Source organism: Sceloporus occidentalis, unplaced genomic scaffold (genome assembly GCF_023333645.1).
Source record: "Sceloporus occidentalis isolate IW3139 unplaced genomic scaffold, rSceOcc1.0.p SCAF_2, whole genome shotgun sequence".
Classification (NCBI taxonomy): Eukaryota; Metazoa; Chordata; class Lepidosauria; order Squamata; family Phrynosomatidae; genus Sceloporus; species Sceloporus occidentalis.
The window spans coordinates 269,852,600-269,924,688 of NW_028316982.1; the positions used below are offsets into that span (position 1 = coordinate 269,852,600).

Sequence of the window (72,089 nt, forward strand, 5' to 3'; positions counted from 1 at the left end):
ACAGAAATATTGTTTCCTCTGCTGTCCCAGCTCTTTTTACAAACTTTCAAATAAGGAGTGTGCACTACCTTCTGGGAAGATGCATTTTATCAGAGCCGTGTGTAAAACTAGGAGTGAGGGAAATAATTTTAGAGCAATTTGATACCATTGTAACATTTCCCTGACCCAAGGCCTCTGTAGCAGAGAGTCCTCTCAACCCCACACCAAACTACAATGCCAGAAAGCCATAGGAGTGAGCCATGGTGCACAAAGTTGTATCAAACCATCATGGTTGTTTAGTACATCTAAGAAAAAAAACCTGCATGTAAGTCTGAATGGATGAGAAGCGGACATTGTGGAGTCGTGGAGTCTGAGTGTCAGGCTAGGACTCTAAGAGCCCAGAGTTCAAATCCTGGTGAACTATGGAAACCCACTTGGTGACCCTGGGCAAGTCCCATTCCCTTAGTCACAGAAGAAGGGCGATGACAAACTTCCTCTGAAGAAATCTGGCCAAGAAAACACTAGCAGAGATTTGCCAGAAATCAGGGTCAAAGGCCCATAATAATAGTCGCCAAGACGTATTCAAGACACCAAGTTCACTGACCGACAAGACTGAAATGTGCATTTCTTTCCTTCGCTAATGTAAACTTAGCTTTGAAATAATCTTGCCCACTGAGACCAGGGACGTGACAAGAAAGCACAAAGAAAATGCTCCCATGAACTCTGTAAATACAAGAACCATAAAATGCTTTAGAGCTGCAAGAGACCCCAAGGGCTCTCTCAGCCATACTGCAACTAAAGCATTCCCGAAAGATGCCCATTCCAACAATTTTGTCTGTTTTTATTGACATCTCAGAATAACAAACTTTCTCTCTCTCTCGTTATAATAATACATAATTGAGACCTTTATTGTATAGTTTTAAACTGTGTATAAAATATTAACGTTTTAATGTTTATAAAATGAAGAAAAAAATAGTTGTGGCAAGACTGCTATGATTTCTTTGCAGAATATCCTTGCATTCCACCTAAAGAGCTTGGGGAATACGTCGCCTTTCTCTTTCTCCCTCTCTCTTCTACATTTTGATTGTTGAATTCTTATGTCAAATATAATAGGGATGAATTCTCCAGGTAGTACCAACAAAACCTACTGAATAATTGCCTCCCTTTATTGCTTGGCCAGGGGCATCATTCGGGGAATGCTGGATGCACCTGGTGACACCCAAAGGGGTTTGACACCACTGTCCCCCAAACATTTGCCTTTGGGCAGAAACGGGTTGTGATGTCCACCTGCATCCCTTTAAACTGCAGGAGCCCAGCGGAAGAAGAAATGGTATGAATGGAGCAATACTCAGTGGGAGGAGAAAGAAGAGTTTTCAGTGTTGTTGTTGTTGTTGTTTTAATTTTCAAAATTTAAAATTTCAAAAAGTTTTTTAAAAAAAATGTGTTATTTTAAAAAAATTCCTTAAAATCATCACATTTGACTAAACCTTCACTTTAACTACACAAAACTATGTATATGCAAACATATTTATTCTATGCACATGATATTGTAGTTCAAAGGTATCATTTTAATTTTGCTAGTTCTTTATGTCGCAACTGTTACCATTAATTAATTAAGAGGTAATAATAATAATAATAATAATTGTGTTTTCCCGCCTCTCCCGATGGATCGAAGCGGGATTATAGGCTACTAAAATCAGAATACATACAACAATCTTATAAAATACAAAGAATAAATATAACATCAATAGCTTATCAAACCATCAAACATCCAGGGGCAAGGGCAGAATACTGTTGTCAGACAGGGCATATTGGTTATCACTCCTCAGGGGGGAAAGCTTGGTGAAAGAGCATGGTTTTAAGTCTCTTTTTAAATGTTTCCAAGGGGGTCGTGAGACGGAGTTCGTCAGGAAGACTATTCCACAACCTTGGGGTCATTATTGTAAAGGCCTTTTGAGATGAGGAGACATATTTGGAAGATGATGTTTCCAGTAAATTCTTCCCGGTCGTTCTGAGTGTGCGGGGCGGATTATATGGGGAGGTGCGGTCCCTCAAGTAACTAGGGCCCAAGCCATGTAGGGCTTTATAGGCAATAACCAACGCCTTGTATTGCGCTCGGAAGCGAATAGGCAGCCAGTGAAGATCTTTCAAAATAGGTGTTATATGGTCAAACCTGGATGCACCAGTGACCAATCTGGCTGCCATATTTTGTATTAACTGAAGCTTCCGGACTTGGTACAAGGGTAGCCCCATGTAGAGCACATTACAGAAATCTAATGGTGAGGTTACCAGAGCATGTACCACGTTTTCAAGGTCCCTTTGGCCCAGGTAGGGTTGCAGTTGGTGTATCAACCGAAGTTGATAGCAAGCACTTCTGACCGTCGCATCTACTTGAGATGTCAACTGCAGAGATGAGTCCAGAAGTACTCCTAAACTGCGAACTTCATCCTTCAGGGGAAGTGTGACCCCATTCAGGACAGGTGGATAAATTTCCTTCCCCAGACCTGGGGAACCTATCACCAGTACTTCTGTTTTCTCTGGATTCAGTCTGAGTTTGTTTTCCCTCTGTGGCCTTATTTTCTGAGGCCACAGAGGCTGCTGCCACACTGCAGTATTGATGCAGTTCAACACTGCTTAAACTGTGTGATGGCTCCATCCTATGGAATTCTGGGATTTGTAGTTTGTTGTGGCACTAGAGTTCTCTGACAGCTCTGTTTTGAAGGGATGTCACGTTAAGAATGGAGCAAGGTCTGCTGCTCCAGAGAACAGGACTCAGAGCAATGGATGCAAACTCCAAGAAAACATTAGGAAGAACTTCCTGACAGTAAGAGCTATTTGACAGTGGAACCCACTCCCTTGGAGAGTGATGGCATCTCCATCCTTGGAGGTTTCTAAACAGAGGCTGGATGGCTGTCTGGCAGGGGTGCTTTGATTGTGAGTTCCTGCATGGCAGAAGGGGTTGGACTGGATGACTGTTGGAGTCTCTTCCAACTCTAGGATTCTATGATTCCATGATTCTAAGGCTATATATCTCACAAAACAACAAATCCCAGAATCCCATCAAATGGCATAGCAGATGAGTGATGACAAGTTTCTTGGCGGTGCAGTGGTTAAATGCCTGTACTGCAGCCACTCACTCAAAACCATAAGGTTGCGAGTTCAATATCAGCAAAAGGGCTCAAGCTCGACTCAGGCTTGCATCCTTCCGAGGGGGTGGCTAAAATGAGTACCCAGCTTGTTGGGGGCAATTAGCTTACAGTTGTAAACCGCTTAGACACTGTTAGTTCAGTATGAAGTGGTAGATAAGTGAAGCTGCTTGTTTGTTTCTTTGCAATGTTTTTGGAGCATATTTTTGCCCTATAAAGTCATTTCCAAATCCTTGCATTCATGCTAGAGAAGTTAAAATTGATTGTTGTGTATCCTATTTTGGGAGAAAGTGCAATAAAATAGGCAGGTAAATAAATAAATTGTCTGTATACATCTGAACAAACATAAACCCTGGCTGTTGGCATAGTTATGCAGCTTAGCCTTTTCACTGCCAAATTGCTTAGAGCAACGAATCAGGCCATTATTGCCCAATTACACCCTAAAAACAAGGAGTCAGCCTGGTGTTGTGCTGTGAGTGTTGGACTAGGACTCTGGACAGCAGGGTTTGAATCCCAGGTGAGTCACATTCTCTCAGCTTCAGAGGAAGGCAATGGCAAACCTCTGAAGAAACATGCCAAGAAAACCCTGTGATAGATTTGCCTTAGGCTCACCATAAGTCAGACATGACTTGGATGCACATGCGGTAACAACAACAGCCCTCAAAGCAACCCTGTCAAGTAGGCTAGCAAGACTAGAGGCTTCATTGTAGAGAAGTTAAAGTATATCATTGTCTTCTGAATTTATATCATATACTTCTGAGTAAACATCAATAAACCCTGGTTGTTAGTATAGTTATGCAACTTAGCTTTTTCCCTGCCAAATTGTTCAGAGCAACTTATCAGGCCATTATTGCCACATTGCACCTTCAAAACAACCCTGTGAGGTAGGCTGGCAAGACAGATGCATACTGATTTGCCAGGACTATTCAAATGATTTCCTGCTTGACTGGAACTCAGAGGTTCCGAGTTGAATATCATGGGTGGGTTAAGATGTATTTTTCTGTACGTATGTTTTCTTTTGAATTTTTTTGTTTGCTATTGTTGTTAACCATCTTCGAGTCGAACTCAGTTTGTGGTGACCCTGTGGATGAGACCTTTCCAAGACTGCCTGTCCTTCACTGCTTTGCTTAAGTCCTGCAAATTCATACCCTTAACAGAGTCCATCCATCTAGCATGTGGCCTTCCTCTCTTTCTACTTCCTTCCACCTTTCCCAGCATTATTGTCTTTTCCAATAAGTCCTTCCTTTTCATGATGTGTCCGAAGTACCACAGCCTCAGTTTGGTCATCTTGGCTTCGGGAGGTTTCTGGCTTGATCTACTCTAGGACCCATTTGTTTGTCCTTTTGGCTGTCCATGGGATCCTCAGCACTCTTCTCCAGCACCACATCTCAAATGAATAGATTTTCTTCCTATCTTCTTTCTTAACTGTCCAACTCTCACATCCCTCCATGGTAAGTGGGAATACAATGGCTTGTATGATTCTAATGTTTGTGCTCAGTTGTATATATTTGCATTTTAGGATCTTTTCCAGTTCTTTCATAGCCGCCCTCCCCATTCTTAATCTTCTTCTGATTTCCTGACTGCAATCCCCATTTTTATCAATGTTTGATCCCAGGTATGGGAATTCTTACATCTTCACATTTTAGGATCTTTTCTAGACAGAGGCTGCTCTCCCAATAGCGAAGTAGACTTTTGTCCTAAGTACAGATTTTTCATCAGGACTCCCAGATTTCTTGAGGAATGCATGCATCTAAAAAGCTCTTAAACTGTTTGCTCTTTTCTTGTGTTGAGGCAGCCTGGCACAAGGGAAAACAAAAGACAAGACCTGGCTTAGGAAACGGCTTCCTCTGAGCCTAGTTGTGAGTTGGCCCAGAGCCGTTTCCTATTGCTCTGACAGTTGGTGACAACTGGGTGTCGCTTTGGCCACACTGAACAGGGGAAGGTTGGTGTGGGCATGGCCTTTCTACCCAGCTGGGGAGGGGCTGTGGGTGTTTTCTTATGCTCCTCTCCCTTTCAGCCCTCAGGATTTGGTGCAAGGAGGGCGTGAAGCAGGCAGGACAGCTGCAATGGCTCATTTCCACCCAGCCAGGGGCCAGTCTGGGCAGGACTGCTTCCAAGCTACTCCCAGGATACCTCCTCCTCTTTCTCCTCCTCCTCCTCCTCTTCTTCTTTCTCCTCCTCTCTTGTTGCAATAGTTGTGTTGTTCTCCAGGACAGGAACCAAGGGAAATGCTTTGGAGAGGAAACCCATGGACTTTTCAGCTGTCAGAATCATTGGCTTCTTCCACCCAGTGAACATGGACAGGGACGAGAAGCATGTGACGTGAGAAACTGCTCAGGAATATCTGAAAACTGTAAGTTGTGTATCTGTGACCGTGTCTCTGTGCGTAACAGGTTGCTGAACCTCTTGCACAACATGTGCCGGCGCATTGCTGCACATACTCCAGGGCATCATTCCAGAGATTAAATGTGAGAAACTGCCCAGGAAATCTGAAATGCGTAAGTTGTGTGTGTATGTGTGGCCCTCTGTGGTTGCTGAACATCTTGTGCAACATGTGCTGGCGCACTGCTGCACATCGTCCATGGCATAGTTCCAGAGATTAAACTCCAGCAATCGGATATGCTGTGCAAGTTCTACGTATGCAAAAAGATCTAGCAGTCCCTTTGAGACTAATTGAAAGAAAGAAACTGGTAGCATGAGCTTCAGTAGACTGCTTCCTCAGATGCATGTTTCGTGGCTTTGTAAAAGTTCTGTGAGTCTCATAGTAACACACCAACATTGTGCATCAGAAAAAATGTCACACACCCCTATCCTGTCTATGGGAGATCTCCCTCCCCACCATTTCTTTTTAATTCTGCCCCTGGTTTGCCATAGCAAATCTGATCAAGATTTCTATCTTGCAGGCACTCCGGTTCTATTTTTAGGCTGGTTAACTTTCATGCTCATAAATAAGCTGTGACCTGCCCGAAGTTTGCGGGAGATGAGATAAACAGTGTGAATAACTGGGGAGTGTGAGTTCAGGTTGCCAGGTGAAATGCAGGACAGGAGGAGACACTTTCAGAATTGTGTAGGAGAAGGGATTGTGTAGAAGAGGGAATTTGTCATGTAACGCCAGCTGAAATTCCCTCTTTTGCACAGCCATTGGGAGCACCGTTCCTTATTTCACTTGGCAACACAAGTGTGAGTGTGTACCTGTGTGTGTGTGTGTGTGTGTGTGTGTGTGTGTGTGTGTGAATGCCTTCCCAAACCTTCGGGTATCTTGGACTACAGTTCCCATTATGCTGGCTGAAGATGATTGGTACCCTCAAGCATCTTGGACACAGAAGAGCCAGCATGGTGTAGTGGTCTGAGCATTGGACTAGGACTCTGAGGACCAGGGTTCGAATCCTGGCTTGGCCATGGAAACCCACTGTGTGACCCTGGGCCAGTCTCGCTCTCTCAGCCTCAGAGGATGGCGATGGCAGATCTCCTCTGAACAAATCTTGCCAAGAAAACTCCAGGATATGTTTGCCTTAGGGTCGCCATAAGTCAGAAACTACTTGGCAAGCACTCAACAACAGAATTAGAAAGCCAAGTGAGGTATAGCAGTTCGAATGTTAGACTATAACTCTGGAGACCAGGGTTCAAATCCCAGCTCAGCCATGTAAAAACCCACTGGGTGACCTTGGGCAAGTCACACTTTCTGATTCAGAGGATGGCAAAGGCAAACCCCCTCTAAACACATCTTTGCAAGAAAACCCTGTGATAGGTTTGCCTTAGTGTCGCCATAAGTTGGAAACAACTTGAAGGCACACCACCGCTACCACCACAATAGAATTACCCCCAGAAGACAGTTGTCCCCATGGGAGAGGATTTGTGGAAAGAATGACAGCCTAGTGCATACTTATTCAAAAGTATGCCGCACTGTGCTGAGGGGGATTTGCACCCAGATCCACATACGTCAAACTGTGACCTTGAGCATTTTGGATCTTTTTTCTTTTTCCTTTGAAGTTACATGCTTACACATTGGGCTTTCAAAGTCGCACAGTAGATGCATGCTCAAAAGCTGCTTGGTTCCCTGCAACATTTTTGGAATACAATTTTGCACTGTAAAGTCATTTCAGAGTTATTGCATTTACCCTAGAGAAGTTAACGCAGATTGTTTTGTATGCTTCAGAGTAAACATCAGTAAACCCTGGCTATTGGTATATATATTTATGCAACTTGGCTTTTTCCCTGCCAAAGTGCTCAGAGCCTCTTATCTTGCCATTATTCAAAACAACTCTGTAAGGTAGGCTAGCAAGATAGATGCATATTGATTTACCAGGGCTGTCAAAGTAATTTCTTACTTGACTGAATTGGAACTCAGGTTCCAAATTCAATATCATGTGGTCATGGGTTAAGATGTGTTCTTCTGTACATATGTTTATGGGGGAAATACATCTAAAAAGTCCTTCAACTCGTCACTCTCTTCTTATCTCATTGGAACTGTTGAGAGTACAATAACAAACTTGGGGAGAAATCCTTTTATGGAAGATATACTGTAGTTTCTGTTATCATGTCTTGGTTTAGTCTCAGAAGAGATGTCAGTTTCTGAAACTTGTTTTTTGAGGAGCTGTTGTTTCTTCTTTACTGGGTTTTTCTGGTTGTAATTGTCTCAGTATCTTTTATACTTTTAATCTTAAATACACTGCAGCTTGCTCAGGGGCTGCATCCGCACTGTACAAATAATCCAGGTTGACATTGCTTTAACTGCCATGGCTCAATGCTATGGAATCCTGGGAATTTGTTGTGACACCAGAGCTCTCTGACAGAGAAGGCTAAATGTCTCCAAAAACCCCCCCAAAAAACAAAAACTACAGTTCCCATAATTCCATAGCATTGAGCTATGGCAGTTAAAGCAGTGCCAAACTGGATTATTTCTGCAGTGTAGATGCATCCATAGTTTTAGGAAGTCTTAAAAAATGGAGACTATAAAACTCAAATGCAAACCCTTCCACTATCCCAATTTGACAGGGACAGTATTGATCCTCTGTCGTTCCACTTTTTCAATAGCTTTAAAAATGTCCCAGTTTCCCTCTCCTCTCCCCCTTCGCCCTCAGCTCCTTTCAATTGCTAAAAACTGAATTCAGAATGCAAAAGGAGTTTGTACTCTATTAACTCAGCACAGAGAAAAGGAGGTGGACTCTTTCCCTTCCCAGTAGGATCAGGCAAAAGTAAACTGCTATAACATCTACTACCTTGACTGTTTTTCCTCATTAATATTTTGTTGTCCTTTTGACCATAGCAGTTTCACAGCATTGCTATGGTGCTGCTTGGCCACACGGGTCTCAGTTATCATCTGTGAAATGTTCTGTATGCAAATGCAGGAATAATTTTAGAAAACACTAAGAGTTTGAACATGCACGAATCCACACATTTTCCAAAAGGTTCAACACTATTATTACTTGATGCCAAATTGTTTCTTTGCACTACAGATGCCAGAGTAGTACATCATGGCATGGAAGCCATTCCTCACAGAATTGTCACAAGCTATTATATGCATCCGTCCCGATGCACAATCCACAGTTAATGGGTGGTTTGTGTACTCTCCAGCCTCTGACAGAAGGAATTTAAAGCAAGTACACTTGTTTGCCTATCATAAAACTAGAGATACCTTTGTTTGCTGTTGCTGTGTGTCTTCCAAGTCGTTCCCACCCATGGCGACCCTATGGCAAATCTATGATGGGGTTTTCTTGGCAAGAATTATTCAGAGGAGTTTGCCATTGCTTTCCTCTGAGACTGAGAGTATGTCACTTGCCTAGGGTTACCCACTGGGTTTATATAGCTGAGTCAGAAATCGAACCTGATCCATGGCACCCCTAAAGCAAACCTATCACGGGGTTTTCTTGGTAAGATTTGTTCAGAGGAGGTTTGCCATTGCCTTCCTGATATGTAGCCAAATTTAATTCCTCTGAGGTATAGCAACACCGATTTGAACTGTCAAGCCCAATGTATACCATCTCCTTCATCCCAGCCACCTCTAAGAAATGCAGATAAATGGGCATCTTTGTAATGGCATGCATCAGTTTGCTTCCAAAACAGTACCCTTTTTGGGGACGGATCTCTCTTCTGTGTTCTGGGCTAGCAAAATAGTCGGATCCAGTTGCAAGGCTGTTTGCGACGAAAGTATGCTGCGGAAGCAAAATAGGAACAGGTGGTGCACATGAGGTGCAGTTATTGGGAACAAATTTAGTCCGCACTGGCAACTTGTAAGCACAGAGAATAGCTCTTTAATAAAAACAGTTGGAAGATTTTACACTTGAGTTTGTATGATTCCCTAGAATCATGTCAGAGTCAGATGCACCCATTTGGCACACTGGGCACATATCGGAGACAGACGCACCTTCTGTTCATTTTGATGCACCCACTGGGCCAACCTAAAGTCTGTCTTTTATTTTATTTCTCTTTAAACAAAGTTAGGTTTCTTTGGTGAGGTGTGAATTAGCCGGGCATTGGTGCAGTGCCAGGAAATGCATGGCAAGACATGAGTGGCACTTTCTTCTTTAAAATTCTGCTTCTCACTGTTTAGTCAGAGTTGATCTCATGGTGAAAGGCCAGGAGAGGCAAAGGATGTGTCCATAAAATGAGGATATTCACAGGAACTGAGCTGAGTTCTTGTTAACTCTGCAAAGATAAGGAAAGAGCAGGAATTTAAAGGCTTTCCTCGCTTTCAGTATTTTAAAAGTTAAAGGGGGCTGTTAGTTCTTCTTTTTTTAAGGATTGAAGTTGCCTTTACATCCTGGAGGAGGGAGCATTTATTTTTGTTAATTTCCTACATCAGGCTGATTTACATTCAGTGGCCTAAGCAGAAGTTGCCTCAGCCCTTGAGACTGTCACAACTGGAGCTGCAAGGCAGGATGTTTCTAATTATTTAGGTGCACTTTTTGGATGTTTTCAGTGGCATTGCTCTTTGAATTTGCTCTCTGAGTCCCATTTTTGGAGGGAAAGTGGGATTATTATTAGTATTATTATTAGTAGTAGTAGTAGTATTTATCTACATCCTGTCTTGCAGCTCCATATTATAGTCTCAGGAGCTTAGACTCTTTAATGCAAAATAGCCTGATGAAGGACATTAACAAAGGAAATGGTCCCCTCTTCCAGAATGGAAAGGCAACTTCAATCCTTAAAAAAGAGAAGGAACAGCTCCCTTCAGCTTCCAAATACTGAAAAAGGGGAAAGCCTTTAAATGCCTGTTCTTTCCTAACAACAACAACATATTAGCATTGGTATGATTTACAAGAAAAGCTCATGTTTTGGTGAAGAAAGATTGACCTGGATGACAGAATTGGGAGCATACTTATCAAATTTGGAGATGACACCAAATTAGGAGGAATAGCTTATACCCCAGAGGACAGGATCAAGATTCAAAATGACCTGAATAGACTAGAAAGCTGGGCCAAAGCTAACAAAATGAAATTCAACACGGAGAAATGTAAGGTATTGCACTTAGGGCGGAAAAATAAAATGCACAGATATAGGATGGGTGACACCTGGCTGAATGAAACTATGTGTGAAAGGGATCTAGGAGTCCAAGTAGACCACAAGTTGAACATGAGTGAACAGTGTGATGCGGCAGCTAAAAAGGCGAATGCAATTTTAGGCTGCATCAATAGAAGTATAGTGTCTAGATCAAGAGAAGTAATAGTGCCACTGTATTCTGCTTTGGTCAGGCCCCACCTAGAATATTGTGTCCAGTTCTGGGCACCACAATTCAGAAAGGACATTGAGAAACTGGAGCGTGTCCAAAGGAGGGCGACAAAAATGGTGAAGGGTCTGGAAACCATGCCCTATGAGGAACGACTTAGGGAGCTGGGGATGTTTAGCCTGGAGAAAAGAAGGTTAAGAGGTGATATGATAGCCCTGTTTAAATATTTGAAAGGATGTCATGTTGAAGAGGGAGCAAGCTTGTTTTCTGCTGCTCCAGAGAACAGGACCCGGAACAATGGATGCAAGCTACAGGAAAAGAGATTCCACCTGAACATTAGGAGGAACTTCCTGACAGTAAGGGCTGTTCGACAGTGGAATGCACTTCCTCGGAAGGTGATAGAGTCTCCTTCCTTGGAGGTCTTTAAACAGAGGCTGGATGGCCATCTGTCAGGGACGCTTTGATTTGGATTTCCTGCATGGCAGGGGGTTGGACTGGATGGCCTTAGTGGTCTCTTCCAACTCTACGATTCTATGATTCTATGATGGAAGTGCCGCCACATTGCAGAATTAATGCAGTTTGGCACCACTCTGTCATGGCTTCATCCTCAGGAATCCTGGGATTTGTAGTTTGTTGTGGTGCCAGAGCTCTTTGAGGAAGAAGGCTAACTATCTCACAAAACTACAAACTCCATAATCCCATAGCACTGAACCATGGCGATTATAGCGGTATCAAACTGCATTAATGCCGCAGTGCAGATGCTGCCCTTGCTTACTTTGAAACTCAGTTATGTCTCAATTTGGAAAGTGTATTTTCCAGACTGGACATTGCTCCTGCAAAGTATTCACATGTCTAGATTTAAAAGTGTGTTTTCCAGACTTGACGTAGCTCCTACAAATAACTGCTGTGCTCTTTCACTGCCCGTAAATATCCTGGCTATTGAGCTGCCATGCCAATAGCTGGTGGGGAAGGGCAGCTCTGCTTTCCCTAGTGGAGACCTCTGCTTCTCCAGGTGAAACTGGGGGAAAGTCCTATCTGCAACCATGAAGACAGGTGACCAGACATCCTCCTTTTCCAGGACATGTCCTACATTTCAACCTTCTGTCTAGGAAGAATTTCAAAGTGTCCTCCTTTTCGAGCACGACTGAGAAGCATGAATTTACATTTATATGGGTGTTTTTTGCTTTTATTTGGTAACATCCTATATTTTTCTTGAATGACCTACATTTTGCTGTGCCTTGTCCTCCTTTCAGGAATCTTACTGCCTTGAAAAATATGTGTATCTATATTTTCCTCATTTGCCGGACTTGGTGTTATTGATCTATCGCATACTCTGCATACCTTTCAACTATCCCAGTTTGCCAGGGACAATCCCAATTAATCCTTTGCTGTCCCATTTTCCAGCTGTTTTTTTAAGCCCCAATTTTTCTCTCCTTCTCCCACTTCCCGCCTTTGTCCTCAGTTCACTTCAATTGCTGCAAACTGAGTTCAGAATGCAAACATTGCTTGCACTCAATAAACTCAGCAGGAGGGAGAGGAGAAGAAGGGACAGTATCTTTCCCTTCCCAGAAGGCTCAGTCAAAAGCAAACTGCTGCAGATTTTCCAAGCTCATGTATTTTTCCTCAATAATAATTTTTGCCATCTTGACCACACTCAGATGTTGCTTGGTCACCTGTGAAATACTGGAGGGTATAACTTTGTTGTTATGTGGCTTCCAGCTGACTTATGGTGACCCTATCATAGGGTGTTCTTGCCATGATTTAATCAAAGACCTTCTTCTGAGGCTAATGTTTCCATGGTTCAATGGGGATTTGAACTCTGGTCTCCTGGAGTCCTAGTCCAACACTCAAAGCACTATACCATGCTGGGTGTCTCCTTCAAATCACCTCTCACTTATGGTGAGCCTATTGTAGGACAAGATTTCTTCAGAGGAAGTTTAGCACTCTGAAGCTGAGAGAGAATGACTTACAAAAGGTACAAGTTGTATGACAGCGAAAGGCACTGCCTCAGAGAGTGGTGGAGTCTCCTTCTTTGGAGGTTTTTAAACAGAGGCTGGATGGAAATCCTGCATGGCAGAATGGGTTGGATTGGATGGCCCTTGGGGTCTCTTCCAACTCTAGGATTCTCTGACCCCATTGAACTATGGAAATAAACTGGTGTGGAACTGGTTTATTTCCGTGAAGTTCATACTTGCCCTGACTGCACTCAGGGGACTGAAAAGCCTACTTAAACCGGTGCATTTGGCACAGGGCCCCTTAGTGGTTCTTTTTTAAAGAGCTGCAATGATCCACATCTTTAGTAGTGTGACCTTGCAACTGAATAAATTCTGATTGCACTGCATCATTACAGGAAATGGAGACACCTCCATTTTACATCAACATGTTGGCAAATGTGAACAGCAACAGGGCTAAAGAGATTCCACCCCAACATTAGGAAGAACTTCCTGACAGTAAGGGCTGTTCGACAGTGGAACACACTCCCTCGGAGTGTAGTGGAGTCTCCTTCCTTGGAGGTCTTTAAGCAGAGGCTAGATGGCCATCTGTTGGGGATGCTTTCATTTGGATTTCCTGCATGGCAGGGGGTTGGACTGGATGTCCCTTGCGGTCTCTTCCAACTCTATGATTCTATGAAAATGGCACGGAGAGATTTGATTGTGGTAAACGTAGTGGGAACACCAAATGGATTCTGAATTGATTCTGAATCGGTGTGGAGATATAAATCTATTCATTCAACAAAGTAAGTGTGAATGACCCCTCTGATTCTATGAGGTCACCCAGTGGATTTTCATGGCTGAGCACTCTTCCAAATACTGGGGGCTTAGTCCAGCACTCAAACCACTACACCATGTTTTATCCAAATTCTTGGCCCATGAGCCTCATGTCCATTCCCACAAACAGTCACGCCATCAGCTGTTCCAGACTACTTCCTAGGCCTTGCCTCCCCTACCTCTGTGACATCATAAGAACCCATCCCTTATGACATCACAAAGGGATACGCCTTATGACATCACAGGGATCCACTTATAACATCACAGGGATTCAGGTCTTGGCCCTGAAATCTCAGGGAAGGAGATGCAGCTGGCCTGGCAACTCTGTGATATCCTAAGAACATCCTCTTTATTTATTTATTTAGGTATTTATATCCTGCCCTTCAGCCCTCTTTCTTCAGTTGTGGTCCCCCACCCAGCAGGGCCAAACTATGGAATTCTAGAGTTGTAAGTTGGAAGGTCCATCCAGTCCAATCCCATTCTGCCATGCAGGAACTCACACTCAAAGCTCCCCCAACAACTTCCCACCAAGCATTTACTGTCATGGCCCCTAAACTATGGAATGCTTTACCGGTAGAGATCAAACTGATCACTACTCTAGAAGCTTTTAAGAAAGCGATTAAAATGGACCTTTTCTGGCAGGCTTATCCCCCTGATCTTTTATAAAACTGAAGGGACATCCCACTCTGTGTAAGTGAATGATATGTTGATCTATGGGTTTTAATGTACTGTCTTGATTTTAAGATGTATTTTATATATGGAAATTGGTGTTCCATTTTTATTGTTGTAATCCCGCCTCGATCCGTAGGGAGAGGTGGGAAATATAAATAAACTATTATTATTATTATTATTATTATTATTATTATTATTATTATTATTAGGCCATCCAGCCTCTGTTTAAAAAACCTCCAAAGGAGATTCCACCACACTCCAAGGCAGTATCTTCATTGCTCAAACATCTCTATTTGCATGAAGAAACCTTATCAAGGTGGCTCACTTGTTCTACACACAGTGTGATTCTTCATAGAAACAATGAAATGGGCCTCCTAGGTACCAAGCGTGGATGCCAGAGCAGGGACGTAGCCAGGATTTTAGGAAAGGGGGGGGGGGGGTCCAGACTAAGTGCCACCATTATAATGGGGCTTAGGTGTGGCGGCGCAGCAGCACACACCATTCATTTTTCTATTGGAAGGGGGGGTCCAGACCCCAAGATCCCCCCCCCCCTTGGCTACGTCCCTGGCCAGAGCCACAAAATCACCCTGTTTAAAAGAGAAAAGAAAAGAAAAACGACCATTTGACCTCCCTTGATAAGGTTGCTATTGTGCGGTTTTTAAAAAGTGCTCAGAAAAACCAAAGGCAAATGTTGAGAGGAGGAGAAGGAGGTGCCTGGGGAATTGGCAGCAAAGCAGGGTTGGGGTGAAGTAGTTAATCCAGCTATAGTAAAAAAATTAAAGTCCACTGTGTCTTGAAATGGAAAGGAACTCTGGCTCCAGAGGACAATAAATGGATGGAAGTCACGTCCAGGGTGACATCAGTAGGTCACCACCTTAAGTCTCTGTAATGGCAGAAAAGTGAGATATATGTGAATAAGGTAATAAATAATAACAGGCACAAGGTGAGTTGGGGTACCCTTCTCAGCTGCCCTGTCTCCTTACTAAAGGTCCCCTCGATCTCTGCATTCATGTTCAATTTGCAGACACAGGGTTAGAAACATGCATTTGCCAAAAATATGTGTATCAATATTTTCCTCATTTGCTAGAATTGGTGTTTTTGATCTGAATGGCAGACTCTGCATACCCACCAACTAATTTGGCAGGGATAGTCTCAATGAACTCCCTGCCTTCCCACTTTCCAGCTGCTTCTAAAATGTCCTGGTTTCTCTCTCCTCTTCCTCCCACATTCCCGCTTTGTTCTCAGACTTCAATTGCTGCAAACTGAGATCCCAAAGCAAACTTTGGCACGTTACAGACCGGCGTATAGGGACATCCTCAGGACGTCCTAGGTTTAAAAAGGGGTGTCACTTCTTGACACCCCCAAGCCTAATACGTCCTGAGGACGTACAAGATGGCGGCGCCCCATCTACATGGGGGCTGCCATGATGGCGTCACGAACGCGCCGCCTCCAAACGAGGCGGTGCGGACGTGACGCCGTTGCGGCGCACGAGGGTGCTTACTGCACCCTTTCGTCAGAGCAGGAAGGAGATCCGAAACGGAGCTCCTTCCTGGTCTTGCGTCGCTGGGTGCAGCCTTTAGATGGCTGCGCCCAGCAATGCAAGGGAGAAAGGGGCCAAGCGGCCCCTTTTTCCTCCTCCTCGCCGCCGCGGGGTGTCCTTGGGGCTTGAAGCCTCAAGGACACCCCTTTCCAGGCTTCGGGGAAGGGGCCTTTTGCCACTTCCCCACGGCCTGGAAAGCGGCGGATCGGGGCCTCAGCAGCTGCCGCTCTGGCCACTGAGGCCCCGATCCGGCAGGGAAAGGGGCGGGTGCAGGCCGCCGCTTTTCGGCGGTCTGTAACGCGCCTTTGTTTGTACTCAGTTAACTCAGCAGGAGGCAAAGGAGAAGAGGGGACAGAATGTTGCCCTTCCCAGGAAGCTCAGGCAAAAGCAAACTGCTGCAACCTCTCCTGGTGCATGTATTTTTCCTCATTAATAATGCTTGCCATCTTGACTACACTTTGTTGTTGCTTGGTCACATGTCCCATTTTCAGCTATGAAATGTTGGAGTGTATAACTTTGTTGTTAAGCTGCTAATGTAGCGCTATGACATAATAGGACCAGGGCTCACAGGCTCAGAGGCCTATAACTTTTTGATAAGTAGACACTATGATTTCCTCTGCCACTCAGCTCCAGGGACATAGCCAAGGGGGGTGTTCTTGGGGTCCAGACCCCCCCTTCCGTTAGATAAAATGAATGGTGTGTGCTGCCGCGCCGCTGCACCCAAGCCCCATTATAATGGTGGCACTTAGTCTGGACCCCCCCCCCCCTTCCCAAAATCCTGGCTACATCCCTGCCAGCTCTCTTGGGCTTCCCTACTCCATCTGAAACAATTGCAGTCAACACAATAGTGGCAACCACCATCTAATCCAATAGGTAGATTAGAAACAGATTTTCTCAGCAATAGCATATTGTTACCATCTATCCTCTTTGCAATCCAAAGTATTTGGGGGGAGTTTGGCTGGGAGTGGGCCAAACCCATTAGTTTTGCAAAAGACCTGCTCCTGATAAAGCTCAAAGCTGCTAGGAATTGTTTAGATAAACCCAGCATACCCCCCAGCATTTCAGAGATGAAAACTGGGATGTGTGTGGCTCAGCAACATTAGAGTTGCTGTAAGTCAAAAATGACTTTGGAGGCACACAATAACAGAAAAATTTGTATTGTTTTAAATTTGATGTTAGCTGCCTTGTGTCCTTATATCAGGAGAAAGTCATGATGATGATGATGATGATGATGATGATGATGATGATGATGTCGGCAATGATACCCAGGGATACAAGAAACCAGTGGCTTTGTTCCTTCATTTGATTTGGAAGAAGCAACCACAGCAGCATGCAGGGAAAGGAAGGAAAGAAGGAGCAGTGAGAGTGTTTGCCCTCTCGCCTGCAGCGTGCACCAGAAGTGACCCTTATACCTCCTCACCATTGCTCCTATTTGCCTCTCCAAGCCCAGCTGGGGGATGCTGGTAGTTTCCATCCAAAAAAGGGGAACTTTCCCCAGCTCTGCTTCAAATGCATGCTTTCCCTTCTTTTAGAACTGGGCCATGAACATATCTAAAGATGGGCCTTTCTTTTAACGCCCAGTTTCACAATGATGCCAATCAGGCATCTTTGACTGGAACTACAGCCAGTTAATGCAGCTTGACACTGCTTTAACTGCCCTGGCTCCATGCTATCGAATTCAGAGATTGTTAGTTTTCTGAGCTGTATAGCCTTCTCTGTCAGAGACCCCTGGTACCACAACAAATCCCAGGATTCCGTAGGATGGAGCCGTGACAGATAAAGCAGTGTCAAACTGCATTAATTCTGCAGTGTGGCAGCTGTTGTTGTTGTTTCCCTAAAGAGAACCTATCATGGGGTTTTCTTGGCACATACAGCCTTCAGTATAGTTGCTTTGGGGGATAGGGTTGGAATGGGCTAAATAAATGTTGCCCATTCTTATGTCAACTTTTTATGGCTCTCCTATGAATGGGAGACATCCCACAGAATTTGTTATCGTAGAATCACAGAATCTTAAATTGGAAGGGACCCCCAAGAGCCAGCTCATCCAACCCCCTGCCATGCAGGAATGTACAGCTAAAGTACTTCTGAAAGATGCTCGTCCAACTTCTGTCTAAGGGTCTCCAATGATGGGGAGTCCACCACCCCCTAAGCAAGGCTTACTCCACTGCCGAACAGCGATTAGGCTAAAAAAATTCTTCCCAATGTTTACGTGAATATCTTTTCTTGTAATTTGAATCCATTGTTATGACCTGTCCTGCTCTGGTCTTGCAAATCCATGGCTTCCTTGATTGAATCACTCCATCTTTCATGTCGTCTTCCTCTTTTTTTTATGGCTTTTCACTTCACGGAGCACTATTGTTTTTTCCAATGTATCATGTCATCTCATGATTAGAGCTCTGATTAGATGGCTGCAGTTCTGTAAGTTCTGATTAGACTACTGTATAGTGCCCCACAGAGGGCTAAATACCCCAAAGGCATCAAATCCTGTCTGCTCTTGGAAGCTAAGCAGGGCCAGCCTTGGTTAGTACTCAGATGGGAGACCACAGATGAATGCCAAGTACAGAAAACAAACTTGCTCTATTCTCCATATCATATCAACTCTTAACCTGCTCCAGGCTAAACATACGCAACTCCCTAAGTTGCTCCTCATAGGGCTTTATGGTTTCCAGATCTTGTGCCATTTTGGTCGCCCTCCTCTGAACACACTCCAGCTTGTCAACATCCTTTCTTAAATTGTGGTGCCTAGAACTGGACACAATATTCCAGGTAAGGTGTGATCAAAGCAAACCTCACCAGTCTCATACCAGCTTCACTGGTTTCAGACAATCAGATTTGGTTCCAAGTTCAATTCAGAGTGCTGGTATTGCTGATCTGCAAAGCTCTAAATGTGAAGTTGAAGGCTTTCATGGCTGGCATCCATAGTTTTTTGTGGGTTTTTCAGGCTATGTGGCTATGTTCTAGAAGAGTTTATTCCTGATGTTTTGCCAGCATTAGTGGCTGGCATCTTTAGAGACTGATGCTGGTGCTACGTCAATAATAAACTCTTCTAGAAATATGGCCACATAGCCTGAAAGACCCACAAAAAACTGAAGCCCTAAATGGTTCGAGTCCAAGATATCTGAAAGGCCATCTCTTTCCACATGAGATGAGATCCTCAGTGGAGACCCTCTGGGAAGTCCCACCACCCAAGAGGCTAGACCAGGCTTTCTGTATTGCAGCTCCTCAGCTGCAGAACTCACTCCAACGTTAAGTCAACTCCATCTCTGTTCAGCTTTACACAGGCAGATAAGACTGCATTGTTCCAAGATGACTTTGGCTGTTGGGACGAATTGAATCAATTCTCAAAGAACATTTGACTTTTTAAAGAAACATGATTCTGTTGTGTGTGTGTGTGTGTGGTTTTCTTTAAGTGGCGTCAATCTGTTCATAAACAATGGTTATATCTGTTGGACATCACTTTGGGAACCCTGGCAGGCCAAGAGGTGATAAAAAAGCCTTTTGATCTGTATAAAACTCGATAAGACTTAAAAGTCTCGATAAACAAAGATGCACAAACAAATGAAGACCAATTTCAAAGACATAGCTGCGTTTGGCTAGAAAGTCAGCCTGCAAAGGGATCTTGTTGCACCTCTGAGACTAACTGAAAGAGAGAAGTTGGGTAGCAAGACTTGAGCCTACTTCAAATAAAGACCGGTGAGTGTCAGAATCTGCATCTCGCATCTTGCCTGCCATGATTTTAGTGCACAGATAGAGCAATGGGTATTGTTATGCTGAGGTGCTGTGATGGTATATGCAGTGAAGCAATTATGGTAAGGAAGTGGTTATTGCATCCACAGGTGGGATGGTAACAACGAAGAGGAGGCAGGTTAGTTCCAGGCCACCCAAAGGCATTCCTCTGGGAAGAAACTGGCAGAAGAAACGAGGAGAGGGTGCTATGGGAAATGAGAGAAAACACGTTTTGCGTTTATTAAAAATGAGGAACTAGCCTTCAAATAATTTGAAATAATGCGTGATTTGATGTAGGAAAGAAACTTTCCAGTATTGCAGAATTAGGGATATCAGTCTTTCATCGAATGATGAAATCATGGATTTGGAAGACATCCAAGGGCCATCCAGTTTGATCACATTCTGCCATGCAGGGATACACAGTCAAAGCACTCCTAATAGATGACCATCAAGCCTCTGTTTAAAAACCTCCAAGAAGGAGACTGCATCATTCATAGAATTGTAAAATCATAGAGTTGGAAGAGACCACAAGGGCCATCCAATCCAACCCCCTGCCATGCAGGAACTCTCAGTCAAAGCATCCCTGAAAGATGGCCATCCAGCCTCTGTTTAAAAACCTCCAAGAAGAAGACTGCATCCTTCTCCAAGGCAGCGTATGCCACTGTCAAACAGCTCTCACTCTGAAGATGGTCTTCCTAATGTTGAGCTGGAATCTCTTCTCCTGTAGCTTGCATCCATTGCTCCATGTTCTAGCTTCTGGAGCAGCAGAAAACAAGCTTGCTCCCTCCTCAATTTGACATCCTTTCAAATACTTAAACACGGCTATCATATCACATCGTAACCTTCTCTTCTCCAGGCTCTGCTACTCCTGAGGGGGCTTGGTGGTTTCTACATCTTTCACCATTCTGAACACCTTCCTTTGGACATGCTTCAGCTTGTCAAGATCCTTCTTGAATTGTGGTGGAGTCTCCTTCTTTGTTTATTTTTAATCTTTTGGGTTTTTTTTCTCTTTCTTGGAGGCATGTAAGCAAGTTATGCTGTTTTATGATACGGCCAAAATACATTAGCCTCCATTTAGACATTCCCTCTTCTAGTAAGAGTTCAAGCTGAATTTGCTCTTGAAGCCCTTTATTTTTCCACCAACGCATCTTGGAATTGTGCCCTTCTCCACCTTCAGAAATCACCAAACCTTTCCAGTCCCCAGCCTCCCACTTAATATTCCAAGAAATCACAGAACTGTGTTTATCATACAGCATGGAGCAGTCAGCACTGGAGGTTTGCAACAGCAGAAGGATCAAAGTTCTTCTTTAGTGGAGAATGCCAAGATCCTTTCAGCGAGTAAAGGGCATTTGGGCAACGGATGGGGAGTGCCTTGCTTGCAAAGACCCATCCCGCCATCTCAAACCTGTCTTGCAACATCTTCACTGCATTGTGCAACACTGTCAGCACCCGTTTACTTGTATGACTGGTGACTTCCGTGCCAATGAGCAGCCAGTCTTCCCTGGGCTCTAATCTCATCTTTAAAGGAGCACTGTCAGGAATGTGCCATGGTTAGGAGAGTGGGATTTGTTTGCTTGCTCACAGTGCATTATAGATATGCAAAGGGATCTTTGAGCCCCTTTGAGTCTAACTGTGAAGGAGAAGCTGTAGCATAAGCTTTCGTAGACTTAGGTCTACTTCCTCAGATGTGTGAAAGTGGGCTTAGAAAGCATTTCTATGAGTGAAGAGCATAGGAAGCAATATGTGAAGCCGTTGTCTCAAACTGTCTACCTGTCTGTCTTTTTGCCTGTCTGGTCTCTCTCTCTCTCTTTTTCCTTCTCTGGTTATCCCACTGAACTCATAACTAGGCCATCAATCTGCAAATTCTAGTGTGGTCACTTTAGGATCATTAAAATTAAATGATGTGTAGACTGATGTTTTGAATCCAGCCTTGCTATCTGCAGATAAAGGATGCCTTATAATAATAAAAATAATAATAATAAAATTTATTTATGTTTCCCCGCCTCTCCCGGTGGATCCAAGCGGGGTTACAGACTAAATAACAGCACACAGTGTTTACATCAAAATTCAATTAAAAGCAGCTAAAAACAATAAAATATCCAACATCAGACAATAGCATCAACAAGCAAGACAGGGATCATACACAGACGGGGGCATATCATTCATATCATATCGGGGGGGGGGGTATACATATCAGGTGGGGTATGCTTGGCTAAAAAGTTCAGTTTTAACTGCTTTTCTAAATGTTTCTAACGATGCCGCCGAGCGGATCTCCTCAGGAAGACTGTTCCAAAGTCTCGGAGCCGTTGATGAGAATGCTCTTTGCGAAGTAGCAACATATTTAAAGGTTGCTATTTCCAATAGGTTCTTACCCGATGTTGTAAGAGTGTGGGGCGGATTATATAGGGAGATGTGGTCCTGTAAGTAACTCGGGCCCAAGCCATGTAGAGCTTTATAGGTACAGTAATAACCAACACCTTAACTGCACTGAAGGAGTCTTCTGCAGAACATCTGCAGAAATAACCTGTTAAAACAATGTCTTAACTGAATGACCTTCTCACAGGGTGGATAATAGCCTGACTTACATCCACTCTGCCCCAGTTCTAAAGTCATAATTTTTATTGCTTCTATCCATATTTTGTAAAACACTGTACAGGTACATAGGTATTCACATGTTCTTAATATGCTATGAGCAAACAGATAAATGGGGACAATAAATATGTACTTACCACTGACTCTGGTTTGGTGCTGTCCCTGCCACTCTACCTGACAATTTCTAATGAAGGTTTTGGTTGTGAGACCTAGGAATCTGCTGCAGGGGCAGCTCTGCCATTAGGCAAAGTGAAGCAGTTGCCTCAGGTGCTAAGCAGTGGAGTCACTAGGATTGCTGTCACCTGGTCCAGGGGCCTGGAAAGGATTGCCCTACCCTCCCTACCCTCCCGCTGCCTTGCTTGCACACTTGCCAAGACCCAGAAAGGGCTGCCAGGGGGTGGGCAGTGGTAGAAGATGGAAAGGGCATGTGTCCACCCCACCTTGCCTGCTGCCTTGGCTCCCTTGGCCAAGAGAACCAGGGCAGTGGAGAAGCCAGAAGAGGCATACTAGGCAGTGGCATCACTGGGGTTGGTGTCATCTGGTGCAAGTACCCAGAAAGGACTGTTGGATGGCAGCAGTAGAAGCCTACTCCTTCCTTCCACTGCCTCACTTGCCCGCCGAGACCCAGAAAGGGCTGCCAGAGGGCAGGCGGGGGGGGGGGGGCAGGCAAGTGAAGCAGCATGTGTCCATGCCTCCCCACTGCCATGGCTCCTTCAACTGAGAGAATCAGGGCAGACGACAAGCCAGAAGAGGCATGTAGCCATGATCCCTTCTCTGCTGCCTTGACAACCTCAGCCAAGAGAGTCAGGGCAGCAGGGGGAAAGGTGCAGGTGATCTTCTCTAGCTGGGCAGGAAGGAAAGAGAAATAAAGACAGCAGGAAGGGAAGGAGTCTGTGGTTCCATTGCAGTCACTACCACTGGCACTTCCCTTTCCCGGCTGTCCAGCAGCGCCACCAGACCTGGAAGAAGCTACTGGGTGGCAGTACCACCACATGCACACACACACCCTACAGTGGGCAGAGGACCCAATCAGGTGTTGGCCTACTCTCTGAGGTGTCACTCGGTGTGATCCACACTTCCTGCATGCCCTAGTGTCAGTCTTGGTTCTAGGTGCTGTGAAGTGACCAGCAGCAGTAATCCTTTGACTCTTTGCAAAGCTTAGAAGGAACATGTTAATTGGAGGAGAGAGTACCAGAAGTCCAACAATATTATGAATGCGAAGGTCATTTGATCTGGGGCAATTCAATTAAGGTCAGCCCCAGTGGTGGCTTTCATGTTAGTGAGGTGGTAAATCTGATCTGGGTTCTAGTCTGAACTGCCCAAGGTGCCAATCCCTCTCTCCTCCCAAATAATCACATCACCTTGGATAGTTCCTTTAGCAATTAGATGAAATGCTAGAGTGGATTGACTTTCCGATTTACTTAGGTCTGTTTCACACTGTGCAGTTATAGTGCTATGATTCCATGGTAACTGTTATTTTTCTTTGTTTTTCATTCATTCATTCATTCATTCATTCATTCATTCATTCATATCCCACCTCTCTCACAGTATGGGACCCATGCAGTGGTTCCCTTTTCTGGAATCCTAGGATCTTGTAGTTTTGGGAGGTATTTAGAATTCACTGCAAGAGAAATCTGGTGCTTCTCCAAACTACACCTTCCAGGGGTCCATAGAATGGGATTGTGGCAGTTAAAATGGGATCAACATAGTGTAGCTGTGTAATGTGAAAGAGAATTTAGAAGTCTGCAACTATTACTGGGTTACTCATTACTTGAAAACATTCTTGGGGATGTGGATTAGTTTGTTCTTGCAAGTGATTTAAAAAGCAAGGGTACATCATAAGAAGGCATGAAACATTGGAAAAAACAATGCTGGGAAAGGTAGAAGGAAGTAGAAAGAGAGGAAGGCCACATGCGAGTGGATGAACTCTATTAAAGAGATCCCATTGAGTATGAGTTTGCAGGAGTTGAGCAGAGCAGTGAGGGACAGAGGGCCTTGGAGATGTCTCATCCGCAGGGTCACATGGGTTGAGATTGACTTGAGGGCAGTTAACAACAACAACAACAAATTGGCACACCCTACCAATAAGTAACATTACTTGATGCTCCCCAGGAACAAGTACCGTAGAAGCGATTAGTTATTTCTTATTTTTTAAGTAACACAATGCATTAGCTTGTCCAATAATGTTTCTAAGATCTGGCTGTTCCCGTTGGAGGAAAGGAACTGTGTCTTCCTGGAAATCCACCATACTGCATGACCCAGCCTGTGCACTCAGGTGTGGTGTATGATGTTGTCCCATCACCAAATCTTGCCAAAGATGGAACTACCAGCCCAGTCAATTTCTGTAGAGAGGATGAAGAATGATAGGAGGCATTATTTTAGGAGTGGATTACTGTAGTGGCAGAGGGTTGCTCTAAATAGCCTTTAGGGCTCCTTCCAACTCTGTCTATCAAGTTGGGTGCTACATCCTCCAGTTTATGAGATTTTGTCAGGAATGGCAAAATTGGAGGATAGGATGGTCTGCTTTCCTTCAATAGGACTGAAATGCCTCGCATTCAAGCACCTTCTGATGTCCTGAATTCAGCATCACAACAGGTTGAGAATCTGGAATTCCAAAATTTGAAATAGTCCAAAATCATCCATGTGGGTGGCTGAGATAGTGACACCTTTGCTTTCTGGTGGTTCAGTGAACACAAACTTTGTTTCATGTTCAAAGCTAATAAAAACATTTGGTATAAAATGACCTTCAGGCTATGTGTATAAAGCGTATATGACCCATACAATGGATTTCATGTTTAGACTTGAGTCCTATCTCCAAGATATCTCCTTATGCATATGCAAATATTCCAAAATCTGAAAAAAGCCAAAATCTGGTCCAAAGCATTTCAGATAAGGGAAACTCAACATGTACTTAAAACCTCTTCCTCTGCAACGGCTGAAGGTTTGTACTCTTTGGCCAAGAGGAAAGATAGCTCCCCATTCCAGCTCTCAGCTTCTAACCTTGGCTGATGCTGATAACACTTTGCTTGAGAGACTTTTTTGTTGATAGCTTTAGAAGGCCTTCCAATTCACATCATTTCTGCGTATTGTTTTGTAGACCGAATTAAGATGCAGTACATTTTTAAATCTGTGTTTTGCCTCACAGTACATATTTCACTGTGCGCAAGACCTGTGTGTCAGCATAGAAGCGCCTCTCCCTTCCACTGCTTCTCGGTCAGGTCAAATGATCCATTGCTCATGAGCCAAAAATACTTTCCTGTAAAAGCTGGAGGTACTTTTTGGGCCATGCAGGTGTTGAGGACAGATCCGCCCCACCCTCCACCTTGAAACCAGGAAGCAAAATGTTTTGTGTTTAATGATGTGAAAGATCAAAGAGAAATTAAAAAACAATTCCAAAGCATTTAAGGGAATAAAGGCCCAATGGGAAAAGCTGCGTTTCAAGGTCTCTGGGCCGGTGTCAAGCTGCATTGTTTCTGCAGTGCGGATGCAGCAAATCTTGCGACACCTTGTGTATGTGCCTTTGGGTTGCCTGTTGATTTACGGCAATTCAGTTATTTCATAGTTTTCTTAGGCAAGGAATACTGAGGTTGTTTTGACAGCTTCTTCCTCTGAAGTATACATTGGTTGGTGGTTTCCCATCCAATTATTAACTAGGGCTGGCCCTGCTTAGCTTCCAGGTTCAGATGGGACCTGGTGCTTTTAGAATATTTTCACAACACTGGAATTAACTTTGTTAGTTTCTGAAACTTGGCCACATCAGCTATGGCTTACAATCTTACCCAGATTTACATGATGTAGTGTTTCTCTGCTTGGCAATGAAATCCATTGAATGACTTTGGGGAAGGCAATGGCAAATCTCTGAAGAAACTTGCCAGGAAAATCTTGTAATAGATAGCCTTAGGGTCACCATAAGTAAAAAATGACTTGAAGGCACACAATAACAAAGATCTATGGAGGAAAAGGTGCAAGCAGACAGGAAAAAGATCCCAAAATTAGAGTGAAGCTAACATGGCATGTCATATTGAAAGTGGAGCAAGCTTGTTTTCATTAGGACACAAAGCAATGGGTTCAAACTCCACCTAAACATTAGGAAGAACTTCCAGTTGGTAAGAGTTGTTTGACAATGAAATATGCTGATGCCTAGGAGAATGATGGAGTCTTCTTCTTTGGAGGTTTTCAAACAGAGGCTGGATGGCTGTCTGTCGGAAGTACTTGGATTGTGTCTTCCTGCATGGCTAAATGGGGTTGGATTGAATGGCCCTCTCTTCCAACTTTGTGACACTATTATTCTGAGGAAGAAAGAGACAAAATAAATCAAAGTGTTTGTTTGCCATGTTGTATCCAATGACCTGGGAGTAGCATTAATGAAATTATACAAGATAAATCATATTTATGAGTGGGGACTTGGATCCTAGGCTACTCAATTGTACTCCAGTGCACTGACTGTGCACTGACCATTTCCCTGACCTGCCTGGCTCTCAGCTCTCATCTACAAGATGTTGTGGGTTTCATGTGTCTGCGCATTGACAGAATGAAAAAAAAAACAACACATTTTTTTCCTGGAAACCGAATATGTGGCTAAGTGCTGGCCTTCTGTCTAATCATTAGAATCTAATCTGTTCAGCCAAGTTCATTCTAAAAAAGACAATGAAATGCTTTCAGCGTTGAAACTCTAATGGTGTTGTGCACTGACTATCCCTTCAGATATAAATTTACTTTCCCAAAAGACTGGGGAGACTGGCCATGTATGCATCACTAGAAGAGGGCAGTTTCTAGGTAGGAAAGCTGCTGTGTGAATGTGAGCTGTGCTTTGCAGGCAAGAAAGAGGTTGCATGGACCTGAGCTGTGCTTTGCAGACAAGGAAGCTCCTCCGTGGATCTCAGCAGTGTTTCTCGGCCACAGAATCTGCTGTGTGAATCTGAGTTGTGCGTAGCAGGAAGCACAGCTGTTGCAAGGATCTGAGCTGTACTTAGGCAAAAAGAAAGTTGCTGTGTGAATTTAAGCTGTGCTTTCCAACCTGTCATGTCTAACTTGGAGAAGTCCTCCTTGGATAAGGAAGGGGAAGAGGAAAGCCAAGATAACAGGAATCTGGCAGCCCTGTCATAGAACTGGCAGAAGCGGAGCCCAGACTATTCCACACTGTTTTTGGAGATCATGGTGAAGATTGAGATACTTTACTGTGCAAAACATTGTAGATTAGCTCAGCCAAAGCCATTTGATTGCTGTGGACAATCAGCTCCGTTGTGATTTTGTCTGGTGTGTCTGGCTTTTTGGATCTTTGAACGTCCAGCATATACTCACTTGACTTACTTTCCCTGGAGAGTCCCTCTTTGACTTTGGATTCTGCTCAGAACTGCTTTTCAAGTTGAGGCCTTGGACTGCCTGGACCACGTGTCTGCTGTGCATGACCTGGGACTGGTCTGGTTTCTCCACTCTGCTCCTGTGAACTGTCTGTAGGTGAATTTACTTGAGCACTTGCCTATTTTAAACAGCACATAAGCAGGAAAGCTGTTGCACGGATTTGTGTTATTACAGACATGAAAGCTGCTGTGTGGGTTTGAGCTGTGCTTTGCAGGCAGGAAAGAAAGAAAGAAAGAAAGAAAGAAAGAAAGAAAGAAAGAAGTTGTAGGGGTCTGAGCTGTGCTTTGGAGGCAGAGAAGAAGTTGCATGCATTTCAGCTGTGTTTTGCAAATAGGACAGAAATTGCATGGATCTGAGCTGTGCTCTTCAGGCAGGAAAGTATTTTGCAAGGAGGAAATCTGTTGCATGACTTTAATCTCTACTTTGTAGTCAAGAAAGAGGCTGCATGGATCTGAGCTGTGCTTTTCTGACAGGAAAGAAGTTGCATGGGTCTGAGCTGTGCTTGCAGGCAGGAATGAAATTGCATGAATCTGAGCTGTGCTCTTCAGGCAGGAAAGTATTTTGCAGGGAGGAAAACTGATGCATGACTTTAAGGTCTAGGCAAGAAAGGCTGCATGGATTTCACCTGTGCTTTGCAGGCAGGAAAGTTGCTGTGTGTATTTGACATGTACTTTTCAAGCCAAGCTGCTGGACTGTCGTATGATTTTAAGCTCTGCTTTGCAGCCATGAAAGCTGAGTAAGCATGCATATAATTGTGCTGAATGTTGCCTGCATGGTGAGAAAATGCCCAAAATATAAAGAATTAGTTCTGTCCATCCCCACTTCTACTTTGTATTGGCCTCATCCACTCTGTCCTTGACCAAGAACAGTTGGTAAATGACCCCAGGGACCCAAAACAGAATTCAGCCTCCTAGGTTTTCCCACCTCTACCAGAACTTAACTGGTCTTTGTAGGATGCACAAAGATGTAGAATGTGGTTTATTTGTTTAGATTTTAACTATTGCTGACTTTGGCCTAAATCCAATTGTTAGTCTCAACAAGAGCAGAGCCACTGAATCAATAGTAAGTAGTCTGTTAAGTCAACACTTAGTAATGATCTGCAGATTCAATGGGTCAACTTCAGTTGGGATTAACAATAGGATTCAGGCCCTTGATTGTGTGTTTGGTTTCTCTTTTCAGAGTAATAGATTAAACATACGCTTTAAAGTCAATCTAGCCTTAGCACACCCTCCAACTGTCCTAATTTGGCCGGGACTGCCCCAGTTTACACTGTGGGATACCGGAGCAATGAACTAATTTTTGTGAATAACAGCCCCACTGTTTTTGAAATTCCCAAGTTCTCCCTCCTCCTCTTTCAGTTTACTTCCGTTAATGTAAATTGAGTAGAAAGTGCATTTACACTCAGTTAACTTTAGCAGTGAAGAAGGTTGATAGGAAGAAAATCAACTCATTTGAGATATGGTGCTGGAGAAAAGTGGTGAGGATATATGGTGGACAGCCAAAAAGACCAACAAATGGGTGCTTGAACAGATCAGCCCTGAGATCTCCCTGGAAGCAAAGACGACTGAGGCTGTCATACTTTGGTCACATCACATTCTGGGCAATTCTGGGAACTGCCATCTCTAAAAGTGACTTTTTTGTAAACACTGCACCTGAAGTTATGCTAATTTCAGTAGCAGCTCAACACTATGTATGCTACCCTGAGTTCTCATGATAAAGGGCAGGCTATAAATATACAGTGCGCCCGCATCATACGTGGGTGCACCATACATGGCTTTCAGGTTATGCTGAAAGCTGCATGACGAAAGAGGCAATGGCGTGCTTGCCTGTGGCACACATGATGCACCACGCCGTATACATGAGCCCTATTGTTTTCAGTGGGGCTCAAGCATACGCGGTATTTCCCTTACAGGGGGAGCAGAACGGATCCCTGCATTAGAGAAGGGCGCATTGTAGTAAGCAATAATTAATATATATCATCCAGAGGCATCACTAGGAGGTGCTGAAGGTTCAGGATGCACTGGGTGACGACACCCAAAGGGGTGGTAGTGACAGCCCTGCTTCCTAAACATCTGGCTTTTGGATGAAATGGGATGTGACATTCATCTGCATCTCTTTAAAAAGAGATGATGTGGACAAAGTAAGTCTCAGTGGGAAGAGAAAGGAGAGCCTCCAGATTTGAATTTTTAAAAAAATAATAATATTATTATTTTTAAAATTCTTTAAAAACATCATATCTTACCAAAATTTCATTTTAGCCCCATGAAATAATGTACATGTAAATACGTTTAGCCTGTGCATATGATAATGTAATTTAATGCTATAATTTTAATTTCCCTAGTTGTTTATGTCATAACTATTGCGGGAAACTCGATTGCATAATTTGTCAATGATAAATGGGAATTACGATTCATGAGTTACATTAGTGCAAAAACATGACTAAGGATTCTGTATGGTGTAGTATGGAAGGAGGTCAATAATAATAATAATAATAATAATAATAATAATAATAAATTTTATTTATATACTGCTTTTCCAAAAGATCAAAGTGGTTTACACAGAATTAAAACCAATTATAAACATATCATAAAATAGATAAAAACCAATAACACAGTGTACAATATACAGATACAAAAACAATCATTGAATGGGGTGAGGCAGAGAGTCGATGGGATCAAGTACATAACTTCATTTTCCAGGGGGGAAGGCTTTACAGAAGAGGAAGGTTTTAAGCCTCTTTTTAAATGTTTCCAGGGGGGTGATCAGACGGAGCTCCTCGGGGAGACTATTCCAGATTTGTGGGGCCGCTACTGAGAAGGCCATCTGGAATGTAATAACATATTTAGAAGGTGGAATTTCCAGCAAGTTCTTCCCGGTTGTTCTGAGTGTGCGGGGCGGATTATATGGGGAGATGCGGTCCCTCAAGTATGTCAAGTATGTCAATGTGGGGGTGACACCGTGAGTTATCATATCGGGTGATGTCAACTGATGATGCCACTGATATCATACAAGATGTAGCTTCTTCTCTTGTTTAGAACTTCATTCCTTATAGTAGACTTCCTTAACCTGTGGTCCTCCAAGGTCTCATCTATACCACAGAATTAATGCAGTTTGACACTGCTTTAGTTGTCATTTTTAATTTACATCCTATGAAATCCTGGGAATTATAGTCTGTTGGGACACCACAGTTCTCTGGCAGCAAAAGCTATTTAGCTCACATTGAGCCATGGCAGTTAAAGCACTGTCAAACTGCATTATTCCTGTAGTGCAGATTAGATCCAACTTCCATTATCCCCCAGCCAGCATTGCAAATTGGTTTAGGTAGATAAATGCAACATAAAATCCAGCCTGGGAGCACAAACCATCTTGCTACCCTTCCAACCCTCTGGATCGTACTAAACATCCACAAACGTACCAAACATGCACAAACGTGCGCCTGTAGCTTCTCTGTCACATTTTTCCCCCGTAAGAGAAGGTCACTGTCCAGCCAAAAATGTATTTGAGGCTTCTGGAGATGTTTTGCTAGGGTCTCCGAGGAGACGATGGCAACCCTCTCCAAACTCCTCTCTTCTCTGGATTTGAGACGACAGATTTAAAAGCAGTCAAAATACCAGGCCAATTTGGCTGGCCTCACAGCCAACTCTTTGCACAAAAGGAGGACTACGTTGTAAAATCATAGTAGAACAGCAAAGCTGTTCACGTACTGATGAGGTCAACAGACTTTGCCTATGAATGCACATGAATAACAACCCAGTATACTGTTCCCAGGGCAGTGGGACAATCTGGCTTTGACATTTAGAGGTTTCCTTCAATTCTCATTTCTTCTTCCTGCATTCCCCAGCTGCAAGGGGATATGAAGCAGACCCATGGGCAGCCACACTGGAGTTTATCACACTGGGGCTAATTTCGGCATTAAAGAGAGATTAAAGAGCATTTAAAGCATCCTGTAAATAAAGCAAAAAATGGTGGGTAATTGCACAAATGATTATCACACACAGTTGCGCAATTAAAGTGATATCAGAAATGCATTGTCGCTGAAAGTAAAAAGATGTGTATTAATGCTTCTTTGTGACCACTTTAATGGCGGGTTTTGTGCAATGTCGTGTGAAATTGTTTTGTGTAATTACACAATTTCTCAGGATATTCATGGGATAAACTCCCAATCCCCTTCGTGTGATAAACTCCACTGTCAGTTGCACAATGTTGGTACAAAGTGGAAGGGAATTCCCGTGCAACCACAATGTAACTATGAATACATCTGCACTGCAGAATTAATGCAATGTGACACCACTTTAACTGCCATGGCTCCATCCTACAGAATTCTATGATTTGAAGTTTTGTGAGGTGCCAGCATGCTTTGGCAGAGAAGGCTAAAAACTAAGGGGCTGTAGAGGCCGCCCCTTTTAGCGCCCGGACCGTGGCTGTGGCAACTACATGCCATGACCCTGATCTTGCCTTTTCATGGCGCAAAAAGGAGCTGCAAAAAGCAGTTCCTTTTTGTGCCCCGGAAAGGGCGCCATAGCCGTGGTGGCACAGCTTTTTGGCACACCTTTTATGCTGTGTCATGTAAACGAAGCGCCAGAGGAGCACCATGATGCCGCCTGCCGTCGGGGCATGGGTCGTATGGATGCCATGCCCTGACTTCGCCCCCAGGCTGGCCTTAATGGCAGGTATGTAAAACCCCTAAAAACCTAGCATTTATTTTCTAATTTGCCAGGGGCCAGTATCATTGTTGTGTCCAGTAGCTACAACTCTTCATATAGATACCAGAAGCCAAAGGTTCACAGACCAATCCTGATCCAAGAACAACCCCTAAGTTGCACTAGAGTAAGGGAACCTTTGTGTGTACGAGGGTGCATCTGCACTGCAGAATTAATGTAGTTTGATCCCACTTTAATTGCCATGGCTCCATCCTACAGAATTCTGGGATTTGTTGTTTTGTGACGCACCAGCCTCACAAAAAAGGTAGCCAGTGGCATAGTCGTTACGCTGCCTAAGAATATGCCTTGGAGAGTGGGGGAGTCTCTGTTTTTGGACATTTTTAAAGAGTGGCTGTATAGCCACATGTTCAAAGCGCTTTGATTGTGTCTTCCTGCATGGCAGGGGGCTGGACTGGATGGCCTTTTGGATCTCTTCCATATCTATGATTCTATCAACAACAACAAAGATTGACACTATGCAAACACAATGTGGGATGTTTTCCATAGAGATTAGCAATACAGACATACTCAGGGTACCAGTTTTGTTATCTGGGTTGTATTAAAGAGGGAGAAAGGAAAAGGGGAAGGAGAAACCTAGTTGGCGACCCCCAGCGACCCAAGACCATCTCCTTCCAAATCGAGTCAACAATCAACAATCGAGTGGCCTTTTCCGTTCCTTGTTTAGGGACAAAGCTGGCCTTGTTGGGAGCCAGTGTTGTGGCAAGACTGTGTGCCTTCCGCACAGCTGCCCCGAGATGGAATGCAGCATTTGGCAAAGATTTCAGCGGCCCACACAAATTGCTGCTTCTGTTGCCCTTTTCAGACCACACAGCCTTTGTGTTGCTAGAGATGGCCTTGGAAGGATGCAGGGAGTACTGGAGCACCCTGGTTGCATAGCTGTTTTCTTGAAAGAAACGACACACCGAGCCCCCCCCCCCCCCGATCAAATAGCAGTAGCAGTAGGAATTGTTGCTGTGATTATTTGTGTGGTTATTTTACTTGTATCCTCTTAGGTTCTATGGCAATACCCAACAGACAGCCTTATCACACTTGAGAAATTCCGTGCAGAAATGGGGTTTTAAAAGTAGAAAAAACCCACAGATGTGGAATGTTTTTCAAATGTGTTTGTGCCAAAGAGCAATAACGTGAAAATAAAGCAAAATGGAAAGTTGACAAAAACAACACCTTTTTACTTTCAGGAACTTCCCAAAAATAAAAAAGGTGTCATTTTTGTTGACTTTCCGTTTGCTTTATTTTTGCATTTTTGCTCTTTGGAAGAAACATTGTCTGAAAAACATCCCGCATTTGCGGGGTTTTGTACTTTTAAATCTCGTTTCTGCCCGGGATCCATCTAGTGTGATAAGGTCCATAGACTGCTTCCCCCTGCTTCTACTCTGTAGAAAGAATGCACTTTGACACCATTTGAATTGCCATGGCTCCATCCTGTGGAATCCTGGAATTTGTAGCACCAGCACACTTAGCAGAGAAGGCTAAATACCTTGTAAAACTACAGATCCCAAGGATTTCATAGGATGGGGTTACAGCACTTAAAGTGGGGTCAAACTGCATTCTTTCTATAGTGTAAATGCACCCAACAGGGCAATTTGGGTTTCTCTAATTCACAGGGTAACCATAACTCAAAATCGATTTGAAGCCGTTAACCACAACTAATGTTTTGGAAATGTTTCCAATGAAACATCTCACATAAGGGTTTGCTATGGCCCTGATCACGAAGGATCAACACAAACTCATCCTATTCCTAGGCAGTTATTAGTTTGAAAAGCACTTTAAAAAAAATCATTATTAAAAAAAGAAAAGAAAAGAAAGCACTTTTATGCCTTGGTTTTCAGTAACGTTGGTCCCTTGATGGGACAAAGGCTTGGAGTACAAATCCTAGGATTCTGTAGGATGGAGCCGCGGCAGTTAAAGTTGTGTGAAACTGCATTCTTTCTACAGGGTCGACCAGTGTTTCCCAAACCTTGGTCCTCCAGGTGTTTTGGACTTCAGCTCCCAGAAGCCCTACCTAATTTGACCAACAATTAGGAATTATGGGAATTGAAGTCCAAAACATCTGGAGGATCAACGGTTGGCACTGGAGTAGATGCACCTGTTGTCAGCAGCCCTGACTCAGGTCACTGTTTGAAATCCTGTGGGTTCATCCCAACTAAAGTAGGCCCAAGGAATAAACTGTGGAATGGCGAATCAACACAAAGGGAAATCCCATTCGTTCAGGTGCTCTATCTTGGTTGGAACTATGATGATTTGTTGCTGATGTTGTGCCTTTAAGTTATTTCCGACTTATGGTGACCCTAAGGCAAACCTATCACAGGGTTTTCTCAGCAGGAGTTTGCCATTGCCATCCTCTGAGGCTGAGAGAGTGTTACTTGCCCAAGGTCTCCCAGTGGGTTTCATAGCTGAGCTAAGAATTGAACCCTTGTCTCCAGAGTCCAACACTCAAACCAGGCCCCAGAAATATTTGGGTTTCCTCCTCCTACCAGGAGTCTCTTGCTTTCCAAAGGTGTTAGGTCTATTATAAAAGCTCTTTTGCATATAAAATCGATGAGTCTCTCTGTGTGTATCCGGGGATGCGGAGTAGTTGTGATATAAAAGGAATGCAACAGAACGAAACAGCAAACTCAACACAAGCCTACTTATTTTACTGAAATTTGCATGCATCTGTCTTCACATCATTCTATAATTGGCAATGTTTTCTCAGGCAAACGCCAGCTAGATAAGGACACACTATTTATGAGGCCAAGGGTCTTTTGAATGGCAGGCATGTAATACAGTGGGTCCTCATGGAATCAGTTCTTCTGATTCACAGTCGATTATGCCCAGTAGTGCAAATCTGTTTCTTATATTGTTAGTGAATTCTGTTGAGATGTTGTCTAGATTATGATATGAAGACTGATTTTAAATAGTGCAAATCTGTTTCTTGTATTGTCAATGAATGTTATTCAGATCATATTTTGGTATGAAGCCTGGACCCTTCATAGAATCATAGAGTTGGAAGAGACCCCAAGGGCCCTGATCCAGTCCAACCCCCTTCTGCCATGCAGGAACTCTCCATCAAAGCATCCCCATTGACAGATGGCCATCCAGCCTCCGTTTGAAGACCTCTAAGGAAGGAGATTCCACTACCCTCTGAGGGAGTTTGTTCCACTGCTGAACAGCCCTTACTGTCAGGAAGTTCTTCCTAATATTGAGGTGGAATCTCTTTTCCTGGAGCTTGCATCCATTGTTCCGGGTCCTGTTTCCTGGAGCAGCAGAAAACAAGCTTGCTCCCTCCTCAATATGACACCCCTTCAAGTATTTAAACCTTGAGACCAGGGTTTGATTCCCTGCTGGGCCATGAAACCCACTGGGTGACCTATTGCATGTCACATACTCTCAGCCTCAGGGGAAGGCAATGGCAAACCTCACTTGAACAAACTGTGCCCTGTAAACCCCATGATAGAGTTGTCATAAGTCGGGAATGACTTGAATGTATAGAACAGTAGCATACTATCACTACCATATATCCCATCACCACATATCCCAATAGCTTATGGCAGGACAAATGCATATACAGCTCCTGACAATAGACTCCTTGGTTGACTTGGCTGTTGTCAGTAGAAATCAGAGCAGATGCCAAGCTTTCCACTTTTACAGCCCAACTAACCTGTTTGCTTTCCAATATCTGCCCACTCACCCCAACAGCTGCCCAGCACCTCCTGGGAGTTAATCATTATAGTGTCAATTTACCTCCTGAACCCGGAAAGGGTAATTTAAAAAGCAGGATGATGAGCAATGAAAGAATTCTGCTTGTGAAATTCTTAGAGAGGCAGTTTAATTTTTTTTATTTCCCTTTTTCCTGCAATAAGCAGCACTGGGGCAATGAACTGCCAGCAATAATTTGTAATCTGGGAAGGTCTTGTTTAAAGAGAAAAATATGAGCAGTGGGATTTTTGCGTTTTTCCTTATTTGCATTGGTGTAGATTTTCTGATATGAAAGGCTTATGAGTTTACATGGGTGTCTGTCCACACAATAAAGCAGAATAGTTCAATTCTATACCAAAGTAAACCTTGGGTTCCTTGTTCTACACTGTAGAGATAATGCAGCTTGACACCATTTTTAAGTGCAAAAATTTCCATCCTATATCCTAGGATTTGTAGTTAGCACCAGCTCTCTTTGGCAAAGAAGGCTGAAGACGTGAAGGCGAAGGCTTTCATGGCCGGCATCCATAGTATTTTGTGGATTTTTCAGGCTATGTGGCCATATTCTAGAAGAGTTTATTCTTGATGTTTCACCAGCATCTGTGGCTGGCATCTTCAGAGAATGCTGGCATGGAAGAGTGTTGGGTGTGTACACACACACACACACACACACACACACACACACTGTGTGACCCTGGGTAGAGAGGGGCAGTTCTCATGTGAATCTCTGTATTGTGCTGTTGTTGAATGCCATGGCCTTCGGGTGGGAGGAGATGCAAAGAGGATTTGTCTCTCTTTAATTAGAGATCTGTTGTCTGCTGGGAAAGCCCCTGCCTCTGGGTGGTTTTCAATTGCATTTACTGGGTTTTAATTTTAGTTTTTTTCAGGACTGGTAGCCAGTCTGCAGAATCTCTCTCATGAATCAAGGAACATGAGAGACACTGCTGACTGGATCAGCTGGAAAAATCGGCAGTAGCAGAACACATTATAAACCATCCTAGGCATAAAATGCTGTTTGAAAACACAGAAATTCTGGACCATGCCAACAACTATCAAGTCAGAATACACAGGGAAGCCATTGAAATCCACAAACACCTGGACAACTTCAACAGGAAAGAAGAAACCCTTAAAGCGAACAAAGTTTGGCTACCAGTCCTGAAAAACAGCAAAATCAGGACTCGGCAAATGCAAATGAGAAACCACCCAGAGTCAGGAGGATTCCCAGCAGACAATGATCACTCATTAAGCAGACACTAATCCTCTTTGCGTAAAATATAAGGAGCCCTGGTGGCGCAGTGGTTAAATGCCTGTACTGCAGCCATTCACTCAAAACCACAAGGTTGCTAGTTCGAGACCAGCAAAAGGGCCCAAGCTCGACTCAGGCTTTCATCCTTCCGAGGAGGGAGCTAAAATGAGTACCCAGACTGTTGGGGGCAAATTAGCTTACTTGCTAATTAGCTTACTTTCTGTTCACTGCTATGATCTTTGGAATAGCGGTATATAAATAAAACAAATTATTATTATTATTATTATCCTCCTACCCTGAGGCCTTGCCATTCAACAACAGAAATTGCATTGGCACAGGTTAACATGGAAATTTCTCCTCCCAACCCAGGCTCACACAGTATATATAAACCCAATTCTCTTCCATGCCAGCATTCTCTGAAGATGCCAGCCACAGATGCTGGCAAAATGTCAGGAATAAGCTCTTCTAGAACAAGGCCACATAGCCCGAAAAACCCACAGAAAAGTAAGGCTGAAGACCTTGTAAAACTACAAATCCCAGGATTCCATAGGACAGAGCTACAACACTTAAAGTTGCACATTATTTCTCCCCTGCAGATGCAGCTTAAGTTTTGCATTTAAAAAGAAAAAAAATGTCAGGACATTCCATTTCAGATAAGATCTGCTCTTGGAAGAAGTCTTTTGAGCAGACGTCAAGCACACAAGGGCAAATAGGATGCCTACTCATATATTAAAACCATGTTACCTAATTTTTATCCCTAGGAATTGTGGCTTCTCTCCTCTCTAACAATCTCTCTCTTTCTGGATGGACCAAGTAATTGTAGCCCCATCCTTATGGTTGTTATGTGCCTTCAAGTCAACTCTAACTTACTGCAATCCTATCCTAGGGTTTTCTTGGTCAGATTTTTAGAGGAGTTTTGCCAGTGTCGAGGCTGAAAGAGTGTGACTTACCAAGTATCACCCAGTGGGTTTCCATCGCTGAGTGGGGATTTGAACCCTGGTCTCCTAGAATCCTAGTTAAGCACCCAAACCATTGCACCACACTGGCTCTCCAACTGGGCAAAGCCATATACTTGCATTCCATCTCATCTAGTTTTGGACCTCAGCGTATTATAAGATGAATATTAAACATTCAGTCCTTTGAATTTTAATTGTTTATAACCATAGGTCATCACAATACAAAACAAAGAGATTATGCAAGTGTCAAATAACAAAGTTAAAATATAAAATACAACATAGAATTTCCAACTCCATTTGTAATACCAGTAGAATTAAATATACTTTAATTCTAGATTTTGGGGAACGCCTTATAATAACTTGTACAGGCTTTAGCTAATACCATTTAAAAAGCTACAACTTTCTAGTAATACTAGAATCTTTATTACAAAGATTGTTTTTAATAGTAAAAGAATAGTGATCTGGCATGGTGTAGTCATTTGAGCATTGGATTACGACTCTGGAAACCAGGGTTCAAATCCCAGCTTGGCTATATGAAAACCCACTGGGTGATCTTGGACAAGTCATACTCCCTCAGTTTCAGAGGATGGCAGTGGCAAACACCCTCTGAAGAAACTTGCCAAGAAAACCCCATGCTAGGTTTGCCTTAGAGTTGCCAAAAATGACTTGAAGGCACAAAACAACAAACAATAACAAAATAGTAAAACAGTAGTAAAAATTTACTCATCTGTAGGAATTAAATGTATATACTCATGTATAAGTCTAGAAATTTAGGTCAAAAAATTGACCCCAAAAACCTGAGTCGACTTATCCATGGGTCAGTGTAAGTACTGTACTTTAACTCTTATTTAAAAGAAGGAACCATCTCCTGATGAAAAGCAAAATTATAATATGTGAAGCTCTGACCCCTCTCTACTCTCTCATCCATCCATTCTTAAGAACAAGCACATAGAGTTATGTCTGCTGGAATTTTATAAGTTCTTTTGACATTGTTTTGCTTTGCTTCGTCCTTTAGATCCTTTGTTATATGCCCCTAGATTTTACCCACAACTTATCCACGGGTCATAGCAAGATCCATAATTTTGGCCCCAAAACTTGCCCTCGACTATACATGAGGTCGCCTTATAGTCGAGCATATATGGTAGTAAACTGTCAGTATTGTTCCCTTGTGTCTGACTTCCTTTTTTCTCCCTGCCTTTCCTAGCACTATGGAGAATGTCACACTCCTCCTGCTGTCCGTGAACTCCACTGCCAACTCCTCTGATGTGGACTGCAGCCAGGAAGACAACACTTACAAGTGCAAATTCGACGAGGATTTCAAGTACATCCTCTTGCCCGTCTCCTATGGCATTGTGTTTGTGGTGGGCCTCTGTCTCAACCTCTTGGCTCTCTACATCTTCATCTTCCGGATCAAGACCTGGAATGCCTCCACCACCTACATGTTCCACCTGGCTGTGTCCGACACGCTCTATGTGGTTTCGCTGCCGCTCCTGGTCTACTATTATGCCATGGGGGACAACTGGCCCTTCAGCGTGGGCTTGTGTAAGATCGTCCGCTTCCTTTTCTACACCAACCTCTACTGCAGCATCCTTTTCCTCCTCTGTATCAGCAGTCACCGGTTCATGGGTATCTGCCTCCCGCTGAAGTCCCTGGAGTGGGGCCAAGTGCGTTATGCCCGCTGGGTGTCCGCAGTTGTTTGGCTGGTGGTTATTGCGTGCCAGTCCCCGGTGCTTTTTTTTGTCACGACCAGCCAGCGGTGCGACAAAATCACGTGCCACGACACATCGGCAAAGGACCTCTTTGGGCAATTTGTCATCTACAGTTCGGTGATGCTGGTCCTCCTCTTCTGCATCCCCTTTATGCTCATCATCATCTGCTACTGCCTGATGGCCCGAAAGCTTCTCCAACCCACCCGTGGGACCACCCGCATGTCCAGCTCCAAGAAGAAGTCCGTCAAGATGATCATCATTGTCCTGGTGGTCTTCATCGTTTGTTTCTTGCCCTTTCACGTCACCCGTACTTTGTATTACTCCTTCCGTAACTTGGACCTGAGCTGCCCAACCCTCAACGCCATCAACTTGGCTTACAAAGTCACCCGGCCCTTGGCTAGTACTAACAGTTGCCTTGATCCTATTTTGTACTTTTTGGCCGGGCAAAAATTTGTGAAATTTGCCTGCCCACAAACGCCAGCAAAAGACTGCAACCAGTCCGGGTCAAGCAGTATGGCCAATTGCCACACGCGGGCCAGAGACCATCTAGCGATGAAAGCGAAAAACACGGTGTCATAGCCAGTTACATTTCTGACTTACACCACTTTGCAAAGTATTACCTAGCTACCTACAGAGGTAGGAGTTCTGTACTGTAAGAAGGAGGGTTTATAGAGTCAGCCTCTGAAACAAGGGAAATATATTTTCAGCCTGTATCTGCAGGAAATGGTACAAAATATCTGTGTGAACTCTAGGGATGGGAAGAATATTCATTGTTGATCATTGTTGATCATTGTTTTCTTCCAACTGGAAGAAACAGGGGGTTCCCAAATCTCAAGAAACTGAGTTGGTGAGAATAACACAGAGATGAGAATTTTGTACATTTTTCACCAAGTATTCACAGGCCCTGAAATGTTTTCAGGAAATAATTCTGCACAGCAACACACAAGGCTTCTTTACCCAAAAAGCATGGGTTCTGCACAAAAAAATGGGGCTTTCTGAAAACTGTGTGGAAACTCAGTTTCCAGGAATGCACCATTTTTTTATTTTTTGCACACACAATTTTTTTTTCCATTTTGCACAAAACACCTTTATTTCTGGAGTTGTGTTTTTGTTTTTGTTTTTTTGGAATGAGCAGAAAAATGTGTTTTGTGCAGACAAATCTGCAATTTTCAGAAATACACATGGGGGGGGGGTTATGTCCAAAAATTATGGGTTTTGCATAAATTGTGGGTCTTTTCACAAAAAGCCCCTACATGTATTTTTCCCATGCATTTTCATAAAAACAATTTTTCCACACACCTCAAAAACAAAAACAGTCTAGTGCATTTTTGCACAGATTTTCTAAAGTTTTTGGGGTTGGGCAAAAACCATGTAGAAATATTCTGTTTCTCCCGTAGCGGGGAGGAATCTATGGAAACTATTGGTCCTCACATGGGAGGATGAAATAGTTAGAGATTTCGATCCCTGGGAAACTCACCATGTTTCCAGTGTATTTGCTATGTAACTGTTGAGTATATTTTTGAACTCAGCAGACTGACAGCCGAACAGAAACAAAACTGGTTGCCCAAAATGACTTCACTGAGGATGGTGATTGTTCAACAAAAGGCAATTAATTAGAAGGTGGGATAAATGTGCCTATCCATGCAGTGAGAGACAGAGTGGTCAGTAAATAAAGCACTGGGCTTAGACCCAATTTGGACAAACAGTACACCATCTGATTGACATGTTCCTGCTTGCAATATTTCAGTTTGTGAGTGGAAAGGTGGAAGGAGTCACATGCTTGCATTCTAAAAATCCAGATTTTGGCTGCAGTCCCTTGTGGTCCAGTGTAGCATACTTTTTCTGCATGTGGAACTATTGCTGTAACCCCCAGACTTACTATAGGGTCCCTGTGTCCCTCCATAGTAATTCCTTGCCTGGTGGAGAACAGGAAGGGAGGAATTGGAGAAGCATCTGGCTACGTCCTTGCAGCCAGATGTGAAATGGTTCCATCATCTGCTGAGGTTCTCTGGAGATCTCAGTGGCTGAGGCAATCATTTTGTGTCTGGTTGCAGGGACATAGCCAGACATTTTTCTGATCCTCCACCATTCTTACCAGGATAGGTTTGGGGGGTACTTTGGTCCCTGCAGAAGGAGGGAGTTTCCAACTTCCACAATGACCCAAAGAAAATATATATTAGTGTATGAGTGACCTTATATTTGCATATGTCACAGCCAGGATGTCAAGATGCCATCAGAGAGAGGACCCAGTTAGGACACTTCTCTGTAGACTGTCTTCTTCTCTGTAGAGCATAGTTTTTCTGAAGAGTGTCTGTCTCCACAGAGTGTCTTTTTCTCTTTTCCTTTTCTTTGGCAGAAACATTTGGTTTTTTAATCCCTCACTGGCATTACAGTCATTACGTTTTTCTCAAACAAGTTTCTTTTTGGACCACAACCCCCAGAATCTTCCAGCCAGTGGCCATCGTGACTGGAGAATTCTGGATCCTGTATCGAAAAAGTAACTCCTCTGATGTCTGTCCTTTCAGCTACACTGTAGAAATAATCTGGTTTGACACCACTTTAACTGTCCTGCTATGGAATTCTGGGAACTGTAGAGTTTTGCAAAAACAAATTACAGTTCCCAGAATTCCATAGTGTTGAGCCAGAGCAGTTAAGGTTGCGTCAAACCAGATTATTTCTGCAGTTTGATTGAAGCCTGTGCCTGGATTGCTAATCTGGGGCGGGGGGGGGGGGGGGACAGCTGTAACTGTTTCTCCACCGGCGGTTTGTCCTGGGGCAGTTAGCACCGGATAGGAAACATGGGGCCATTCAGATGTTATTGGACTCCACTGTAGACTTTATTCTCTGGAGCTGCTTGGAAACTTCCCTCTCTTCACATCAGCTAACAGGGGGAAAGAAGGCATAAAAAGCTCTTATCTGGTACTGAGGTTGAAACGTAACGGTAGAAAAAGTGTAGTGATGAATTTGCACAATCAGAATGCAAATTAATAATATGCATAATTATAATTTGCATAATATCCAAATTAGATACCCAGATGTGAGCAACTGGAATATGACAACCCTAACTGAGAGATATATAGACTCATAGAGTTTGAAGATGCCAGAGGGACCATCCAGTCCAAAACCATTCTGCCATGCAGGAACTCATCATCAAAACACCCGCGATAGATGGCCATCCAGCCTCTGTTTAAAGATCTCCAAAGAAGGAGACTCCACCACTCTCTGAGGGAGCAATGTGTTCCACTGTCAAACAGCTCTCACTGTCGGGAAGTTCCTCCTAATGTTTAGGTGGAATCTCTTTTCCTGTAATTTGCATCCATTGTTCCGGGTCCTGTTCTCTGAAGCGACAGAAAACAAGCTTGCTCCATCCTCAATATGACATCCTATCAAAAGTTTAAACAAGGCTATCATATCATTGGTTGCACAATGTTGGTACTCAGCAGAAAGGTGGGGTAGCACAACCGCTGTGTGACTACATAGCTATAGATTCACACCATGCAAGCACAACATAGTCTGCCCTGAGCACTTTGCTGGAAGGATGGGGTGGCTTTACTCTCCTGTGAGATGCCACAGTTGCTGCTGTGATACACTCAACAGTGGCACACATCTTTATATGATCTGGCTAGGAGCCTCATAGTACTCTGAGATCCCAGTTTGCTTTTCAGAAGGCAAACTGCAGCTCTGGCCAGAAATATTTTCTACCATGTAAACATATTCATAAGTTCTGCCTTTTCTAGAAAGAACAGAGGTTTCCATGTTCACTTATGGCCTTTGGAATCATAGAGTCAGAAGAGACCACTTCCTGGACTGACTACTGTGAAATGCAGGGCTGCCACTGAAAACAACTCATTTAAACTTTGGTTTCTAGTCCTCATTGGGAGAAGTCTGTGGCAGCACATTAGAGCTTACATTGCAATGGCTCCAAGGCGCTGAAATGACCTGCCATTTGAGATGAAGAATTTTCTGTCTCTGTCTCTTCTTTGTGTAGCAGACCCAGCCTAAAACTTCGAAAAGGCTGCAATATTTATTTCAGCAAGCTTGTGATTGAATTAGTCCTGTTTGCTCTGTTTTTGTAATTATTGTTTGCCGTTTTGTCTCCTGATTTCACAATCCTAATTGGGTTGTTTTTCAATGTGGTATGCTGTCTCAGGAGGAAAAATAGCCTACCGACATTTTAAATAAAATTATTATTAACAATAATGCATCTAGCAGGGTTTTCACTCTTCTGGTGGATTCAGTATGATGGGCAGGCAGACATTTTCCATAACTGAGATTTCGGCTGGGAGGGAGAAAGGCCTTGTAATTAAGGGGCGAAATTCAACAGCAGGGTCTACACTGCATAACTTTACAACCCCTTAGCTGTGTTGTAGAAGTGCAACAAAACCCTGTTAGGGAGTTGTGAAGATGCACATCAGGGCATGAGCAAGTGTGCTCCAATGTATATCAGGCACTTCTGATGCACACTGGACACTTCAGCCTCATTCCCACTGCCTTTTAAACTGGATTGCAAATCAGTTTGAACCGGTTCAAACGACCCTGGTTCCCAATTAAACCAAATCGCTGAAGTGATTCCGAGAGGGGAGGGCATGCCCTAGATCCATTTAACCCATGTTTTTTTGTCGCTGATGTTTTCCGCATCGATAAATCAATTCCGCGCAAGTGTGAACCAGATGCGGATCAGAATCGATTTAAATTTGCCCTTCGGCTGGCTGGAGCAGGTCCATTTTGAATCAATTCATGCATGAATGTGAACCACAAGTGGATTATTTTAGAGGGGGAAAATGTGATTGGGGCAAATGTAGTGGGAACCATGCTCCACTGTTGAATTGATCCATCGATTCAGATCGCACACCGATTTATCTGTAAGTGGGAATGAGGCCAATTTTTTTTCCTTGCCACTGATTTTTCTATATTATTTCAATAGCCATTGACTTTACAACCATTTACATTGAAATATTCACTACTATATTAAAAAGAAACTTGCATTCTTTTCTCTTCTCAACCCTCTTCCATACACTTTTTCTTCCTTTACCCCTCTTATCCTTATTTCCTTTCCATTATCCTTCCTATCTAACCACACACTTTTCCCTTCTCCCCTTCTATCCTCTTTGTCTCCTAATGTCTCTTATTACATCTTCCCCATCTTCTGTTCTCTTATTTCAACTCCTTCTTTTCCCCCTCACCTACACATACCTTCCATTCCTACTTTGGACACTTCTGACGCACATTGGGCACTTCTGAAGAGCATTGGAAAATTCTGATACATACTGGCCACTTCTTGTGAGCACTGGGTGCTTCCAATTGACATTGGGTATTTCTGATTCACAGTGGGCACTTCTGATGAACATTGAAGAATTCTGATGCACACTGGGCACTTCCGAAGAGCACTGGAAAATTCTGATATGTATTGGCCACTTATTATGAACATTGAGCATTTCTGAAGGACATTGGGCACTTCTGATTCATAGTGGGCACTTCTGAGGAGCTTTGGGCATTTCTGACGCACACTGAGCATTGCTAATGAGCATTGGATGCTTGTGATGCACATTGGGCACTTCTGATGCAAAATGCACATTTCTGTTATGCTCTAGCACTTCCTAAATGGCATGCCAAAGCATATTGGTACATTGGCAGCTGGGGACACAAAAGCAGCAAATCTACTCTGGTGCTGAAAAAAGCTGTAAAATTCATACATGGATTGCACAGAAAACAGTATTTTCTGTGCAGAAATATTCTGCATTGAAATATTATTTTCCATACAGAAAGTGCTGTTTACAGCACAGAAAATGCTGTTTACAGCACAAAACAGCCATGTCTGAATTTTGCAAAACAACAACAACAAAAAACAACAAAAAAACCAAATCATGATTTGCAAAAAGCCTTTGAAAATGGGTTTTTCAAAGTCTTTTTTGAAGCAAGAAGAAAATAGCTGTAATTACTTATGAGAAGAAACTTTGTCTGCATTTGTATTGCAAAATCAATACAGTTTGACACCACTTTAAGTGCTATGGATCAATGCTATGGAATTCTGATATTTGTAGTTTGTCAAAGCTCTGTTGCCACAACAAACTACGAATCCCAGGATCCCATAGGATGGAGCCATGACAGTTAAAGCAGTGTCAAACTGCATTAATTCTACAATGTGGCAGCAGCCTGAGTGCAGAATTGCATCCCTAGTTTTACGCCAAAGTTCAAAGGAGCTATCCAAGGGACAGAAACTAGTCTGGGTAATGTTTCACATCCTAGCCAGTTCCTTTGCAGTTTGAACTAAAACTTACGTTGGACTCACTGCTCCACTGACAAAGGAGTCAACAACCGCTAGTGGTCAAGCTGAAATGATCAGAAACTGAAGTGCATTCTTCCTCTTTAATTTATTTTGCCATCTGGACCACCCTTTGATGTTCCTTGGCCACACATGTCCCAGTTTTCACACATGTGGAGGTTATGGGAACAGTACCAGAAATCATGGGAGGCTGGGCAGGAATGAAACCTAGTTTCCTCCAGACAGTGTGTTGTAGTGTCTGGCCCTTCCCCAAGGGCAGAGCTGTATCTGGGTCAAGCGCAACCCTTGGTAGGTGTGGTGACCCGTCTTGTGAGCCTCATCCTAATGGAATGCGGAATCCAGGATATCTCTCTTAACAGCTTTGCCAAGCGTGTGGGAAACTTTAAGCAGGGAAACGCATGCATGCCTAAGATCAGGCACATCTCTGTTTTGACTCATATGTAGGACAGACACTGAGCCCTCTTTCAAGGCGAGAGGGAATCAATGGTCAGAACTATGCCATTCTTGAACTGTAAAGAGCAATTTTGGTTTATTAGCTGTCATTTTGTCTAAAAACAGCAAAAGGAGTTATCTGTAAGCCCAAGTCAGCCTAGATTGTTCTTGTTACGTACCTTTAAGTCATTCCTAACTTATGGTGACCCTAACATGAACCTATCATGAGGTTTTCTTGCCACGATTTGTTCCGAGGAAGTTTGCCTTTCCTTCATATCACCTCTTAACCTTCTCATCTCCAGGTTAAACGTACCTAGTTCCCTGAGTCTTTCCTCATAGGGCATGGTTTCCAGAGCCTTCACCATTTTTGTAACCCCCCTTTGAACACGCTCCAGCTTCTCAACATCCTTTTTGAATTGTGGTGCCCAAAACTGGACACAGTATTATTCCAGGTGGGGCCTAACCAAAGCAGAATAGAGTGGCACTAATACTTCCCTTGATGCAGCCTAGAATCACATTGGCCATTTTAGCTGCTAAATCACACTGTTGACTTGTGTTCAACTTGTAGTCTACTTGGACTCCTAGATCCCTTTCACGCATAGTCTCATTAAGCCAGGTGTCCCCCATCCTATTTCTATACATTTCATTTTTTTGCCCCAAGTAGACCAGCTCCAAGTCTTAAGTAGTGAGGGAAAAGATATAGGCTGAAAATCACGATTGCAGTTACGAATGCATAACCTAGAGTTACGCATAGGCAACTGATCTGTACTCATGATCCTGTTACCACAAGGTCTACCTTTCTTCCACACCCCTCCTTTCCAATATCAAGTTAATATCAGAAAGGATGTCTGAGGCACATAGCATGAGAGCTCCCTCAGTGTAGGAAAGGAGTCATGCCATATACGCCATTTCATTAGTTCTTGAATGTGTGCATGAGTGAGTGTCTTGCAGGAATAGTGATTCCCTGTGATTCATAAATAAAACTATTTTGGAACTTGCATTCTGGAGTTTTGTTTCTCAGAACCAGTATACACAGGCTGCATCATCATCATCATCATCATCATCATCATCATCATCATCATCATTATTATTATTATTATTAACCTTTATTTATATAGCGCTGTAAATTTACACAGCGCTGTACATACAATCTTTTAGTTAGATGGTTCCCTGCCCTCAGGCTTACAATCTAAGAAGACACGACACAAAAGGAGAAGGGAGTGGTGGTGGGGAATGGGATCAGGTCCAGCAGTTCTTCTCCACCTCTGAGGCCTGGACCAAGGCAGATGGACTGGAGGAAGGGCTTGGCTTCTTAATGGATGCTTAAAAGGAGGCTTCCTGGGTCAGAGAGGGGCTCAGCTCTGGGAATGCTTCTCTAAACAATCCCTGCTTAGAGTTGACTGAGCCTCTCAGATGTTTTTAACTGAATTAATAAATTTCCCCTATTTAATAATAATTCTGGGGGCCCTCCCAGGACACCTGCATTTGGGTATCAAATTCTTCCAATTGAGTAGTATGGGGGGATACGTAGGGATTATATTCCTCAGGATGGAGCCATGAAAGTTAAAGCAGTGTCGAACTGCATTAATTCTACAGTGTGGATGCAGCTTGAGGCTCTAGTTGTCCTGTAGATGCTTTGGAGATGGTTGGCACCTTTCAGCCTCATGATCCAACAGGGCAGTTCTCTGGGCTGCAGAATCTCATATCCATCCTTTCTTACTTATATTGTGCAAAATTTGGCTATCGACCTCTGTCCTTGTATGAAAAGCATACGCAAGAAACCACAAGACTATCCTCCTCGGTATCTCATCTTTGGTCATCATGAGGAATTGTCTATTTTCCTCACTAATGTTTTATTCACACCTCCACAAAAAAAGTTCCAGCCAGAACAGGAAGCTCCAAAAGTCCCGCAGCGGGATTTAAAAGAGGCTTGAAGAAAATTGTATTTTCATCCAGACCAAAGCCAGCTAGTATTTGTCACTGTTTTCGTTGCTGTTGTTCCTTATTCACAATGGAAACAAAACCTCTGTTGTTGTGTTTATGAGGCCTGTGGCTTTCATGTAATCTATGGGGAAACAACAAGGGACCTGCGAAAGATGGATCCAGAGTGCAGAAATAAAGTGGGTTGACAGCACTCTCCATCATGTGGGATCCTGGGATTTCAAATCTGGTGAGGTATTGAGCCTGGTCTGTCAGAGAGCTCTGGTGTCTCATCATATTACAAATCTCAGAATTCTGCAGGACAGAGGCATGGCAGTTAAAGTGGTGCCAAACTGCTTTATTTCTGCAGTGTAGAATTGCTGGTCCTAAGTAGAATAGGCTCATTAAATCAATTATTGCTGTTGTGTGTCTTCAAGTTGTTTCCGATTTACGGCAACCCCAAGACGAACCTATCATGGGCTTTTCTTGACAAGTTTCTTCAGAAGGGATTTGCAATTGCCTTCCTCTGAGGCTGAGAACTTGTGACTTGCCCAAGGTCACCCAGTGAGTTTACATGGCCGAGCTGGGATTCAAATCTTAGGAGATTATCAGACAGGGAGAAAAGCTGAGAGTAAAAGGCATACTCCTGGCAAAGTTGCGTGACTACGTTGAGGATTTTCAGATGTGTTGCACCCATTCAGGACTTAACCTGTGAAGATCCAGAAATTCTTCAGCAACAAACCATTCCCAGGGAAGTCCTGAGAATGGTTTGTTGCCGAAGCATTCCTGGATCTTCACAGGTTAAGTCCTGAATAAGTGTAATGTTGTTTGAAACTCTTCAGTGCAGTCGTGCAACTTTTCCGGGAGTATGCCTTTTTCTTCCACGATTTCCCCCATTTTATAATCTCCACTGTCTCCAGAGTACAACGCTCAAACCACTGCACCATGCTGTCTCTCATTTTGCTGAATAGTAAATTGACACTTAGGTAAACCCAACTGATTCAGTGATCTATTCTAGCTGGGACTAGTAATTGCATTTAGCTTTTAGATTCTTCACTTTCTACAAAAAGTCCACCTGAGTGCTTTATTTCGCAGGCCTAAGACATTGCGAATGCCTTATTTTAAAAGTACAGCCGGACCTCCTCATCTAGAGATCAACCATCTATGGCTTGAAAATATTATATATACGTATGTGTGTGTGTAAAGCAAACCTTGCTTGTGCCTTTTATATAAGGGACACCATTTCATTAAGCCATTGTATTTAATGCAACTGGAGCATCCCCAAATTTTGGTATCCACAGCAGGTCCTGGAACCAAACCCCAGCAGATACCAAGGGTATAAAGTGTATAAAGTCACAGGGCACCCTTCTTGGTAAATCTGGTTTTTCTAAAAGCTGCACTGGTGAGAAACATATTTTACATCTGAATATTTTAAAAATACCAGCAATTACTTCCTCCCAAAAAGCAATCCCTCGCTCCATCCCAAACTGCTTCATTCAAAAGCAGACCAAAAATGTAAAAAGCATTTTCCATATCTCTTGAGCCTGTGTTGGTATTTAAGTCCAAAGAGCAAATCTTGATTTTACAGTTTTATATAAGGGACATCATTTTACCATGTTGTTGCATTTAATGAGACGAGTATCCACAGATTTTGGTATCCACGGGGGTCCTGGAACCAAACCCCAGCGGATACCAACGGCCCACTGCACTGCCATTACATTCAGTGAATTACGATTGATGAGTAACAGTACAAAAAAGCATTACTAAGGATTCTGTATGGTGTGGCGTGGGAGGAGGTCAATGGAGGGTGACACCATGAGTTTACTGCACCGTGTGACCCCAACTCTAGTGACGCCATTGAACATGTCAGAGGATATGAACTAGTTATCTGTAATTTGTCTTAGCTGCCTCCTTCCCTTTCTCTAAGAGAGAGCTGCTTTGATATGCTGCACCTTTCCCTGCACAGTAAAGCTATTCTTTCCTCTCCATCCTCTTATCTTTATTAGCCATCTTGCTAACAGAAATTTGCTCAGTGCAGTAAAAATCAATGCACTAAGTAAACACATACATGCAAATGCACACACAGAGGAATGGAGTAAGACTGGAGACACTGCTTGCTGTTTAGGTTGATTGCACACACCATGGTACAAGTCTGAGGTGTGGGCTTGGGAGAAGGAACAAAAATTTGGACACAAACCTGTGAAACTGGCCTGGAATGGTGTAGTGGTTTGAGTGTTGGACTGCGACCCTGGAGACCAAGGTTTGCTTCCTCGCTTGGCCATAAAACCCACTGAGTGACCTTAGGCAAGTCACACACTCTCAGCCTCAGGGTCTGGGAGAAGGAGTGAACAATTGGACATGAACTTGTGAAATTGGCCTGGAATGGTGTAGGGATTTGAGTGTTGGACTACAAATCTGGGGATCAGGGTTCAATTCCCTGCTTGGCCATGAAACCTGCTGTGTGATCTTGGGCAGGTCACACTCTCTCAGCCTCAACCTTTGCACACATCTTGCCAAGAAAACCCTGTGACGGGGTTGTCGTAAATGAGAAATGACTTAAAGGCGCACAACAACAAAGCAACAATTGTTTAACCCATGTTTCCCCAATTTTATTTCTTGGAATCATTTTAGCATGTGTAATTGGATTCAAATTGACAGTTCTGGTTTGTTTTTTAGATATGGAGAATCTCTCCCTCTTTCCACACCTTGCAAAAAAGAATGGACAGTGGATACCAAAATCTGTGGATGCTCAAGTCCCATTATATACAATGGCACAGTAAAATGGTGTCCCTTATAGTAACTGGCAAAATCAAGGTTTGTCTTTTGGAATTTATATATGTTTTGAATATTTTCAAACTGTGGATGGTTGAATCCATGGATATGGAGAGCCAACTGTACAGAGGGGCCCTTGCTATCTTCTGAGGTTTGGTTCCAAACCCCCTATAAATACCAAAATCTGCGGATGTTCAAGACCCATTGAATACGATGGGATGATAAAATAGTGTCTCTTATTTCAAATGGCAAGATCAAGATTTGCTTTTTGGAGTTTATATATTTTCAAAATGTTTTCAAGCTGTTGGATCTGTGGATAAAGAATCTGTGGCTGTGGAGGGCTGACTGTAGTTGTAACAGAAATAACAAGCAAAATTAAAATTATACCTTTAAATTACAATGTCATACACACAGCCTAAATGCATTCCATGCACATAGTTTCATGCGATTGAAGTGACAGTTTGGTAAGATGTGATGTTTTTAAACAAATTTTAACAGAATAAAGAATAGAAAAAGCATATGGTGCCATATTGGTGCCAAGACTGTTGATGTCCCTTCCTCCTTCTTCTGAGTCTAAACTTGCTCTTCATATGATATTTTCTGCATACAGGTTGAACAATAGGGTGATAAAATGCATCCTTGCCTGACCCTTTTGCCAATTGGGAACCATCCCATTTCTCTATATTCTGTTCTGACAGTCGCCTTTTCTCCTAAGTACAGATTTCTCATCTGGACTGTCAAATGTAGTGGTACTCCCATGTCCTCAAGAGCCATCCATAACTTTATGCCAAACCTCAGCCTTTTCTCCTTCAGAAAGGTTTAATAAGAATAAAGCTCCTCTGGAATGTAGCTCTCACTGAGCTGTTTTCTGCAAAGGATGAATGGCACCATTTGCGAAAGCTGCCAATTCTGCACAAAGACAGTTTTCAAAGACTTTCTCCCAGTGGGAAGAAAATTGCCAAAGGACATTGTGCCTCCAAGAGTAAAAGACATCCGAATTACACCTTTAGAATGGAGGAGACATCAAAAATGGAATCAGGGAAGGTAGTGTCCCCAAGGGGCTTTGCAGCTCCATATCTTGGCCAGGTGGGAACCCAAAGAGGCTTGGTCCTGGCCTCTTGGAGAGGAACTGACTTGCTATAGGAAGGATTGTTGTTGTTGTTATTGTTGTTGTTGCGTGCCTCCAAGTCATTTTTAACTTATGGCGACCCTAAGGGAAACCCATCATGGGGTTTTCCTGGCAAGTTTCTTCAGAGGCGGTTTGCCATTGCCTTCCTCTAATGCTCACAGTCACATAGTGGGCTTACATGGGCGAGCCAGGACTTGAACCCTGGTCTCTAGAGTCATAGTCCAACACTCAAACGACTGCATCACACTGGCTCCCTTAGGGACAGAAGGGAGGTCTAAACTAGGCTGGGAATGTTCTAAGAAAAATGAGCAACTCACTTGGATTTATTCGTTCACTAAAATAATTGACTTTGAGCAGAAATGTTTCTCTACTGCTATGTTATTAGGAAACAAAGAAGGTATTGAGGAGGAGTTCCGTTTTTTCTCTGGCTGCATCCGCACTGCAGAAATAATCCAGGTTGACACCAGTTTAACTGCCATTGCTCAGTGCTATGGAATTCTTTTTAAAACAGAAAGTCTTTAAAGAACAGGCTGGGGTGTTGCGCTGGTTTAAAATGGACTGTTTTTATCTTTTAAAACTGTATATTATTCTTTTAACAATGTGTTTGTTTTAAATTGTAGTAATTTAATTCTGTTTTAATGCATAATTTTTGTATGTTTTGAACTGTATTGTTCTTTTTCATCGCAAGCCGTTCTTAGTCCCAGTTTTGGGGTGGAAAGTGGGATACTTACGACGACGACAACTACTACTACTATTATTATTATTATTATTATTCTATTATTAGATTTGTAGCTTTGTTAGATATGTAGCCCTCTCTCTCAGAAAGCTCTGGTGCCACAACAAATGACAAATCCCAGACACCCATAGCATTGAGTGATGTCAACCTGGATTATTTCTGCAGTGTGGATGCAGCTTTCATCCCTCAATAGCAGTTCACCATCTTCTCTTACCATTTCCATGGTCTTCCTTTCACTGTCCTCTAAACAAATCTTGCTAAGGAAACCCTGTGGTAGCTTTGCCTTAGGAAACAAGTGGAAGGCACACAACAGACTTTTTTTTGGAAACCTTTAAACCAGTGATTCCCAAACTTTGGTTTTCCAGGTGTTTTGGACTTCATCTTCCAGAAACCCTAGCCAGCTTGGGTTAAAATCCACAAAACACCCACAAACACCAGCATGTTTTTCAGACATGCTGATGTGAATGAGAAATAACATGATGTCAATGAGAAATAATCCACACGGAAAGTCGACAAAACCGCCTCCTTTTTACTTTCGGAAGTTACCTCAAAGTAAAAAGGAGTGGGTTTTGTCGACTTTCTTTTTGGTTTAATGTCACATTATTTCCCATTGATGCCTGAACGTCGCCTGAAAAACTACCCACTTTTGCGGGTTATTTTTACTTTCTGTTTGGGTTTAAATCCAGTTTCTGCATGGGATCCGTCCGGTGTGATAAAATCCTAAGATTCTTTGATTCTATGAACAATTACAAACTCAATGCAAGCTCTCACCTTATATAGTAATGGCTCCCAGGTATGAGTCCAGCAAAACTCCATGGCAAAGAAGAAGCAAGCTGAATTTTGAGTCTTATTTTGTTGTGAATGCAATGCTGCTCTTTCCACAGCAATGAAAATAGTGCAAAGGCTGGGAGAATGTGGGTGTCTCTTAGCAAAATTGCATGTGAATTCAACACTCTATTCTCCAACCTCAGCTCTCTTTCTCTCCTGATATTTGGGCTTGGCAAGGAGGATACAGTGCCATGACATGTTATTGTTATGGACCTTTCCACACAGGGCACAGAAGTAGGGTCAGTTCGCATTGGTCGATGCATATTCGCGTTATATCGCATTGGTGTTCCACACCTGTGAGCTCTGAATACGTATTGACCAATGCGATATAACATGAATACGCTTTGGCCAATGCGTATTCACGGCTGGGTTCCGAACTGAAGGCAGCCAGCTCCTCCGTTTTGCCAGTGCGCAAAATTAGTGGATTCACGGGATCCGTATTGATGGCCAGTGCGAAACCTCTACTGCTTTGGCTGGTGTGTACATCCAATCCGCTGGTTCTCCTGAAGACCACCGGGTTACAAATTTCCCATGATGCTGCGCTGGAATTTCCCCCTTCTCCTTCTGGTGGCCCTTTCCCCTTTTAGCACAACCGCCGGGGCTGGGGAGCGATTTTTCCACTGACCGAGATAAAGCAGAAACCTTTTGTGTCGGGGGGGGGGGGATGTATATGTATGTGTGTGAATATACACACACACACACACACACACACACACACACACACACACAGATGTGTGTATAAGCATATACATGCAGCGTTACACTTTCTGCTGCTCCACAGTTTGTGTGTGTGTATATATGTGTGTGTGTGTGTGTATGTATATGTATATGTATACACACACACACACACACACACACAAAGATGTGTATGTAAGGATATACATGCAGCATTACACTTTCAGCTGCTCCACAGTTTGTGTGTGTGTGTGTGTGTGTGTGTGTGTGTGTGTATATATATATATATATATATATGTGTGTGTGTGTGTGTGTGTGTGTGTATATATGTATATGTATGTATATATACACACACACAGCTGTGTGTGTACACATATAAATATGGCTTCACGCTTTTGGCAGTACCACTATGTGTATATGTGTGTATATCTATGTGTGTGTGTGTATATACACACACACACACACACACATATATATAAGCACTCAAGCAGACAGATGTGTGTGTACACATATAAATATGGCATCACACTTTTCGCTGTGGCACAGTGTGTTTTTGTATATATATGTGTGTGTTTGTGTGTGTGTGTATATATATATATGTATATGTATATATATATTAACACTCATACAGACAAATGTGTGTGTACACATAAAAAAGGCATCACACTTTTGGCTGTACCACTATGTGTATATGTGTGTATATCTATCTGTCTGTCTATCTGTCTGTCTGTCTGTCTGTGTGTATATGTGTGTGTGTGTGTGTGTGTGTGTGTGTGTGTGTGTGTGTGTATATGCTATTGTCCTGGGCCCAGTGCTATTCAACATCTTTATCAATGACCTGGATGACAGAATTGGGAGCATACTTATCAAATTTGCAGATGACACCAAATTAGGAGGAATAGCTAATACCCCAGAGGACAGGATCAAGATTCAAAATGACCTGAATAGACTAGAAAGCTGGGCCAAAGCTAACAAAATGAAATTCAACACAGAGAAATGTAAGGTACTGCACTTAGGGCAGAAAAATGAAATGCACAGATATAGGATGGGTGACACCTGGCTGAATGAAACTACGTGTGAAAGGGATCTAGGAGTCCAAGTAGACCACAAGTTGAACATGAGTGAACAGTGTGATGCGGCAGCTAAAAAGGCCAATGCTATTTTAGGCTGCATCAATAGAAGTATAGTGTCTAGATCAAGAGAAGTAATAGTGCCACTGTATTCTGCTCTGGTCAGGCCCCACCTAGAATATTGTGTCCAGTTCTGGGCACCACAATTCAGAAAGGACATTGAGAAACTGGAGCGTGTCCAAAGGAGGGCGACAAAAATGGTGAAGGGTCTGGAAACCATGCCCTATGAGGAACGACTTAGGGAGCTGGGGATGTTTAGCCTGGAGAAAAGAAGGTTAAGAGGTGATATGATAGCCCTGTTTAAATATTTGAAAGGATGTCATATTGAAGAGGGAGCAAGCTTGTTCTCTGCTGCTCCAGAGAACAGGACCCAGAACAATGGATGCAAGCTACAGGAAAAGAGATTCCACCTCAACGTTAGGAGGAACTTCATGACAGTAAGGGCTGTTCGACAGTGGAATGCACTCCCTCGGAGGGTGATAGAGTCTCCTTCCTTGGAGGTCTTTAAACAGAGGCTGGATGGCCATCTGTCAGGGATGCTTTGATTTGGATTTCCTGTATGGCAGAGGGTTGGACTGGATGGCCCTAGTGGTCTCTTCCAACTCTACGATTCTATGATTCTATGATTCTATACAAACAAATGTGTGTGTACACATAAAAAAGGCATCACACTTTTGGCTGTACCACTATGTGTATATATATAAGTATGTATGTGTGTGTGTATGTATGTATGTATGTATGTATATAAGTACGTATGTTTGTATTTATGTATATATATATTATGTACATACACACACACACAAACACACACACACACACACACACACACACACACATACAGATGGTGCATACCCCTTTCGTAAGTGGCTAAAGGCAGCAATTCTCGCGATATTACGCGCTAAACAGTGACCTCATTCTTCACCCCGGAAGTTAAAAATGTTGCCCCAGTTCAGAGCCCCACCTAGCATGCGCAAGGCTGCTGTTGCGAATCAGCCAATACACACTGTATTGGGCTGGTGTGGTTATCCAATCTGCACTTGCCTCGCTTTGCCTGAATACGCATTGGCCGATTCGCAAAACCTCGATTTGGAAGGCTGCCCAGGTGTGAATGAACGATGCGATATGACGCTAATACGAATCGGCAAAGCGTATTCAGAGAGCACTAGTGTGAATGAACGATGCGATATGACGCGAATATGCATTGGCCAATGCGAACTGACCCTACTTCTGTGCCCTGTGTGGAAAAGTCCTATGTCTTCAACTGTTGGGCATCTGGGCCTCAGAAATCCTTTAGATTTGGAGCTGCAGATATATTTGCAGGTCTTTAAAGCCCGGACTCACCACAAGGGGGCAGCTTTGACTTAGATACAGTTACTCTAGCAAAAGGGGAAATGAATTATAAAAAAGAATCCAATACTATTAATTTTAGTTTCCTTTTTGATGCTCAAAGAGGAAGTTTGGACAAATATTCAGTAAACTTAACTTATTTTTTGAATCTGTGAAAAGTGATGCACCACAGGTGCCAAATTCCCCAAATGACAGCTTGACATGATTTCATGAAGCTGATGTTCCCAAAGAACCAGGAAAATGTAGTGTTGGGCCAGGACTCCAGGAGACCACCATTTGAATCCCTGCTTGGCCATGGAAGCCCACTGACAACAATGACAAAATGAAAGGAACAACTTGTCCCTCTGGTGACCGTTGGGGTGGCTATCAGCAGGGGGTCCTAGAACAAATCAAGCCAGAACTCTCCTTGGAAGCTAAGATGATCCAACTGAGGCTGTTGTACTTCAGCCACATCATGAGAAGTCACCGATCACTAGAAAAGACACTGATGCTAGGAAAGGAAGAACGTAGGAGAAGGAGAAGAAGACCACATGCCAGATGGTTGGACTCATTCAGGAGGGTAATGGGCATGAATTTGCAGCACCTAAGTAGAGCAGTAGAAGATAAGGAGTCTTGGGCCGTGTTCCCACTATGATTTACTTCGAATTGCAGATCGAGTTAAATGTCTGTCAGCCTCACTTGTCACCAGTTCCGATCTGATTCTGATCCAATAGAGTTCCGAGAAAGTGGAGTAAACGCAGAAAACCCGCTTTTATTTGACAGTACTTTTCAAAAGGTTCTTTTGAGAAGAACCAAATCACAAGCAGGCTCAACAAGTGGGAAGAGTCTTTGGATCAGAATTGCATCTCACTGGAAGAGAGGGACTATGGCAGAAGGGTTGGCAGGGGATGTCACCATCCAGCCTTCGGCTACTTGAAATCCACCATTTTTTAGCGCTGTCAGTGCATGTGGTGGCTTTTTAATTTTCTGTCTTTACACTGATTGATTCCTTCTGAATCTGGCCATGATTAGTTTTTTGTGGGTTTTTCAGGCTATGTGGCCATGTTCTAGAAGAGTTTATTTCTGACGTTTCAGCAGCATCTCTGGGAAATGTCAGGGATAAACTCTTCTAGAACATGGCCACATAGCCTGAAAACCCCACAAAAAACTATGGATGCCAGTGATGAAAGCGTTTGACTTCACACTGGCCATGATTGTTTCTCCACTGGAAGAGGTTAAATGTATTTTTTGCTGTTCTTTTGGAGAGGGATCTGTTTTGTGTGTGTGTTTAAATAATTTTTTGAATCAGAAATGCGATTTCTCATCATTTCGTAGAAGCACCAAAGTGAGCAAGGGCTTTCCTATAATGAGTAGGGGCTTGCCTATCATGGGCATGCAGCTAAGAGGCTAAAAAGGAAATGGAAATAAAGAAAGTTGATGGAAGGAAGCACCAAAAAGTATCCTCATGTAGCCTAAATTGTGCCTGGCTGTGTTGCCAAAATTATACCTGGCCACGTCACCAATGACAAGACAATGCGATCAGCTTGATTGGCATTTTTTTAAAGGGGGGGGGGAGTGACGTTGCAGCACAAATACAAGTGGGGACAACAGTGGGGTCCAAAAAAACCTCCTGAATCCAAATGATCCTGTGCCATAGTGGGAAAGGGGCCACGGTGGAATCGAATCAACGATCTGGATTAAAACCTCATTGTGAAAAGATTTAAATGGTAAGTGGGAATGAGCCCTTGGGGATGTTTCATCCACAAGGTTAGCATAATTCAGGATCAACACAGCAGCTAACAATGACAACAACCAAGATGTACCCAGAAACCAGTGTCCATGCTGGCTGGGGGATGCTGGGACACACAATCCCCAAAAGGAACTTTCCCAAGCGGTAGGACTATATGTGATCAAATTAGAACAACCCAAAACAGCATGCGTGTATCACACAAACAGCCAAGACTAGGCTGAATGGCTTGAATTGTTAGAACCCTGTGGGGAGTCTAAATGAGTAAGTGGAACAGAGGAACAAAACTTCTCTTTCTGGGCAATGTCACAGACCTTGGGCCTGGAGCCAGTTTGGGATGATAGCCAGGCCTCAGACATTCATGTCCCCAGCTATCTCCGTGCTTGTTCAGCCTTATCGTCTTCCTATAGCAGTCAAGGAGGCGGAAGAAATGCTGCCAATGAGCCCACTAGCGCAGGGAAGCGGTGCTCTGAACAAATATGATGTTAATCACCCATCCACAAGGAAGCCAAAACCCCAGATTTGTCAAGAAAGCAGACAGGAGGTTTAGCAAGTTGTTGTGCTCCATGTCTTGCTTCCTTCCATGCATGAGGTCCCTTTGAATCACTCACAGCTGTTTTGTAATGTTGGTTTTGGACTGGATTCACTTGTTAATTCATAATAAAAGAAGCAATGCCTAGGCTGGACTGCAGGGAGTGGGTTTGGGTCCTAGCGAAAACATTTTCCAGGCAGGCTCTCATCTGGTTTGCAGGAGCAGATCCGTATGAAGGGCAGAGGCCACCAGTGGGTGATGGAGGGTGTGCAGACTGGTAGACCAGTAAGTAGGTGGGGGTGGCTTTGGGTAGTATGGGACCCAAGGCAACTTCTGTGTGTGTGCATGACTTCAGCTCACCTGTTGATTTATGGTGACCCCATGAATTTTGTAGGGTTTCTTAGGTAAGGAATGCTCTGAGGTGGTTTTACACCTTCCTATCCTCTGAAAAAGAGCACATAGTATACATTGGTGGTCTCCCAACCATGTACTAACCAGAGCTGTCCCTGCTTAGCTTCCAAGATCAGACGAGATCTGGTGACTTGAGGATATTTAGGGGGGGTGTTACCTGTTGACTTATGGTGACCTTATGAATTTCATAGTGTTTTCTTAGGCAAAGAATTCACAGAGGTGGATTTGCTAGTTCCTTTCTCTGAAATATTGCCTACAGCACCTGGGATTCATAGGCAGTCTGCCATCCAAATACTAACCAGAGCTGATCCTGCTTAGCTTCACAAGATCAGACAGGATCTGGTGCCTTTACTTGACAGCAACCAACCACCACCACCAAAAATATCTGCACTCATAGCCACAGGGTTTCTGGATAATCTCTCATTCATCGGGCCACCATAAGTCAAAATTGGTTCAACAGCAAATAACATCCACAGCAACACATTAGTCAGGTATCATAGCTCCATGCTCTCAGATGCTTGCTTTTTCCACCTAGAAGTTTCACCTCAGACTTTGGTTTGACTGACTTCCTTGCAAAGGACTTAACAACTAGAACCTGTAGAATTCAACTTGCAAGGAAATGTGTGTTTGTGTGTGTCCTGGGTTCTGTAGGGTTCCAAGGGATGTAGTTACGTCACTTAAAGTGGTGTCAAATTGCATTATTTCTACAGAGTAGATTCACCCTAAGTATTCCTTGTCTAGGAACACCCTGTGAAATTCACACAGTCACCATCAATTAATCGCACTTCACGTTCTATTCCTGCTTCTTTCAATACTGGGGTAGTGCTTCTGGAACCAGATTGAAATCAAACATCATCACTCAAGAAAACTATTTTTCGCCTGTTGTGGTCAATGGGAGGTCAAGTCATCCACAGAAGACTCTTGCCAGCCTGATGAACCAGCAATCCAAATGTTTGGTCAACTCCAGGAAGGGCAGATCAAGTTGGTGGTCTGCCAGTGGTCACATCTAAGCCCCCCGGCTTTAAGGTCAGTCGGTCTGAGTCAAAGTTGGCTTGTCGCAACCAGTTTCCCATTTCTCAACAATGATGAGTATGCAGCCTTGGCCTTCATATTCTGATAACTCCAGCCAGCAATTTTACATAACCTTACAAAACTCATGGTATTATGTAGCCACAAATGAGGCTTGGGAACTTGAAAACATTGCAGTTCTTTGGTTTAGGCAGTTGACTTTAGCTTTGTTACAATAGGTTGAGTCTCCTTTATCCAAAATGCTTTGAACCAGAAGTGTTTTGGATTTTGGAACTTTTCAGATGTTTGAATCTTTATACATAATGAGATACTGTATCTATGAGATGGGACCCAAGTCAAAACATGACATTCATTTATGTTTCATATACAGCTTATACACATAACCTGAAGGTAATTGTATACAATATTTTAAATAATTTTGTGCATGAAACAAAGCTTGTGTCCATTGAACCATCAGAAAGCAAAGGTGTCAATCTCTCAGCCACCCAAGAAAAATGTTTTGAGCTTTGGAATATTTCAAATTTTGGAATTCCAGATAAGGGAGACTCAACCTGTAATAAAGAATGAAGGCAGAGAAAATGCATAGTGTGACCAGATCTACTTTATATATGAATGGGAAATTGGCAAGAAAACCAAGTGAGTGTGTGTACCCATCACAGTTCATCCTAATTCTGTTGTTATTATTATTATTTAAATAATAAGATTTACAAAGTCATCTCATCTGATCAAATCGGTATTCACATTTGATACGTAAAACATTACAGTCCGTCCTCGCCTTACGCGGGGGATCCGTTCCGGATCCCTCCGCGTAAGGCGAATTCCGCCTATGCTCGAGCCCCATTGGAAACAATGGGGCTCCTGTGTGGTGGCGCAGCGGTGTGGGCGCGCGCAGGGCGCGACAGGCACACGCGCCCATTCAATTGAATGGGACGTGCCGCCCCTTCTGCCCCGCGCGCGCCCCGCGGCTTGAGCGCGTATGCTCAAGGCCGCGTATGGCGCGCCCGCGTATGGCGCGAGCGCACTGTATAACAATACCTGTATATTAACTCAATTTCCACCCTATCAGATGTTGGTTTTACTTATTCTTAAGTTATTTTTCTTAATTATGGCCCGTTACAGACGGGACGAAAGTACGTGCTCCGTGCGTACTAGGGTTAGGAAAGGGCATCCCTTCTGGACACCCCTAACCCTAGTACACGCAGAGCGCGTACAAAATGGCGGTGCCCTATACAGATGGGCGCTGCCATTTTGACATCACGGATGCTTAACATCTGCACATCGTGCAGCGCTAATGACGCCGCGAGTGCGCCATTGGCGCTTCATGACATCATTAGCGCGCTGCAACAAGAAGCACCATTTTGGCGCTTCTTTTTTGCAGCGCTGGGGAACCTCGTGGTTTGGCCCCTGGGGCTCCTTGGTCACGCTAATGACAGCACCGGCAGACCGCCGCTTTCAGGTGGTCTGTAACGTGCCATTGTGAAGTCGAAGGCTTTTGTGGTCAGCATCCATAGTTTTATGTGGGTTTTTCAGACTCTGTAGCCATGTTCTAGAAGAGTTTCTTCCTGACCTTTTGCCAGCATCTCTGAAGATGCCAGCCACAGATGCTGGCGAAATGTCAGGAAGAAACTCTTCTTGAACATGGCCACAGAGCCCGAAAAACCCACAAAAAACTATGGTTGCCGGCCATGAAAGCCTTTGACTTCATATTTTTTTAAAATTTTTATCCCGCCTCTCCAACAGGATCGAGGCAGCTTACAGCATCAGTAAAACATACTCAAACCTCTGCCTCTCAGAGTCCATGAACACTGTAAAAATAATGCAGTTTGACACCACTTTAAGTGCTGTAGTTTCATCCTAATGGAATCCTGGCATTTATAGTTTTACAGGGTCTTTAACCTTCTCTGCCAAAGAGTGCTGGTGCCCCACACAACTACAACTCTCAGGGTTCTGTAGGATGGAGCAATAGCAGCTAAAGTGACGTCAAACTGCATTATTTCTCCCTGTTGATGCACCCCTAGCCCAGTACTCAAACCGCTACGCCACACTGGGTCTCCACCATTTTCTTGCCGCAAACGAATTCCGTAAATTGATTACGCATGGCATGAATAACTTGGTTCCTTTTCTCTGTCCAACTAACTCCTGGCCTCATTGCTATTGATGAGGCACAGGGCTTGCGGCTGTCCTTACCAGTAAGTGCACATTTCCACAAATGACCCTTAAACGCCTGCACATGAGTGTGCCCAAGGGAGTTGGCAGTGCTCACAAGGAGAAAGGGAAAGAAAACCACATTACGTCAGTATGCCTAAGATGTGTGCAAAAGCAACGAATCCTCACATTGCTGCTGATTCCCCCCCCCCCCCCCTTTTGGGACAAAAGAAAGGGAGAGTTGAGCCCCTCCAGACACTGAGAGAAAACAGAATCTGATTTTTTGGTGAGCCATTCCTTTGACCGCATCCTGCTGGATAACTGCAGTTTTGCAAGGAGGGATGTCGCTGTACTGTATCACAACCTCCCTTTCCTGTAAGTGGTTGAAAAGATGACAGACTATGCTGCACCATTCAGACAAATAAAGCGAGAGTGTGTGGTCCTCTTGGCATGTTCTAAAGGGCTGTTTCACCAAGAATCAGGGTGGGATGGGAACAGTCATCCCTTGACCGGGCTTTGGCCCTTGTCCTGTCCCACCTTGCAATGACCCACCACCCCAGAAGGATGTTTGGACTCAGCTTCCAGATTTTGGCTGTTCAGATTTTGGCTCTTAAAGGACATTTAAGAACATATGAACACGAAGACGCAAACTAACGTCCTACAAGGGGTCATCTTTCCACCCGAGAAGAGGCAGGGTGACCAGACAGTCTTCTTTTCCAGGACATGCCTTCTTGCTTACAGCCTGATTTCTGATATTTAGATAATGTGTATTAGTGTGTATTGTTTTATAGTCTGTTCTTTTAAGAGTTATTTTAATGATAAATTGTTAGATTATATTTTGCTGCTTTTGATTTTAGATTGTCCGCCATAGGCAGGTTTTTATATGTATTTTTGTATGACTTTGTAAAGCGCCGTGTACAACGTACGGCGCTACATGAAGATATAGATGTGTTAGTCTGTAGAATCAGTATATAGCAAGATCTTGTAGCACTTTTGAGATTAAGTGAAAGAAAGCAATTGGCAGCATGAGCTTTCGTAGACTTCAATGCATCTGAGGAAGTAGAATGAAGCCTATGAAAGCTCATGCTGCCAATTTCTTTCTTTCAGTTAGTCTCAAAGGCGCTATATAAATAAACTTTAACAACAACAACAACAACAACAATAATAGCAACATTTCAACCTTGTATCCAGGAAGAACTTCAGAATGTCCTCCATTTTGATCATGACTAAGAAGCGTGAATTTACATTTATATGAGTGTTTTTAGCTTTTATTTGGCAATGTCCTACATTTTTCTTCCCCTTTTCTTATTGCCTTCCACCTTTCCAAGAATTATTGTCTTTTCTAGTGAGTCATGCCTTCTCATAGTATGTCCAAAGTATGACACAGCCTCAGTTTAGTCATCTTGACTTCCAGGGAAAATTCAGGCTTGACTTGCTCTAGGACCCATTTATTGGTCTTTTTAACAGTCCCTGGTATCTGCACAACTCTTCTCTAACACCAGATCTCAAATGACTTGATTTTCCTCCTGTCATCTTTCTTCAGCATCCAGCTTTTCACAACCATACAAAGAAATGGGAAATGCAATGACATGGATCATCTCAACTTTAGTATTCAATAATGTGTCTTTACACTTCAGGATCTTGCCTAGTGCCTTTATAGCTGCCCTTCCAACTCTCTAGTCTTCTGACTGCAGTCTCCATTCTGATGAATGACTGAGCCAACAAGGCATGGAAAACCTATTTCTATTTCAAATGAAATGAAATGAAATGAAACTACTTCAATGTTTTTGTCACCTTCTTTAAAGTTATATAAATCATTTGCAGTCATTATGTTTGTTTTCTTAAGGTTCAACTGTAAACCTGCCTTTGCACTTTCTTTCCTGACTTTCTTCAGTAATCATTCCAAGCCTTTGCTATTCTCTGCTAGCAGTATGGTGTCATCCGCATATCTTAAATTGTTGATGTGCCTTACTCCAGTTTTCACAACTCCTTCTTCTGAGTCTAATCCTGCTTTACATCCAATGTTTCCAGCATACAAGTTAAATAGATAGGTTGATAAGATGAAGCCTTGCCTGCCCCTTGCCCATTGAAAACATTTGGTTTCCCCATCTTCTGTTCAGACAAAAACTGGGACACATGTGGCCAAGCAACATCAGAGTATGGTCAAGATGGCAAAAGTTATTATTGAGGAAGAACACACAAATTAGGAAAGGCTGCAGCAGTTTGCTTTTGCCTGAACCTTCTGGGAAGAGCAAGATTCTGCCTCTTTTTCTCCTCCCCTGCTGAGTTAATTGTGTGGTTTGAAGTTACAGGAGGGTAGATTTTAATTTAACATTAGAAAAAAGTTCTTCACAGATTTGGCAATGGACCCAAGTGCCTCAAGAAGTGGTGGGATCTACTTCCCCTGATGTCTTCAAAAATACAACAGTGCTCCACCACTCTCTGCTGGGGATGCTCTAGTTCAGTGTTTGCCAAACTGCTGGTGTTTTGGACTTTGGTTCCCAGAAGCCCCAGTCTGCTTGGTCAGCAGTCAGGAATTCGGGGAGATAAGGTCCAAAACATCCAGAGGACCAAAGTTTGGAAACCACTGCTCTAGCTGGAGATCCTGCATTGAACAGGGGATTGAACAGAATGGCCCAATTCTATTATTCTGTGATGATGCACGATCGTGGCCTTTATTTAAAAATTCTTAATAATTAAAATTATAATGTCCTGCACCCCGTGGGGCAGTGTGGCATAGTGGCTGGGACTCTGGATACCAGGGTTCAACTCAGTCATGTAAACCCACTGGGTGACTTTGGGCAAGTCACACTCTCTCAGCCTCAGAGGATGGCAATGGCAAATCCCTCTTGCCACAAAAACCCCATGATAGTGTTGCCATAAGTCAGGAACAACTTGAAGACACACAATAGCAACATCATTATACAAACAGTAAATTATAATAAATTGCATTTCCTATTTATTGAATTCTTTTTGGATTATTTTCTATACATGAAAAATAGTGTTTTGTGCTGCTTATTTGGCTGTGAAATAGTTTTCATTAACCCGAGCAATAAAGATAGATGGGTTGCTGAATGACAAAAGAATCATTGCTACAGAAAACATTCATAGAATCATAGAATCGTAGAGTTGGAAGAGACCACTAGGGCCATCCAGTCCAACCCCCTGCCATGCAGGAAATCCAATGTTGAAGCAAAAGCTCCCTGAGCTGGTTCAGAACTAGAAATCCAACTTTACCCCTGTGCCATTTCCATGTCTAGAGTCCAACAGTGTAAATTCCCCAGCAGAAGTGGTCAAATGTTTTTGTCTGATTTGGACTGGTGTGCATGCAGTGTTCTTGTGCCTCTAGATAGACACACATGTGGGGAATCCATGTGCGTTCAGTTATGCAATGTTGCCATTCAACCCAAGGTTTGCAAAACACAATGGTTGCATAACTTTGCATGCAAAAGTTTACACTATATCTAGTCCAAATATAAGATCAGTCCACATGTTATCACTCTGCTGTTAATGGCTCAAGAGAAGATCTTTCCAGAAAGATGACAACCCTCCTGCGCTCCTGGCTTCCCTTGAACTTGTGGAGGCCCACCCTCCATTCTCTGGGAGATAAAGGCTTTACTTGTGGTTGCGGCCTCTGCTTGGATGACCCAGCCACACAACAACACACATCCCATTGTTAGTCAGGGAGGGCTAAAGTAAGCAAGCCAGGACTGAGTGGGAAAGGAAGTGAAGGTGAGGTCACTTCTGGACCAGCTGAGCTAACACGGATTTGTCTTTGGAAGATAGGTTTGTTCACGAGTTCACAGCATCACAGTTTACCAGACACTCTTCTCTTCTCTAAATTATGTCTGGGGTGGATCCCCTGCATGAGGCAAGGGTGCACTGTATCATTAGTTCTTGAAAATGTGTGTTTGATCATGTTTTTGTGTGAATGGTGATTCCTTGTTATTTACAAATAAAACTACATTTAGACCTTGCACTCTGGAGTTCTGTAGCTTGGAACCAATATGCATAGGCTTGATCCTTGCTTTTAGTTGCCCAAGCCCTCTTGGCTGCTTTAATTGAGATAATATAATTCCCCTATTGAAAATTGGTTGTGGGTGCCCTCCCAGGACCCTTGCAATTTGGGTAACATCAGGTATGAGAACATAGCTGGGTGTTTTGGGGCTTCTTTTGCCTTCCCTCAGGTGCTAAGTGGCTCCGTTGGAAGATGAATGGGAAGTCCAATGTGCAGAGAGAGCAGGGAGAGATAGCTGAGATCTACCTCATGGAACTTAATGCTCTGTTTTCACAACGCAGAATCCCAACATGCCATTCTATGACTTTGTAGCATACCGTGGATCATATCAGCAGGCACACTAATAGTAGCAATTGCAGTTATTAATATAATGAATGCACTAAAAATGATGATCTTGCAGTCAGGTGGAGCAGCCCTGTAATCACTGAACGCAGAACTTGGCTCTCCCTTGGCTTTTTGGCTTTAAAATGTGCAGGAAATACGAGTCTCCTAAATAGCCACCTGGGAGGAAATGCTGCAGATGAAATCCATCAAGCCAAACTATCCAAGTTAATAGACAGTCACAACATCACCTAGCAAGCATCACACGATCAGCTGAAAGCCAGAGTAATATGAGATTTGCCATAGAGAAACATGTTTGTTGTTAGAATCATAGAATTGTAGAGTTGGAAGAGACCACTAGGGCCATCCAGTCCAACCCCCTGCCATGCAGGAAATCCAAATCAAAGCTTGTTGTTGTGTCCCTTCAAGTTGTTTCCAACCTATGGCAACCCTAAGGCAACCCCATGATGGGTTTTTCTTTGCAAGATTTGTTTAGAGGAGGTTTGCCATTGCCTTTCCCTGAGGCTGAGAGCATGTGACTTGCCCAAGGTCATCACTGGATTTCCATGGCTGAGCCAAAATTCAAATCCTGGTCTCCCAGTGTTCAGCACTGACTCAAACCACAAAAAAACACATGGTCTGTATTAACATCTAGGGGCCTAAAACACTGGTTGAGATCCTCTATCAGGGCTGTTCATTGCAAGGTCTTTCTCATAGCACCCTGTTATAGCATTCGGATACTACGGCTGCATACTACAGAATCCTGGGATTTGTAGTTTGACCAAGCACTGGAGCGCTGTGGCAGAGAATTCAAAATACTGCTTGAAACTACAAAGCCCAGAACTCCACAAGATGAAGCCACAACAGTTAAAATGACATCAAAATAAAATACCTGTGCAGGGAGGAAATTCTTTGCTAATTTTCTTCTTGGAGGATGCAACGAATATGTTTGAAAATTTTCTACTCATCTGTGCCACCAATGTCCCACTCAGTTCACTGGGTCTCTGGAAACAGCCAGCACATTCTCAAACATGCAATTGACTGAGCAATCGACTGGTACTTAGCAGAAAGGTGATATAGTGCAACCATCACTTAACTATGTGAGCGTAGTTTTGCATTACCCAAGCAAGGTGTAGGATCTTAGCTCCTAGTGTGTGTCAAGCTGTTGTGATATTTACCTTTTCATTTTAAGACAGAAAGATGACAAACCATGCCGTGAGTGTGGCAAATTTCAGAACAGCCTGTAAGATGCTGCCAAGGTTATAGAATGCATGTCCTTGACAGACAACTGGCATTCCCCTCTTCCAAGAAAAACAGAATTTTTTCTTGGAAGGCTATTTCAATCAGGGCTTTGCACCTGGGCCTGGCTTCCCTTCTCTGGGCTATTCATCCCTAGCAGGACATGTAAAATTAGTAGCTCCTGAAGTGGAATGAATAGCAACCGTATACAAGGTTAGGATGTGTCTTAATTTGCAAGGTACAGAGTTTTCCGTGAGAGCCAACATGTACTGTACTTTGGGTGTTGGACTAGCAACCTGGACAGACTGGTCTGAAAGGCTGACCTGCGGGTAGATTTGGGACGTCACATTCAGATGACATACAACCTGACTCCACCCCAGGGTGCCATGACACCGCACGCTGCTCCACACGGTGCATGGCATTATCATGCTCCTCTGGTGCTGAATCCATATGATGCAGTGCCGAAGGAAGACCATATAACTGCGCCACTGTGACTATGCTGCCCTCAACAAGTCGGATTGGGGCGATGGCATGTGGTTGCCATGGCCCCAATCCGGCTAGGCCAATCTGTCGAACCCCTTTATCTCTGGTGACCAGACTGTCCTAACATAGAATCATAGAATCATAGAGTTGGGAAAGACCACAAGGGCCATCCAGTCCAACCCCCTTCTGCCATGCAGGAACTCTCAATCAAAGCATCCCCGACAGATGGCCCTCCAGCCTCTGCTTAAAGACCTCCAAGGAAGGGGACTCCACTACACTCCGAGGGAGTTTATTCCACTGTTGAACAGCCCTTATTCTCAAGAAGTTCCTCCTAATGTTGAGGTGGAATATCTTTTCCTCCAGCTTGCATTCATTGCTCTGGGTTCTATTCTCTGGAACAGCAGAAAACAACCTTGCTCCCTCCTCAATATGACTTCCTTTCAAATATTTAAACAGGGCTATCATATCACCTCTTAACCTTCTCTTCTCCAGGGTAAACATCCCCAGCTCCCTGAGTCTTTCCTCATAGGACATGGTTTCCAGACCCTTCACCATTTTAGTCGCCCTCCTTTGGACACATGGCTCCAGTTTCTCAATGTCCTTTTTGAATTGTGATGCCCAGAACTGGACACAATATTCCAGGTGGAGCCTGACCAAAGCAGAATAAAGTGGCACTATTACTTCCCTTGATCTAGACACTATACTTCTATTGATACAGCCTAAAATTGCATTGGCCTTTTTAGCTGCCACATCGCAATGTTGACTCATGTTCAAGAGCCCTTTCACACGTAGTTTCATTCAGCCAGATGTCCCCAATCCTATATCTGTGTATTTCATTTTTCCGCCCTAACTGCAGTACCATACATTTCTCTGTGTTGAATTTCATTTTGTCAGCTTTGGCCCAGCTTTCAAGTCTATTCAGGTCATTTTGAATTTTGATCCTGTCCTCTGGAGTATTAGCTGTTCCTCCTAATTTGGTGTCATCTGCAAATTTGATAAGTATGACCCCAATTCTGTTATCCAAGTCATTGATAAAAATGTTGAATAACTGGGCCCAGGACAGAGCCCTATCTTTGCACTTCAGGATCTTTCACTATTTCAGTATCTTCATCATCTACTTTAAAGTTATGTAAATCTTCTGCGGTCAATATTTTGGTTTTCTTGGACCCAAAACACACTGCAAAAATAATCCAGTTTGAGACCGCTTTAAGTGCCCTGGCTCAAGGCTAGGAAATTCTGGGAACTATACTTTCATGAGACATTTAGTTTTCTCTCTCAGGCCCGGTACATACCTGTAGGAATGTCTGGGCTGGTGGCGGCCTGTTTTTCCGCAGAGGGATGCTGCAGCAGCCAAACTGGCCGGCGTCCTTCTACCCCAGAAAGAAACCGGGAAAAATGGGTTCTTTTTGGGTCATTGGGAGGATGTCACAAGTGTGCCTATGGCGCACTCATGATGTAAGTGACACGCAGCAACTTGTATATGCTGTGCATAGGGTTGCCATAATTCTGTACTAAAAACAGGAACAAAATATAGGATAAAATTTTCACCAAAATATAGGACAATTGTAGGATAAAATTTAGCCCAAAATGTAAAACATTTAAGGTCCTCCATTTTTCTTAAATGTCCTACATTTTGGTCTAAATTTTATCCTACAATTGTCCTATGTTTTGGTCTTAATTTTGTCCTACATTTTGTCCCGGTTTTTAGTAGAGAATTATGGCAACCCTAGTCACTTCCACCAAGATGGTGGCGCCCATGTAGACTAAATATGTATATGAGACACACACGCATATGTAGTTATTGTATGCCTTCAAGTTGTTTCCAACTTATAGCAACCCTAAGGTGAACTTATCATGGGTTTTCTTGGTGAGTTTTTCCAGAGAGGGTTTGCCATTGCTATCGTCTGAGGCTGAGAGAGTGTGATTTGCCCAAGGTCACCCAGTAGGTTTACATGGCTGAGCAGACATTTGAACCCTGAGCAGTAGTCTCCAGAGTCTAATGCTCAAACCATTATAGCATTCAGGCTCTACATGATCATTAAGGAAAGAGCATATTCCATTCCTAATTATGGTCCAAAACACACTGCAGATATAATCCAGTTTGAGACCACTTTAACTGCCCTGGCTCAGTGCTAGGCAGTTCTGGGAACTGTAGTTTTGTGAGACATTTAGCCTTCTCTTTCAGAGAGCACTGGGCCATAATAAACTACAATTCCCAGGATTCCCTAGCACTGAGACAAGGCAGTTAAAGTGGTCTCAAACTGGATTATTTCTGCAGTGTGTTTTGGACCTCAGACATCATTGTAGTTGCAAGTTGTACCATAACAGCAGAGGCCTTGTTCCCATAGCCTATTTTCTCCACTAGTGGAATACAAATGAGGCTCTGAAGTTTCTACGGCTGATTCAAACCCTGGTCACAGAGTCACAGTTCAATGCTTAAATCACCATAATGGTTACATATACACATATAGGCACACACACACACACACACATATATATATATGCGTTAAACTGATTTTTTAAATTGTTTAATCTTGTTTTGAACCAGCCTAGTGTTATGCTTTGAGCATGCCCCAGTTCCCTGCTCAGGCATGGAAACCCACTGGGAGAACTTGGGTAAGTCACACTTTCAGGCCCAGAAAACCCCATGATAGTGTTGTCACCATAAGTTGGAAATGACTCAAAGGCACACACAACAACAACGATCTTATTTTAATGTGAAGTCGAAGGCTTTTGTGGCCGGCATCCATAGTTTTTTGTGGATTTTTTGGCTATGTGGCCATGTTCTAGAAGAGTTTATTCCTGATGTTTTGTCAGTATCTGTGGCTGGCATCTTCAGAGAATGCATTCTCTGAAGATGCCAGCTACAGATTCTGGTGAAACATCAGGAATAAACTCTTCTAGAACATGGCCACATAGCCAAAAAAATTCTCAGAAAAATCTTATTTGAATTTTTGATGTAGAGAGGTGGGGCAGGAGTGGAGGGTTGAGTGGGCGAACGGGGGACAGGAGGGCTTTGAGGACCCAGGGGAGGAGGCGGGAAAAGAGGACGTTAAGGAAGAACAGCTGGCGAGCAAGGGCTCGGGGTTTGGGGTGGAGTCAGGGGAGAGGATACTTAAAGAGGAGGATGAGGCGTGCGCGAGGAGAGGAGGAGAACACGGAAGAGGACCTCAAGG

General features: G+C 43.4%; 1 protein-coding gene across 2 annotated transcripts; it reads left to right on the forward strand.

Annotated features, from left to right (window-relative positions):
* Positions 1-5,168: 5,168 nt before the first annotated feature.
* P2RY2 (purinergic receptor P2Y2) lies at positions 5,169-43,947 on the forward strand. Of its 2 annotated transcripts, XR_016280285.1 has the most exons (3): positions 5,169-5,478; positions 39,253-40,393; positions 42,785-43,947. XR_016280285.1 is itself a non-coding variant. In XM_089513037.1 (2 exons), exon 2 carries the CDS (start codon positions 39,257-39,259, stop codon positions 40,334-40,336), a length of 1,080 nt encoding a protein of 359 aa, XP_089369163.1. In that variant the 5' UTR covers positions 5,169-5,478; positions 39,253-39,256; the 3' UTR covers positions 40,337-42,484. The 2 variants fall into 2 exon arrangements, 1 of the variants encoding a protein (XP_089369163.1); XM_089513037.1 differs by lacking the exon at positions 42,785-43,947 and having other exon boundaries at positions 39,253-42,484.
* Positions 43,948-72,089: the final 28,142 nt, after the last annotated feature.

Bases quoted from the DNA above. Each gene is read 5' to 3' on its own strand.
- P2RY2 (XM_089513037.1), top strand. From the start codon at position 39,257: ATGGAGAATGTCACACTCCTCCTGCTGTCCGTGAACTCCACTGCCAAC.